Source organism: Hibiscus syriacus, unplaced genomic scaffold (genome assembly GCF_006381635.1).
Source record: "Hibiscus syriacus cultivar Baekdansim isolate YM2019G1 unplaced genomic scaffold, ASM638163v2 tig00111388_pilon, whole genome shotgun sequence".
Classification (NCBI taxonomy): Eukaryota; Viridiplantae; Streptophyta; class Magnoliopsida; order Malvales; family Malvaceae; genus Hibiscus; species Hibiscus syriacus.
The window spans coordinates 978,241-1,050,329 of record NW_024063076.1 but is presented as its reverse complement, the minus strand read 5'-3'; the positions used below and the strand labels follow the sequence as shown (position 1 = coordinate 1,050,329).

General features: G+C 34.6%; 2 protein-coding genes across 2 annotated transcripts; both read left to right on the top strand.

Annotated features, from left to right (window-relative positions):
* Positions 1–27,925: 27,925 nt before the first annotated feature.
* Positions 27,926–30,961, top strand: LOC120159967 (protein ALP1-like). Its single transcript, XM_039170449.1, has 2 exons — positions 27,926–28,118; positions 29,916–30,961. The coding sequence occupies exons 1-2, from the start codon at positions 27,992–27,994 to the stop codon at positions 30,959–30,961; spliced, it is 1,173 nt and encodes a 390-aa protein (XP_039026380.1). The 5' UTR covers positions 27,926–27,991.
* Positions 30,962–34,013: 3,052 nt separating this feature from the next.
* On the top strand, positions 34,014–34,478 carry LOC120159966 (protein MAINTENANCE OF MERISTEMS-like). Its single transcript, XM_039170448.1, has one exon. The coding sequence runs from the start codon at positions 34,014–34,016 to the stop codon at positions 34,476–34,478; it is 465 nt and encodes a 154-aa protein (XP_039026379.1).
* Positions 34,479–72,089: the final 37,611 nt, after the last annotated feature.

The following is a 72,089-nucleotide window of genomic DNA, read 5'->3' as shown; positions in this document are numbered from 1 at the left end:
ACCCCACTACATATATCAAGATATATTCAATAACTATCTTTATAGTGCAACCAGTTACGAATAATGTTTAACTGTATCAAAACATACAACAATATATATTGGGATAACATTGATCTCAAGTTTGAGGATCATACATATAGTCATCACCATGAGCAATGTTATAACCGTCACATAATAATCCAAGACATATGCTCATGGTAGGTCAATCCAATACATTGTTCTCTAACAATATAATCATGTATCAATTCTGACATATATATGTCAATGACAACTCGTTGTCATCAATCAATAACATGTTAGTCTTAAGTGTATTATTATTATCCATGCTCATAATAACACTTGACTAGGGGTCTTTTAATAATAATAATAATGTTATTTTATTGACTTTATTATCTTTCAGTTTATGTTAAACATATATATATAACTGAAAATAATAGTGACAATGCATTTATTCAATAAAATCGGTAAATAAAATGTATCATTATAATCATCATATGATTGGTCTTTGGGCATACTTTAACAGATGACTCATGGTTCGCATCAATATATTTCGCAGCACTCAAAGTGTATACGATTAGATCAATTTTCATTTACCTTTGTGGTCATTTGATTTCTCTTTTGAGTCTATTTCGTGCAATAGACATCGACATATCAGACTGTTACAGATGAGTTATATTCTCTATGAGTGTATCAAAAGTGGACCCTATTTCAAATTGAATCTTCATCTTCTTCTGTGTGATCTCTGATTCATGTGAATTCTTGGTAGTTTTATTAAGGGATAATCCTCACAACATAACAGATTCATCAAATATCACATCTCTGTAATAACTATCTTTCTAATTTTGGTACACCATAATTTATAACCTTTTACTCTCGATTTATATCCTATAAAGATGTACTTTATGGATATGGGCTCCAATTTACCATTGTTTACATGAGTATACGTAGGACACCCAAAAATTTTCAAATCAAAATAATTTGCATGCTTATTAGATCATACTTCTTGCAGAGTCTTTTTGTCAATGGGCATGGACGGAGACATGTTAATCAGAAAACATGCTAGTGAAGTTTCTTCAACCCAAAATTACTTAAGTAGACCAACATTTGAGAACATACAATAAACCCTCTCCATTATCATTCTATTCATTCTTTCAATAATGCCATTTTATTGTGGCGTATGACATACCATCAGATGCCTCACAATCCCTTCTTTCTTGCATAGCTCATTAAATGATTCAGAACAAAACTCTAAACCATTATCAGTACGTAGACGTTTAACTTGCCTTCCAGTTTGTTCTCAATCATTGTCTTTCAATTCTTGAATGTGGTCATTGCATCACTTTTTTGCTTCAGGAAGAACGATCAAACCTTTTTAGAATAGTCATCAATGATTGTCAACATGTAGTTTGCACCTCCATGAAAGCATACTCTAGATGGTTCCTATATATCAGTATGAGCATAGTCTAGAGTACCTTTTATATTTTATATCCCTTTGGTAAAGTTAACTCTCCTTTGTTTTCCAAATAGGCAATGTTCGTAAAACTCTAGCTTGTAAATTTCTTGATCATCGTTGAGACCTCTTTTAATCAACTCTGACATGCCAAGTTCACTCATATGCCCTAGGCTCATATGCCAAAGATTGGTTACATCTTCCTCTGACAATGAGGATGATGCAACATTGCCAGTAACTGTAAACCCTTGAAGAACGCACAACCTTCCATTCTTTTTATATGCCTTTATCACAATAAGCAAACCCTTACTAACCTTTAAAACTCCACCTTCAATAGAGTACTTATACCCTTTTTGTCAAGAGTACTTAGTGAGATCATGTTACACTTCAAATCAGGAATATGAAGAACATCACTCAAGGTTCTAATAATGTCATCAAGCATCTTGACTTTGACATTGTCAATTCCTACAATTTTACAATATGCATTATTACACATCAATAAAAATATATGTTGGCACAGCTTTATGGGTCACAAACCAATCGTGATTGGGACATATGTGATAGGTACACCTAGAATCAAAGATCCATTTACCGCACATCTTTTCATTGTCTTCAGAAGCCGTTAAAAGTTCGCACTCAACATCTTCTGCAACATCCGTAATGCCAAATCTCTCTGTGAATTGTTCTTCGGCCTCTCTTTTTACAAAAGTGACAAGTTTTACCTCGGTTAGAAGATTTTGATCTACCCCTTCCTATATTCCCAGAAGAACACTCGTCTATTCTTCCACGGTCTGAGCTAGTCAATCCATGCACCATAAGACACTGTACTTGGGGATCAGAACCAAATACAAGATGTTTCGTCTTTTCAAACGAGAACAATACATTGTACACTTCTTCAAGAGTTAGTTTTTGAGACTGTACAGAATTGTGTCTCTCAAATATGAGTAGGAATAAGGCAATGAATACAAAAGGATCAATTCTAAATCTTCTTGATTATACTTCACTTCTAAAGTCTCTAGATCATAGACAATTTTCTTGATTTCGGTCAGGTGCACTTTAAGAGATGAACCCTCTGCCAATTTGAGCGAATAAGGACGCTACTTTAAGTGCAAGTTGTTGGTCAACAATTTTTGCTTGCATAGTTGCTTCAATTTCACTCACAAAGAAGCATCATTTTTTTCTTTCAACACATACTGCAAATTTTGATTTGATAAGTGTAAACGAATCTGAGAAAGGAATTTACTATCCTTACGCTTTTTAACATTTATTCATTGTGTTTTCGACTTCTCATTAAATCTTTCTATTGCATTGTCTAAATCTAATTGTGCAAGAACATCTCGAATATTCACCTGCCACAGCTTGAACTTGTTGTTCGATATAACAATGGAATATCATACTTTATTATTGTTGTAATTTTGAACTCGAAGCTCTGATATCAATTTGATATAATATTATAACGATTATCGACAAACAAATAACACGGTTGAAAAAGAAAAACAAAGAACAATAAGATTTATGTGAAAAACTCAAAAGGGAAAAACCGCATGCAAAGGAGAAGAATTTCACTAATATGAAGGAATAAAATAAAATAGTATTTTGGTGAAAGAAAAACTTGATCTCTAACTCTTACCCTTGATATCTATTTATAGGGATAGATACTTGATTACAAAGAAAAACTAAATAGAGTAGAATTCTACTTTATGAGTTCTCTACTTTTAATCAAACTAAGATTCTTACTCTCCCAAATTAAATATTAATTTGTGCCACGTTGAATTCAAGTCAAACTTTAACACAGAGTTTCATCCAATTTCTCAATTTGGTATCGAAACCCATTTTCTCCAAGATGAAATTAAAAAAAAACTCAACCTACGGAATCATACGTCTTCTTAAAATCTACTTTGAATATGATCGATTTTCTTTTCTTGCAACAAAAATCGTCAATAAGATCGTTGGCAGTGAGCATACATTGATTTGTTTGTCAGCCGTAAAAGCAAACTAAGAGTCACCAACAACTTCTTTAATGCAACCATCTAATCTTCTCGATAAAACTCTAGTCAGAATCTTGTAGAGACTGCCCACCAATGATATAAGAATAAATTCGTTGACAGACTCTAAGCATTCTTCTTTGGAATTAAGGCAATGAAAGAGCGGTTGATGGAGCGATCAATCAGTTTGCCTCTGAAGAAAGCAACAAAAAAATCTATAATTTATGTTTTGATTTCCACCCAGAATTTTTTGAAAAAAATTGAGATTAAAGTTGTCAGGTCCCGACGCCCTGGATTCGTATGCCGTTTGAATAGCGCACCAAACCTCTTGTTCCATGTAAATACTCCTTGTCACAATTGAGAAGAGGATCATCTAGACATTTTCTCCTTTGCTCTCATCTTCCCCTTAATTACCCCCTTATTTCTTTGTCTCTCTCACAAAATAATCATTGGTTGACATATGGTATTTCACTGATTGTGACTTTTCACTTGAATTAAAAGAACGAATCATCAACGACCGTGATAAGCTTGTTCTTATCAACAAATATTAAAGCATATTTTTTATGTTCTATGTAATATACAAGGATGGGGTGTGTAGATCTGTGAAGGACAAAACAGAGGGTTCTACTGTATGAATGACGGTGGCCGGAGACAACAGAGAGATTGCAATAGAAATTAGTGAAATAATTAAAATTTAGCATTGATCAAATTCTTTACATGAGGTATATGATTACATTTTTTAATTTATATTGTCTAATATAGTTTCTAATAATGCGAGATAAATAATGTAAATATTTTGATTGAGAATATTTTTATGTTAAAATTTATGTTTTTGTTTTCTTATTCATGCTTAGCAGTGGGTTAAGATTACAATAATGTTAAATAAAAAAGTTTGAATCTTATATGCTCTTCTATAACATAAGATAGCACTTGAAAGTCAATATTGGGTGATTGGCAAAACGGTGTTCTTTGAGCTCTCAAAGAGTTAAAGCTCGATCCCTCACATCACCTCTCTCAAATTGTAATTGATTAACTATATTTCAACAAAAGATCCAATGCTAATAAAAGAATAGATGATTCTAGCACAATAATATCATTTTACAGTAAACATTACACACAGATAAATATTACTAATATCATATATGTATATGTTCTATTAATATAAAATAAAATAAAATAATTAAAATATTTTTAAAATTGAAAGAAAATTATATTCTTAACTATTATATTCTATTAATATTAGATTAAATATTGTATTGAATATTAGATCAAATCTATCATCATTTTAATTATTTCAAAATTATATATTCTAATTTTTCTAAATTTTAATATATAATTTATATTAACAATTCATAGTGATTATGAATAATTGATAAATAGTTAATAAGTAAGATACTAATAATTTGTTGAATATTTAGAGTATAAAATTTTATTATTATTTAATTTTGAGACAGCTTAACAAGAAGATTAAAAAAAAAATTGTAATTAACGGTACGATTCTGATAACTATCATTTTTTTAGATAATTTATAATATATTTTTAAATAAAAGAGCATTGAATGGAGTCATAATATCGGAGTGATTAAAGCACCACATTGCATGGAGTCATAATATCGGAGTGATTAAAGCACCACATTGCGATTGGCCAATTCTCTTAACAAGATCGATTTTTTTTTTTTTTTGGGTTTCTTTGTGTGCGAATGCCAGAAGAAGACCCACCGCCGGTCATCGAAGTGACCCAGGCGGGAGAAAAAAATGAAAATACAACCAATAGCAATAAACGAGTCAGAAGGCAAGATGAAGATAAGGCAGGAGAAGAATAAACACGGTCAAAATCTTGGTGAGATTCAGTGGCAGATTCACCAATTTTCATAGGGATGTTCAACAGCTCTACAAGAATCGAAGACGACCATGAATCGGAAGAAGAAGATGAATCTCAAGATAACGGTATCCGGAAAATAAAGATTGACATAAATATGAAAGAAAGAATTAGGAGGCCTTGGAGAAAAGCCTTGATCATAAAGGTCCCGGAAAAAAATATTGCCTATAAACATCTAATAAGCAGAATTGATTCTATGTGGAAGCTTGAAAATGACTATGATTGTATTGATTTGGGAAACGGATTTTACGCTGTGAAATTTCAAAGTATGGATGACAGAGGGACCTTAGAAGATATTGGATCATTACCTAACGGTGCAGAAAAGGAAACCAAACTTCGTCGCCGAAAAAGCGAACATATCTTCCACTTCGGTGTGGATTCACATACTGGGCCTATCTATCGAATATTTTGATGAAGGTACTCTTGTGAACATTGGGAAATTAGTCGGATCACCATTGAAAGTAGATTACCGGACAGCTTAGACTACAAGAGAGAAATTCGCAATCTGTGTAGAAATTGATGTAAACAAGTCACTTTTGTCAAAAATCCGAATCGGCAACATGATTCTCAATATAGAGTATGAAGGCATTCATCAAATCTGTTTTCACTGCGGTATGGTGGGACATAAAACCGATTATTTTCCTGTGAAAATCTTTGGATAATTCGCAGAAAGAAAAAGAAAAAGAACACAACCTTTGCAAAGAAGTGTAGGAAAGACAAGATTCAGATTTGCCAACTGAAGAAGGAACTGAACAAAATGTTAGCAAAGAAGATCGATACGACCCTTGGATACTGGTTCAAAGGAGACAAAAATGCGATGAAAAAAAAATTTCAACAGAACACAGCAGGGATTCAAATTGCGGTCGCATTTTTGGTCACGCTGCGTTTATCGCGATCGTAGACGTAACAAATACTATCGCGGTCACTGCGGGTATCGCTGACGTTAATTTTTTTGAAATTCGTACAACTTATTATAAGATATAATAATTATAATTATAATTATAGAAAATCACTTTTAATGATTTTTAGAATATTTTCTAACCCTTATAAACTTTTATTAATACATAAACACAATTTAAAAAGTAAAAAAGAACATTCCCAGGTTACTTATTACATCTTTACGATTTACCCAACAAAGAAATTAGACAAAAATAATTCCATATCGATAACAAATCAGCAGCCATGCTTTTCCAAATCCCCAAGTTACAAATCGAAGGCATTTGCTCAAAATTCAATCGAAACCCAGAAAACAACCAGATTAGCAGGCAACCCAAGCAGCTAATTTCAACCCAAAAATTGAAACGTAAACAAGATTACGAGAATGGTGAAAGTACCTCAAACAATAAAATTGAGAAGGAAGATATAATCATAAAAATGTTTTATGTATCATTAAAATTAAAAACATTGCCGAAAAATTATTTAAAAAAACATACCTTTCAAAAAGTGGAATAGGAAGAATTTAATTTTCACCAATTAGTGGAATGACGAGGAGGTTCAGATCATTCACCTTCATTTTGAGAGCCTTCTTGACTCGATTCTCGTGGCCTTTGTCTAAAAACATATAAAAAAAACAACATTTTCACCTTGATTTTCATATAATTGATGTGGAGGATATATATGAGGAGGATACATGAGAGATGGAGGTGGTTGATACATTGGTGGCGGAGGATACATTTGAGGTTGATATGGCACACCATAATTAGAAAATGATGGATAATAACCATATGGTTGTGGATAACCATGTGAAGGTTGGAAATATGAAAATTGTTCTGGTGGATAAAAATCTTGTGTTCTAGTAAATGAATATCCATGCCCAAGGTTACTAGAACTTGATCTTCTACTAGATGAAGAGCCTACATAAGTATGCTTCTTGCACTTTCCTTTTGATGGAGCTTTAGGTTCACTTCTATCTCTTCTAGCTTTCGGAGATATATTTCCACCAAATTCCGATCTATCACATAAATGTCCACTAGTGGTACTAACCCCATATTATATCGACTATAATACCTAATTTCATCTCTACCAAGGTAAAATCAAACTCACTCGGGATTGATTCACTTGTTCTTTCTCGACGATATCCTCCAACTGATCCATGGGATGGTTGCCCTTCTTCATAAATATTACTCCAACCACCAGTACTTAGTCTGAATTCTTCTCTTCTATGCCACTCATGTTGTGATTTGATACTTTCTCGAGTTGCTTGCCTAATTGAATCAATCTCATCGATGAATCCTTCATTTTCATCCCCCTCTTCTCTTAACTAGGACAAGAATTCTTCTATTCTCATCTTTTTGTCTATTTTTTTGTTGCCTTCTTTTAATAAATTCATCATACTTTCCTTAATGACACCTTTTAATAAAATAAAAATAATTTCAATTTTATATTGTTATCAATTATATATAATCTATATCAATAAATTTATAGTAAAATTTAAAAATAATAATAAAAATATCACATACCAGCAACATTAGGGCATGGTGTAACATTTCCGATTTTATGAGCAATGTGCTCTATAAATCGTGTTTTCCTCCTTTCACAACTTTTCCACAGAGTTTACATGCAGTGCTTCCTCTCGCATTTGGCACTGGAGTACCAAAGTGTCAACTTATATCATTACTCGATGCACATTCTATTCCTTTCGTCGGAAGCTCTTCACGTGGTGGCATGCTTTATTTTTATTTATATACAAGAAACATAAAGCCAAAAAAATTAAAATTTAGAAATATAAGCAATTCATCACTTCTATTATCAATAATATAATACAAAAAATAATAAACATTATTAACGGTGAAAAAATAAGTTTATTACATAAACTAATAAATAATAAAATAATTGAAGTATATAAAATTTAAATTCAACATTTGTTTTAAACAATGGCCATAATAATAACAAATTAAATAGCCTAATCTATTTAATTATATGGGGTAAATTCAAAAGGCCATAACAATAACCCAAATACTCCATTCTATTAAATTTATATGGTTCTTTTGGGTCCAAACTTCAAACCCAAAAAGCCTAAAAATTAAAAGTAAAAATAATAAGAAGAAGAAGAAATAAAATATAAAAAAATCTTTAAATCCCTAATAGGTAAAGATAAAACATAAAAAACATATCATCTTTCTTCTAACGTGAAAATGGAGGGCTAGAGGCAGAACACAAAAGCAGTAAAGATTTTTTTTTTCAAATGCATCCCTTTTCTTTTCTTTGTTACCTTTCTTAAATTTTTATTGTTATATATACTAAAAATATCCACAAAACTTCAAATATTGATGGATTTGTAAAGATTTTCTTTCAAAATATTTTTCATACCTATGTTGAATGATGCATGTTACAAGAAGCAACAAGGAAGAACTTAAAACAATCAGGTATTTCACTTACTTGAAATTGTGAGATTCTCTTCAAAGTGAAAGCTTTTTTTCCTTCTGATTTTTCTTTGATTTTGAGCTTGGGGCAGTGAAATTTGAGAGGATTTTTGAAGTTGCAAGCTAAATATTTTAGATTTCAATTTGGGGTTGCTTTTCTGTTGCTTTTTGTTTTTATATTTTGTACCGATTCTGAATTTGTGATTACTTTTTTTCAATTTTGATGTAAAGTAAACTGGTTTTTACAGGTTTTACAGAGAATATATTCTTTCATTTTTACTTTTTTTTTTTACTTTTGCTGGAAAGTACATTGATTTTTTATATATGAATTGCTATTTTTTTTGAAGTAATTGTGTTGTTGGTGATGTTTGATGTTGTAACGAGGATTAACGGGAAAAACGGTTCGTTATAGCCGCGATCGACCGTTATCCGTTAAATTGCGGCTGTTATCAGCCGTTATGGGTGTGATTCCATTTCACACCATGATTTCAACTGATATCAGTAACGGGGGCCGTCGATACCACGATATAATGGTCGTTATACCGTTACACGATCTTTTTTTGAATCCCTAGAACACATCTCAAGAGAAAATTATTGGGAATCGTTTCTAATCTTAGCCGAAGAAATAGAAACAAAAAAGAGTAAAATTATAGGATCATTAGAAGATATCAAAGAACTAGAAGAAGAACAGAGAATGGTAAGGGGAAAATCAGAGAGAGAATAAATTCCAATCTACAAACAAACCAGAGCAAAAAAGGATAAAGGAAAAAAGCCATTACCTCAGTCAAATAACTTCATTCAAGGCACAAGCTAGAATAGGAGGTTCGATTATAATCTCAATATCTACAATGACGAATGAAGGAAAAGGTAGAATCTACCAAGCTATAGGAATAATCAAAATACCGAAAGGGATTGAAAGAATAAGACAACAACTGATTACTCAGATGAAGAATCCAAATTATCAGAGAACAATATTGTAATGCCCTGAATCCCAGGTTAGAAGTTTCGGACTAACCCAAGAGAGGTTTTAAATAAGTCCATTAGTTGCAAGGAAACCTTGGCCCTATAATTTTTTTGTGTTTGGGCTTGGGTTGAGCCCAATAAACTATGAAAAAGGGTATTTTTAACCTTAGCATGAAAGGGAAAAGACCAAATGAGAAATTAACCCATTTATTTGAATCAAAGTTTAATCCCATTAATTTGGGATGATATCACGTCTGGCAAGCTCCCCCCTTTTTCATCCCTTTGTTGTCTCTTCCTCTCCACTCTTCATCTCATTTCTTCTTCCTCAAAAGCCACAAAAAGATTGAATATTTAAGAATTCCAATCATCCCTTGATAATTCCAAGGTAAGAACTACAATCTACATACCTCAAGCTCCCATTCAAGGCAGGCCCCATTTGTAAGATTTGGCTTAGTTTTTTCCAAGGTGGGTTTTAGTGGGGTTTATGGAACCTTAGCATTTTAATATGTTTTTGGGAGATTTTCGAGTTGTAGGATTGTTTCTAACATCATCCTAAGTTCCAAAATGAGTTGGTAACTCATTTCCCTTGTTTTGATTTGTGCACGAGAATAGAGAGAGTTCCAAAGTTAGAGGTAAAGAGAAATTGGTCCTTGGTTGAGTTAAGGACGTCAGTACCTAAAGATCAAGGTAACATGTTTGTAACATATCCATACCACATGTAAATCATTGTATGTTCATAAAATGGTTAGTTAAGTTCATGAAGCATGCTAGAGAAATCCATGGTAAATTCTATGTTTTATGTTTGTAAGCATGAAAGATGACTCCTTTTGACCTCTGAGACCTTAAATAAGACTCTGATAACATTTGTTGACCTTAGAGAAATGAATGCGTGAGTTTGGGATACAATTTCGTGCCCAAAACAAACACTTATGGTCATCAATATCGGTACTTAAAGAACATTACCGATACTGCTCTTCGTGTAATGTAAAAACAAGGGTAATTTGTAAGGGCAGTATCGATACTCCCTTAAAGAGTATCGATACCCATGGTCTGCTCTCGATACTCAAATGGTGGTATCGATACCGAGGGTAAGTTTAGCATTCTAGTAGCAATTTTTTGTACCGATACTCATGGGAGTATCGATACTAAGGCATTTCTCAAAACATCAAAACCATTTTTGGTATCAATACTCAAGGTGAGTATCGATACCCAAGGGTCGGTATCGATATTGTTGGGGCAGTATCAATACTATCATTGATTTTTGGGTAAATTGGTTCCTTTGATTTGGGTGTTCGGGTTTAGGAGTTCTGAGATCGTGCAAACTTCAAGTATTCGATACAAGTGAAAACAATTAAGTTAACTGAAAATACACCTAAAGAACAAGAAAAATAGGGTGACATAAGATTGGTCTTTGTATGATACTTGGGAAACAATCAAGACACATGAGTTACTCTAGCATTATGATGATCATCGTCTATTTATGAAATATCCAGATAATTGTCTGATTAGGTACGCATCCGATGCACGTAAAATTTCAGATCATACCCAACTCTCAAGAGCTCGTATCTTTGGGTTCGGGATGTAAGCATTCGATGCACGTAATATTTTTATCCTTACCCTGAAACTCTCAAGAAGGCATAATAGACGAGGAAAACAAGTTTCGATGCACGTAAAATTCTAGATCTTACACCGAGACTATTCCGTCTCTAGATAGACTGGCGTGTTATCCTAGATACACGTAAAATTTATTTGTAGGCCTATCTCATGTTAGGCCTATTTGTATTTACCTATGGATATTAATGACTTTACGCAGAGCATGTTCATTTAATGGATGCATGTAGTACTGCATAGTTATTCTTATGACACTAAGCTTGTGAGCTCAATGTATGAAATGTGTTTCCGTGCGCAGATCAGTAGGGGATTGACGAGGAGTTTATCGTACCAGTACATTCGAGATCAATCATTTTCAGAGTATGTCTTGAGTCTGTTAGGGGGCATGTATTTATATGGACCTTGAATTAGTTATAGTCATAACTTTGTTTTGATTTAAACTATCAGTTGTATTTGTATGTATTTAGACTCTTGTATTTTTGTAAAAAATAATTTATGGTCTTTTATTTATGGTATGGTGCATGACTTATCAATGATTTGTAAATGTTCTAAAGAAAATTTTGGAGTTGACTATTTCAGTGGTCTCGCGTGACATCATAATCTATGGATATTCAGGTCGAATTGGATTATGGTGTTACAAATATAGTGGAGGATATGTTAGTGGAATTTCAGGATATTTTGGAACAAGATCTGAACTACTATCCAAATAAGTTAGTTGATAAATCGGGGGGAGACAATGGAACAAAAATGGAAACATGCCATGCTAAGAGTGATGAAATTCCTAAGTATAAATTTCTCTATAGCTTTATCTTTTCTCTTAAGCAAATATATATAGCAATACTTTGTGCTATCGTCAATAAAAGTAATAAAATATTTATTACCTAATCTCGTTTGAACAAATTTCAAGTCACAAACTTCATTTTGAATTAAATCAAGTGGTTCGATATTTCTTTCAACGGTTTGAAAAGATGACCTTGTTAATTTTGTCTAAACACATGTTTCACATTTATGATTATAATTAATATGAAATGAAGGAATGTGTTCTAAGTTAATTAATCTTCGTAGAGCATCATAATTAACATGTCCAAGTATACCATTCCATAAATTAAATTACTCAAGCATATAAATAGAAGAATAAACATTTTTCTTATTCATGTTTTTGGCTTTTACAGAGATATCATTGAGTTTCCACATATCATTCAATACATATCTTCTACCCACAAACATCCACCTTTAGAAAAAATCAGCTTTTGGGATTCAAAAATCATTCTATAGCCATTAACACTTAAGAGTGTTCCAGAAACAAGGTTTTTTCATATGTCATGTACATACAACACATTCTGCAACTTGAGTTATTTTTCAGAAGTCATCTTCAAGACTACAGTACCCTTCCCCTTGATTTCGAAAGTCGCAGCATCGCCCATGTATAGTTTATCTCCATCATTTCAAGTTGTTAATTAAAAAAATGAGTACTTGTCACAACAGATATGATGCATATCTCTAATATCGAGCCACCATTCTCTTAGATTAGAGTCAACCAAGTTGACTTTAAAGATTACAACACATAGATCTCGATATCGTCCACATCCTTATATATTATTTCCATAGCATTAGCCTTATGAGCTTTGCCTTTCTTTGGATGTTTTCACTCAGAGGATTTGTTCCAAATATTTCCATAGTTAAAGCATTTCCCTTGGAATTTCTCCTTCTTGGAAATTCAACCTTTAGGTTCCAGCTTTGACCTATTTTTTGGTTGTTTTTCCTTCTTGAAGTCCTTGACTTCCATCACGTTTGTCTTAGCTTATTCTTTGTTGAGCTTTTTGACAGTAATCATGTTGTCTTCTTCTATTCAACGTCTAACAACCAATTCTTCCACGGTCATTTCCTTCCTTTTGTGCTTCAGATAATTCTTAAAGTCACTCCATCCAAGATGTAATTTCTCAATAAAGTCTGTTACTTGAAAAAATTCACCTATAACTATTCTTTCGGAAAGAATTCCATTGATCAATAGTTGGAATTCCTGCACTTGTTTTACTACTGGTTTAGCATTAACCATAGTAAAATTCAAGAACTTGGTAACTAAAAACTTTTTAGCGCCAACATCTTCAGTTTTGTATTAATGGTCCAATGTTTCCCACAATTTCTTTGTTGTTTCATAACCAGCATACAAGAATATGATGAATCTTGTAGACAATTCAGTATTACATTCTGACATATGTAATTTGAGTTCTTCCAAGCTTCAACAATGTTGAAAGTAATAACATTGTCTTCTCATTCTTTAAGTACAGAGGGATCTTCTTTCAAGAACCTTGAAAGGTTCAACGTGGTCAAATATAAAACCATATTTTGTTATCACATCTTAAAATTCTCTCCATAAAATTTTGTTTTCTTCTTGTTGTGGTTGACTGCCACTACCAATTGACTTACATTTAGATTTGGATTCTGAGTCGATACCACCATTTTAGCATCCATGTTGGATAAACTAGTGGAATTTCCTGCCTCTATTTTCTATAAAAGAAATAGAACTGGAATTAGAAATAATTATAATAAACAGAAAATTATTTCTCGTTTATTTTAGATTTTGTTAGTGGACAGAATCAATATTCTAAAACAAAATCAGTAATCGTGGTTACTTTCATGACAATTTATGTTATACAGTTTTTTTCACTTTGAGATTCTAGTAAACCCGTTAAGACGACAAGATAAATCTCAAAACAAATTTGTTTAATATCTCGTTTCCCCATAATTTTGAATTATCTTGAATCAAGAAAGGTAGAAGATGAGAATTTTGTCTTAAGATTCTTATCCGAAACTAACAATCTGAGACACATTTGAACCTGAGAAAAAATAAAAGAAAGAAATCAAATTCTTTAAAACTAAAAGTGAAGTAAAAAAGAAATAAAAATACTCTTTTATATTTGATCTTGTGTAACACCCTTAACCCATATCCGACCCGAATATGAGTCCGAGGTGTCACTTTAACTTTTCAAACTTTGACACTTCAAGAAAAACAGGGAAATTTTAAACTTTCATTAAAACCAAATACATTAATTTACATAAAAGAGACCACAAAATACAAAATCGATTAAAGCATTCGTAATTAACCACTTATTACATGCCAACACTCTATACACAACCAAAATACCTACTTTGTCAATTACTTCTGATCTGATCTTTTAGTAGTGATGTTGTCCTTGCCGCCTCTATTACTGCTCCTCTTGATTCTTGGTACCTACGTGTAAATCACTTACACGCTAAGTCATGACTTAGTGAGGCATAATATAAATATATATATATATATAACAATGCATTCATGAACATGCATTCTTACCATCTGATCATGACCTCTTTATTTGTATGCATCTATTTCACTATAACATATATGACAGTAACATGCACATATAAAACATATATTCTTATGCTAATTCCACTTTAACTTATCTTTGAATTGCCCATGTACATTATGGAGAACAAAGGTATGTGAGTACATAGAGGTTATGCACTATGCTGTCACCACAGCTCGTATGATTCCCTCAAGAGGCACTGAATATTTGTCCCGAATGACCACTATGTCTTGAAGGACCACTGATTGTTCCAAAGAACCACTATGTCCTGAAGGACCACTGATAATCCCTCGATTCTTGGCATGCTAATTATACTTATAGCTCTCATATTAAATAACATGGGCTTAATTATAAATACATTTCTCATTTCATATCTCTTTCATCACTGTCCATGTAAACACATAAGTCACTCCATATAATCATTTTCATTATTTCACATATCTAAAACAATTCTCTGATAATGGCATTCATTCATATAATACCATGTTAATCATGAATGAAAAATGCATGAAATCACTATAACGTTAACAAATATATATGTATGCATGTGCATGAATATAAAATCATAAATTCAATGATAAGAGATAGACTTATCACAAGTCTTGTCTCAATTCCATTTCATCTAGGATATGCACTCACCTTGGCCTTTCTTATTTTGACTTGATCCTAATCCTTTGTTTGTTCCGGAACGAAATTACGTTCTATATCTACATAGTAATACATTGATACTAATCAGTATACTAATTAATATATTCTAAACTATCACTCCTTAGGCTAAAAAGAAAGTTATTTTCATCTTTTAATGAAGGTATGCATTGATGCACTACACCATGTATCGATGCATCCCTTGACGGGTGCATCGATGTACAATCTATGCATCGGTACATAAATCTCATTCGATGTTTATATTTTAAGGGGGTGCATTGATGTACTACTTGGGCATCGATACACTAATGACATTCGATGTTTTTATTTTAAAGGAGTGCATCGATACACCTCATGTGCATTGATACACCTTGAATAATTTTTGGGGTTTTACCCTTGATGCATCGGTACACATTGAATGTGCATCGATGCACACAGCCCAGAAATGTTATGTTAGCACGAAAATCTCTTCATAATCCTCTCAACACTTCATATTTCCCATCTTTTTATCTCCTTAACTTGCATACATCTACTTAAACTAATTAATACCCATTCAATATCTTTTATACTTAAAAATTCAATCCTCCACATAGATTTCAAGAATCTCCCTCAAACTCCAACATATTCTAAATCTAATTCTAACACTTTGTATGTCTTAATTAAGTCGATAACAAGTCAAATTCAACCTCCGATTCCAAATATGAACTCTTTTTCAAAATTCCATTCAAGCACTCCTAATCTTTAATTCTTCCTACACTCTTTATCTTGTTGTTTTAAAGCAAATTAAGCTTTCCTTAAGCTTAATTAACATCTAAGGAGCAAAACCAAACTTAAATTTCAGCAAACAATTAGCTTATGAAAAATCTCACCTTTGCTACAAGACTTCACGTTTGGGAGAAAATAAGAGAAGAAGAGAACTCTGGAACCTTGGTTTTTCTTTCTTCTCTTCCACATGGAGCTAATATATATAAATCTATTCTTTAATTATTTTTCTTGCAAAAGACCATTCTATCCTTTTATTCTTTCTTCTTTATAATTTGATCCTACACAACATTTCATATAAGTCCTTGCACTAATCAATTATTATACTTTAAATCACCAAATTCTGAAACTTTACAATTTATTCACTAACTCGGTATTAAGGATGTTATATCTTGTGATCGGAATTAGTTGAGGTCTGTCACTACACAGTTTCCTTAAGATAGATTATCGGCTACTCCTTGGTGCTCGAGATCTTTTGGTCGTTTGTCTCACAGGATACAACAACTTGATGATCAACTACATTAGCATAATAGTAGAGATCACGAACTATCCTTGCCTTCGACTATTACTGAAAAACTAATAAGGAAAAAGAATATTTTCTTTTTCCTGAGAACGAGAGAAAATATTTTTCAAGAGAAGAAAAATTCTTAAAGTCTGAGATGTGAAAAACCTAACATGTTTGCTCGGTATTTATAGGGATTTTCAAGATAGTTTTACTTCTACTAAATATCTTTTAATATATAAATTTAAACAGATAATAATATCTTTTAAATTTAAAATATTAAACATATATGCAATCCTTTTATTATTCAAATTTAAACAAATATTATTTCAATTTGAAATGTTCAAAAGTATATAATATTTTTAATATTCAAAGTTAAAAAGATAATAAATATATTTTTAAATTGACATATTTAAAGAGTAATTATCTTTCTAATATTCAAATTAATAATATCCTTTTAATTTGTAATCTTTAAAAGGACTCTGAATTTAATATGAATTTTAAATCCATCAAAGGTAATTCACCTTTTTTCCAACAGATTCCACGGTAGCACCACAGATGGTGCAACTAGCATCCGATGAGATATGCCTTCGAACTCTCACTTCATTACATAATAAACTCCCTCGACAGATGATCCACAACAAAGTTTTTATCCTAGGGAGGCCTTTATAATTCCAAATTAATTTCATACTTTACTAACCGATGAATCAATTTGAAACGAGAAACCTCCAGCCCGTTGTTTTTACGCACTTTTGGTGTTGAACTTATGATTCGTTCCCACTTCCAACCAGGACTATCTTCACCACCACACTTAAGAAGAGGCCGAATGAAAGCCATACAAAGACGACCTAAAGAAGACAACTTATCTTCAAATGCCTCCCATCTCCACTCACCACTCGAATCGACCATGGAAGCCACCGTGACACTAGGAAGGATATCATTACTTGTGGCGCAACAATTATCTCTCAACGACCCTAAATCTCCTAGCCAACAATTATACGAAAAGTCGACTTGAGACCAATCACTCAGGTTCCAAGTAATACCATTACGAAGTCCTCCCAAATCGCGTTAATACCCTTCCAGAGTCAAGAATAACCAGTTCTTGAAATAGTAACCGGAACGCCTTCCCCTGTTTTGAACTTGGCTCTTAGAACTTCATCCCATAAGTGGTGTTTATCAGCAACCAATCAAAACACAATCTTCATTATCAAGGCTTCATTTTGGTGGTGGAGTCTCCTTATGCCCAGACCCCCAAAGTCACTATAATTGCAAACCTCCTCCTATTGAACCAAATGGAGTCTCCTTAGCATCGGAACTGCCTCAGATAAAACCCCTGATGAGGCGCTCAATTTCATTACACGTACCTTAGGCAAACAACAAGTCTGCATGGCGTATGAAGTAATAACAGCCAACACTAACTTTGCCAACGTAATTCTATCAGCGAGCGATAAAAACTTCACTTTACATCCCATGAGTCTATCTTTCACCTTCTGGATTAAAAATCGATAAGTAGCACGTGTGACACGCTAGTGAAGCAACGGGACACCAAGATACTTCCCAAGATCATCCATCATTGAATATTGGAACCCACTATTGATATCATTCCAAGACGGGGTATCGACATTTTTGGAGAAATAAATGTTAGTCTTAGCAATACTAACCTTATGTCCGAAAGCATTACAAACAACAGACATAACCCTCTGAATCACATCAAGTTGGTTGAGCTATGCTTCGGCAAAAAGAACAAGATCATCAGCAAAAAATATGTGAGAAAGAGTAGGGCTGCCTCTTGAAGGTTTGATCGGTTTCCATTGATTTTCATCTACGGAAGTATGGATTGACTGAGAAAGGTATTTCATACAAAGAACAAATAAATAAGGTGAAAGAGGATCACCTTTCCGAATTCCCCGAGACGGTTTGAAAGAATCGGTTAACGCGTCATTCCATAAAATTTCTGTTGACACAGAAGTAACACGGTTCATTATAAGATTGCGGAGATCCTTAGGACAGCCCAAGTCGGATAAAGTGTCGTCAATAAAAGACCACTCAAGTCGATTGTAGATCTTTTCAAGATCGATCTTTATGGCCGTCCACCCCACTTTTCTGGTCTTTCTCTTCATAGAGTTAATAACTTCTTGGAGAATAATAATGTTGTCAGTGATATGACGCCCCAGAACAAAACTGGTTTGACCTTCAGAAATCCATCCAGGAAGAAAAGGTTTCAAACGATTACGATAACCTTTGAAAAAGTTTTATATAAAACAATACATAAGCTGATGGGTCTAAATTGAGTGATCCACTCCAGATTATCCACCTTAGGCAATAGAACTAACACAGTCTAGTTAATTTCCTTAGGAATAACACCCTTAATAAAACAATCACGGACAAGAGTACAAACATCTCCCCCAACTACTTATCAAACAAATCTTGAGGGATTCATATCAAACAAATCTTGTCGGATCTCCTCATCAAGAGGCAGAAAAGAAAGAAAGTTAAGAGATTCAGATTATGATTAAACTTTCCTCGAATATGGAATGTGTAACCAAAATCACCAATGCTTGTGAATAATTCCTTATAAAAACGGACAGCAAGATCACGGAGGATAGATTGATTTGTGCACCAGCTCTCATCTTCCAATCGAATTAAACCAGTGTTCTTACGTCTTCTACTTTTAGTACAAGCATGAAAATACCTTGTGTTTCGATCTCCAAAAACGACCCGATTGCATCTAGATTTTTTACGCCAAATGCTTTCTTCATGAGCTAAAACAGTATCCAGTTCAAGCTTTAATTGAGAATCTAAATTCTTTAAAAATTCAGAATCCACGTGCATGAGAGCCTTATCAATGCCACGCAACCTCGCTAACAAAGTCCGTTCGCGCTAACGAATTTTTCCAAAAACAATATGGTTCCATTGAACAAGCTTTAGTTGAAGAGTATTCAAATTCGAAAAAATCCCTTTCTCTTTAGACCGATTGGCAAGCAACAAATCACCAAAGTTATCATGTTCCTGCCAAGCAAACAAGAATCTAAAAGGAGAAGTATAATTAAACGATGAGACCTTCATATATTTAATAAGGACCGGGCAATGATAAGAGCCCAGCTTATCCAGATGGAACACTGAGTAATTAGGGAACATACTCATCCAACACACATTACCTAGAAAACGATTCAAACGTTATCAAAAAGTGTTGGGAAATAAACGAGTAATTTCCCTATAACCAGATCAGTGAGAATGTGAAATAAAAGCGAAAAAATAATACCCGAAATTTGATAACGGAGTTCAGCTAATTATGCTTACGTCTCTAGACTGCTGCAGATCTTTTACTAAAGAGAGAGAAAATTTACAAGTGTTTACAAAAGACTCGCAACTCATAATAAAGCTCTCTAGTATTGGGAGAAAGAAATAATTTGGGATGATTTTGAAGCTAATGGTTAGGGTATTTATAGTTGAAATTTAAAAACTAATCTTGTAAATACCATAAAGTGCAAGGACTAAAGTGCAATAATTCCAAGCATGAAATTCAACAATTTCTGCCCACTTACACCGAAAGTTTCTTCTGCCGGCAAACCCACCGAAAATTGCTTTGATTCTTCAACAATTGTTGGCTGGCCACCGAATTGACTTTTAACAATTGTTTGAATCTTCAACAATTGTTGGCTGGCCACCGAATTCACTTTTAACAATTGTTTGAATCTTCAACAATCGTTGGCTGGCCACCGAATTCACTTTAACAACCTCTCACTTGAAGAATGATTTTAATCTGTCTTCACACCTTGATCAATGCAGCAGCATTTCTGGTCTTATTACTCTAGCATGCCAACTAAAGCTGAACACAACTTCAGTTTGTTCGTAGTCATCGTCCTGTAAACCCACTTGTTATGGAGCGCTTTCTTGTCTGGTGGTAATACATCTTATTCCAACGTCTGATTTGACATAAGCGAGTCCATCTCATCTTTCATGGAAGACTCCCACTTTACTGAATCCTCTACATGCATTGCTTCATCTTAGTACTCTGGTCTTCCATACGAACTACTTGCCTTGGTTTTTGCCGCATATAACTTCACGATCTTTCGCGCCATACTTTGCATCAACTTGGTTGCCTTTCGACGCCACCACTTGCTCATGTCCCCCCATAAGGACTCGACCTCCCATAACGGATGTGTTTACTTTGGCTCTTGCCACCAAGTGATGAAATAGGCTAAACACGCCCACAAGTGCATCTCTACGGTAGGAACTCTCTTTCCTACAAGTCTTGATTTGCCTCGGTTTGGACCCTCATGGTCCTGCGGCATAGTCTTGGATCCCCTCCAAACTTTGTTTCCTCCACGTTAAAAGTTAGGTCTTACTCGAACCTATACTCATTTAAAACAGCAAATCAAACTCAAAAGAACACTAGAGTAGTGTTGAGATGTACCTTCCCTCTGATTTCATTGGTATTTACTCAAAATTTGCATTAGCCCTTCTTACTCCCTGAAGTCTGACACTCCTCGCATTGAACCCTTGTCATTGGAGTTCTTTGCGCCATTATGCATCGGCACTTTCTCACAGCAATCTCTGATGCCTCTTATTGTCTCATCCCTTCTAACACGAAGGTTGGAGTTCAGTTCCCACCTTGTAAATGGGCAGTTTTTCCGTGGTTGCCTTGTCCCTCAACGTCTTGGCTCCCTTCGACTCTTGTCCACTAGCCTTTGAAAGATTGTTCCTCACTTGAACATCCTCGGCAAGCCCCTATTTCGACCATTCTCTTAAGATGGTATTTGAAACCATGTTCTCTACACGAACATGCTCGGAAAACTCCTTGGACACGGACAACTCTTCTTTCACTTGGCTTCTACTCGCCTTACCAGAAATGAACATTATTGAGCCAACTCTCAATGCCTCTTTGACCCTGTGTTCGTCCTCTTCTCTGGACAACTCGATCTTGGGCTCATCCATCACCTTGGATGACTCGACTCCCCTCGGGTAATTTTGCAACACTTCTGGCATCTTAAGTCTGCGCCCCCTCGTTTGCTCGACTCTTACCCTCGGCTTAGCATCTTTGACACTCGAACTTGTGCCAAAACTGCACACATCTTCCCCAGACTCATCATCTGGTTCATCATTGAGTGGATTTTCTCTGCCACTCGAGGAACAACATTCCTCATCCTCTGACTTGCCTTTATCACGGAATCTATTGCCGCTACCCTTGGCTTTCGGCTTTACTTTGGAAGTCTTGTTCTTTTTGACTCCAAATTCTTTGATGGACTCAGCGATTGTCAAGGCTTTAGACAACTCCTTGACTTCCCTTCGCTCCAACATTTTCTTCGTCTATGGCTTCAATCAAAACATGAAGGTGAAGAACTCATCTTCTTCAGTCAAACTCGAGACTTTGAGTATAAGTTTTCTGTATCGACTCACATACTCCTTAAGAGTCCCTTTATGCCTGAGACGCCTTAACTTGGACCACGCCTCCAACATGACATATTGTGAGCAGACTTGCTCACTTTGTACCCTTGGCTTGACGGCTTTATCTCTTGTCATCGCACTGAGTCCCTTCTTGTGCTCGACTGCTTTGATACCTGCAGTCTCGCCACGTTTTGATCATGGGTTGACTACTTGAGAACTTGTAGTCGCACCACTCTTGCTCCTTGATTCGGCTACTTTGGAATATGTAGCCTCACCAAGTCTTTCCCCTGTCTTGATTTCTTTGATAATCGCATTCTTCTAGGTTCGGCTGCTTCAACATCAATAGCCTTGCCTCGTCTCGTTCCTTGCTTGGCCGCATTGATCCCCTCAATTTGACTAAGTCTTTTCCCTAGCTTGGTAGCTTTAACACTTGAGACCGCGCCAATTCCCAATACTTCTCCTTCTTCCATCCTCTTCATGATAGTTGTAAGACGACGCTTTTCGGGACATCCTCTAATCAAATGAGGACCATCACAGAAGTAGCACTTCAGTTTTTCTTTGTTCCCCTTCTTCTTCACACCAGACTTAACCTTGCCATTCTTTCCCGATGGTTTTCCTTGGCTACAAACAGTCGATGGCTCACCTTGATCATTCGAAGAGCATTCTCTACCATCTCTCTCCTACACCTTTTCCCGGTTTCCACCACTATTGCCACTATCTTTGGGCATGGACCTGGATGACACATCGCTATTTGGCTTGACTCCTGCAAGCTGAGTCAGTTTTCCGGCTATAGCTATGGCCTCCGAAGTCTTTGGGCATCACTTTGCTCTCCCCTGAGCATCACCCCTGGTCTAAGTCCATCCAAGGTCTTGAGCGCATCCCATTCACTCATTGCTCCCTTGCATATGAGCAGCTCCCTCTTGAGCTCATCAACTTCGTTTCTCAAAGCCATCGCTCCCACTCGAATTTGGCTTCTTTTGGATCGTTTCTGAAAATTCTTACGAACCACCGTGTATTAATTAGAACACCTCCGTCGACAAATTTATATTGCCAACAAAATTTTACTATTCACAAAATTTACTATTCACGTAAATAGTAACCTCGCAGAAAAACCGAAAAAAATTCACCACCAAAAGCTCTGATACCAGTTATTGGGAAATAAACGAGTAATTTCCCTATACCCAGATTAGTGAGAATGAAAAATAAAAGAGGAAAAATAATACCCGAAATTTGATAACAGAATTCAGCCAATTATGCCTACGTCTCTAGACTGCTGTAAATCTTTTACTAAAGAGAGAGAAAATTTACAAGTGTTTACAAAACACTCACAACTCACAAGAAAGCTCTTTAGTATTAGAAGAAAGAAATGATTTGGGATGATTTTGAAGCTAAATGGGTTAGGGTATTTATAGTTAAAGCTTAAGGACTAATCTTATAAATACCCTAAAGTACAGGGACTAAAGTGCAATAATTACAAGCATGAAATTCAACAATTTCTACCCACTTGCACCGAAAGTTTCTTCTACCAGCAAACCCACCAAAAAATTGTTTTAATTCTTCAACAATTGTTGGCTGGCCACCGAATTAACTTTAACAAAGAGAATCGTGACTCTAAGTAAAAGGGTTACCATGAAAACCAAGGTCCGTGAGGGCATCGTCAAACACGAAATTAGAGAAGCCTTTACTAGGGTTAATACGTAAACTGACCCCTCCTTTCCTATCATCCATACTAAGGATTGCATTAAAGTCACCACCGATACATCACGAATGAGAATCACTAGGATTGAGACATTCCAATTGGTTCCAAAGATTCTTCCGGAGCGAAAAGTTCGGGCTACCATAAACAACAGTAAGGAAAGTCGGTCTCAACAATTCATTAGAAAAGATCTTTACATGGATGAATTGGTTAGATACAGAAAGAATATCAACTTATAAACCATCCCTCCAAAGCAACCAAATTCCCCCACTAAATTCGCGAGCTTCAACCCGAAAAGAATTATTAAAATTCAGATGCCGTAAAACCTTGTCAGAACGGGAGCCGTTAACCCTAGTTTCCAATAAAGCCACTAAAGAAGGATTATGATCCCCAATAAATTTCTTGAAAAAATAACGATACGATAGGCTAGCAACGCCTTGACTATTCCATATCATGCAACTCAGCATAATGAATAGATAAAAAGGAGAGGAGGCCACCCAGGGGAAGTAATCAAGCAACCACACTAGGATCATCCCCATTCTTCGATTCCATGCTCACCCCCTCCAGAACAATCCCAAAGTTGGCCAGTTCTTGCTAGTTTCTCGCCAAGTCATCAATCACCTCTGAAGCATACAGCACCCATTCAGTTAAAGATGGTTTACTTGTAGGTTTATAATTAAATTATTTTTTACCTTTAACCCCTTAAGAGTAGCTTCTCTCGCTCCTTTGGGCACAGAGAGTTTCTCTAGGTCACCCTGTTTGCACTAGAAAGCTCGTTTCTCTTGAATACCTTCATTAATAGTAATTGCTGCATGATTACCATCCCGCATCAATGGTGCTTGAAAATCCACATGAACTTCCTTTCCTTCTACCATTGGTTCCACTTGAAACCCGCCAACTTTCTCATTAAGTTTCGCATTTGTGTCTATCGCCCCACTGGATGTCGTTTTTGTACCTTTGGAAATGGGTTACCGCCCCGTAGGTATTGGTAGATCATTACGAGTAATTTAGAACTGCTCGCATTGTTGAGACTTTGAATCATAAGCAACTCCATCCTATTTACAGTAGAAGAATCCAAAAGTATTACTTTATTACGTGCTTTGAGATTTTCCTTCCTAGCTTCTCCATGTTACTCTTCCCCTCTCAGGTTACCCGTACCAGAGTTCACATGAGCTAAGTTGGGGTTGATATTTTCAACATCGTTAGCATTTGAAATGGACTCAAGAATTTCATACTGTGTTTGAGTGTTGATGCCTTTCGATCCTGCCTTCCTAAATTCACCATATGCGCCGCCATCATCCAAGGTCCATACAACTCATCACTATCAATTAACAGCTTTGTGAGAAGAGAGAGACATTCTGTTCTTTTTGTAATAATCCGCATGTTTCCTTTGAATGGCCATAAACTCCGCAACCAAAACATATATGTTGTAATCCTTCATATTCCAATTGTTGGATGAAACCCTCAATTCCTAAGCAAGGAGGAAGGGGCTTGTGAAGATCCACAGCTACCTCTAGTCTAGCGAACTTCCCTCTTTTGCATGCTTTAGTATTGTAGTCCACCTTAATTACCTTCCCAATCTCTGCTGCAATTAGTCGAAATAGAGTTTTGGTGTAATACCGAAACGATAAACCTGGCAGTCGAATCCAAACTACAGTTTTGGAGGGATGTTTGGCGGAAGTGTTAAAGTACTAGCTCCAAGGCTGAATAGTGAGATAGTTTCCAAAAATAACCCAAGGACCCTCCGGTAACGTTTTTGTAGTCATATTCCAATTTTATTTTCACAATATAATAATCATTTTCCAAATCTATCAGTTGAAATTTGCCTTGAAGTTGCCATAAGGAGACAATCTTAGTCCAAAGCACTCGAAAACCAATAGTCTTACCCAGCATCCTAATGATAATCTTCATCCTCATGTTATAATCGATCGGGCCATGGACACGATCAGTAAACTTAATGATCGGATAAGATCCGCTTTTATCCACAGTAACATCACCCTCTTGGATAGTAACATCGTCATCTCCAAAATCAACTTTGGATGTGGCAATATTACCTGAGTTCCCGGACACCATAGCCGTATAAGATTTCCCAGCAACATCATTAGAAGAAGCCTCCCTTGATTCAGGAACCACCACATCAGTCATAGAGACATCGTCAACCACAGGAGTAGCCTCTCCATTCTTCTCAACGCAAGAAACAATACCCACAGGGATATCAACATTATCAAGGCCATTCTTGCTCTTTTTAGAAGATTGAGAATCCTCCTCGACCAAAGGCGATGTCGGACGCTCCAAAGCTTGAAGGGGCGGTAACCCGGCCCCCTCCGGGATCGGAGCCAGTGAATCACTCATACACAAACCCTAGAAAACTTTCCACAAAACTCAAAGAGAAAGTCAACTCGCTTTGTGAATAAACATGAAACATATTTTAATATATGTTTCAAATATTGATAGTCAACATTTATTTTTGTAGTCATAGAAAAATAGAGATCGAGAAGACAATTTTCATCTTTCAGGTGAATAGTGTACAATTATTTTAATAAATACTTCACCACAATTAAGTTCCCTTATAACTTGTAACACCTTACCTCACCTAGAAGTTTAGTCGAGTAAACGATGTCACACTCCTATAATAAAAATTAAAAACAATCTTTTTGGAATTTAAACAAACATTTTTTAAAGGACCATAGCCCATATCAGCAAGCTTATTGGCCCAAACTTGTGCTTCAAGACTGCCACTAGGGTTCACAGTAAAGAGCTCCAGGTCCAGGCTAAACTCTCATTAACTAATTGTTTTTCTGTCGCTTACAAAATCAGGCAAACATTATCCAACTCCAGGCAGAAGGCAGCCCCCAGAAAAAGGATCATACATTTTTTGAGTTAATTGCATTATATGTCCTCAAAGTATGAATCTTATTTTAAATTGGTCTATAAACTTTTAAATATGCTAATTTTATCCCTAAACTATGACTATCATTCTAAATTAGTTCTCAAATTCTGAATATTTCAATTTTATCCCCAAACTATGACCCTCATTTTAAATTGGTCCCTAAACTTATTGAACATTCCAATTTCATCCCAAACTATGTGATACAAATTGCATCTCTTGTTAATAAAATTGGTAGGCCAAGTTATATTATCATATGTTTGAAAAAAATTAGGTTAAATTATGGTTGAAACTAATTAAATATTTCGATGAATTTGGGATAAAATTGGAATCTGCAAAAAGTTTGAGACCAATTTAGAATGAGGATCATAGTTTAGGGATGAAATTAAAATGTTCAAAAGTTTAAGGACTAATTTAAAATGAGAGTCATAGTTTAGGGATGAAATTAAAATATTTAATTAGGGACCAATATTAAATAAGATTTATAGTTTAGAGACATATGATGCAATTAACTCTATATTCGTCTTATTTTAATCCTAAATAAATTTATACACATTTTTCAAATAAAATTGTTTGAATTCATATAATTTAAAGCAAACATACCACTATTTATTATTATGACCACTCATATTCATAATGCATAATAATTATGTTAATGTCATTTGGGGAATGGTTTAATCTCACCATAAATATTTTTCATACCTTCATTTGATTTCTTACAATATCTAAATAATGTCCAAAGTTTAGTCATCGTCCTATATGAATTTCAATTGATTATCAGTCATTTTGCCTTCACATCATCCATATGATTTTCTCTGGATTTAGAGGGCATCCAAATGCTTAACACAAAAACTTGTGGATTTAAATGGCGGTGTAATATCGAAATAAAGGTTTTAAATAACGATGTTAATGTCGTCCAAAATCACTATTACATTATTATGATATCCACAATGATTGTAAATTCACAATAACACTCGTTAAATTTGTTACATCTACAATTACAATAAATATAATAAAATTAAAAATACGACCACGGTCGTAATTTAAAAATTCATGTTTTAGTTGAAGTTATTGGAGAAAATGTAAACTGTATCTACCAAATTCCAATACCCATATCTTTTGTTTCTTTTGTCACACTGTCTTAAAAAACAAATACTTCGAAAGCTCGTTACTTGCCTGTAGATTTCTCATCAGGTAAACATCAACAAACTATACTACCTTTCTCTTTTAATTTTTCCCCTTCCTAATCCATCGAATCTTCCTTCTTTTGCATGCTTTCAACACCATTAACACAAAAGCTCCTATCTTTCTTTCATATATAGTTATTGCATGTTACTTGCCACAAAGCTCACTATTCCTAACACCTTCTTGTTCATCTCATTGTGTAGCGGTTTATGATCAATACCATGGTTCAACGATTGATGGGGTTTTATTGTTTTTGGTGAATTCTAATACAGTTTTTGCAAATCTCGTTCTGCTCAGGTTATTGGGTTTTGTTGTTGGATTCAATTGGGGCTGATGGGTCCTGCAAGAGGGTTAAAGAAAAGAAAGAAGATAGAGGAGAAACATGAAGAGAATGCTTCTGGTTCTTCACAGAAGGAAAGGTCTATTGATTGGTGGGATGAGCTTTCTAGGAAGATGAATAGTATGTGTTGTTTTGAGTTCTTGACTTTTCCTTATGTTTTTAAACTTCCTGTTTATTTTTTGAACTGTTGCTCTAGCTGATCATTCATGGCATGGAACATATCTAATTTTTGGTTACCAGTTGATAGATTATCAGTTCGTGGGTTGAATTCAATTTTTGCAAAATTTGATCGTCTTTAGCATTTACATCATATTCATGTTGTTATTTGTGCTTTCAACTCAGTGCTTTGAGTTCTATTTTGGAGCTTTTAACTGGTTTTATGATTTACATCATATCCGAGTTATATATGTTAATGCATTTGGGAATATGAAAGCAGGAGCCCTAATCTGAATTTCACCTAACACTTGTTTATATACCATATATTTTTCAATGGGAAAGAGGACAAGATAAGCTTCTTCTTCTTCTTTTTTCTCTTGTTGATGTTATGGTATATAGAATATGTGGTACCGATTAAAATAGAAGGAAATAAGGTTAAATGTTTTGGCAATGCTGTTGCTTATAAGATACTCTCTGCTTTCCAGGAAACTCGGCTGTAACTCTATTCGAACTTCGAATATGACAATCATTTGAATCTCAATATGTCTAATTTGTTTAGCTAATGCAGTTCAAAAACTGATTCTTAACTTACATTTGATGTTGTTATTTGATATACCTTGAGCATGGATTTAAACAGAAAATTACCAAGGACTCTGCTAGTAAATGAGTGGAGTTGAAAACAAAGGGGCTGGTTGTTAGCTTATTGTACCTAATCTTTTTAGAATGCATTTCTAAATCTATATCGTTGTCCAGTAGGTCTCTCGGACTATTGATTTTGTTCTGTCAGAAACACAGCATTAACGTTACAAGTAGTGTTTCCATGAAAACATTATCCTTCACATATATTTTTAGACTGGTTCCTATTTCTTCAATCATATTTTGATTGAAAATATCTATGGAATCAGGTTGCACACCCTTCATGTTTAATTATTATAAGTAAAATGCTGTTGTTAAATGCATGAGAGATTCGTTTTAAGTAGGAAGATTTGTTTTCTCGTAGCTACGTGTTTGTTTCTCCCACTTTCAAGCTATCTTGCAATATGATATCTTTTCATATAACTTTAGCTAAAGTTAACAGTTATGTCATTAAATTGACTAATGTTGTCAACAATCTATAGGGTTTATCGATTAAGAGAGACTAAGAACATAAAATGTAAGATAAAAGTTGAGGGTTCAAGTCGATAAACCCTATAGATTGTGTACCGCATTCGATAAAAGTAGAAAGAGATTGTGTACCGACTTCGATATGCTATAGGAACAAAACATAGAAACTACATTATGTTCATGCCTTCCTTTATTAGGTCCATTAGAACAACATGATGGGGAACAGTCCATATTTAGCAACTTATCCTCCTTTTTCTCTGAAGTGTTGATCATCTATATAATGATACTGGCAGTCGAAAACCATGCATATTTCCAGCATGAGTTCTATGCCGTTAATGTGTTAATGTGTCAATGCGACCATTTTCTTTCACCTCTTGGTTTTTTACCAGCCCTAAGGAGTAATAGATACAATTCAGATTCAACTGAAGCTGTCATGTTTCAGTATGTGCAATGTTTTCATATTTAAAGTACCGAAACAGGCATGTTTTGTCCTACATAATACATTAATTTATGCATGTGTGTATGTATATACACTAATCATTATTTAAAACAATGTTTAAGAGTTATTAATGAATTCCTGCATATCATCTACACCAACCTTTCATGTTTCGTATGAGTAAATACTGCTTTCGTCTTATTGGTTCCTTTTCTTTGTAGGTCTTCAATCGCCATCTAAGGGTCTGGATAAGTTCAAATCTGTTTTCAAGATCTCCAGAAAAACCTTCAACTACATCTGTTCACTTGTGAAGGAAGATATGATGGCTAGGCCGGGAAGTTTTACATTTTCAAATGGTAAGCCGGTGTCTTTCGAGGATCAAGTAGCTGTAGCTTTAAGAAGGCTAAGCTCTGGTGAATCACTGGTGATAGTTGGTGATTCTTTTCGGCTGCACCACTCGACCGTCTCACAATTGACCTGGCGCTTTGTGGAGGCCATGGAAGAAAGGGGTCTTCACCACCTGCAGTGGCCTTCCACCAATGCGGAAATGACAGAAATAAAGTCCAAATTCGAAAAGATTCAAGGACTTCCCAATTGCTGTGGTGTGATTGACACTTCTCACATTATGATGTGTTTGCCTTCATCAGACCCTGCAAGTAAAATATGGCTCGACCATGAGAAGAATCACAGCATGGTCTTGCAGGCTATTGTGGATCCCAAAATGAGGTTCAGGGACATAGTCACTGGCTGGCCTGGTAAAACCGAAGACTGGGTGGTGTTTCAGAATTCGAACTTCTATAGTCTGTGTGATAAAGGGGAGAGATTGAATGGGGGAAAACTCGTGCTCCCCGAAGGATCCGAAATAAGGGAATACATAATTGGAGATTTTGGCTATCCTCTTCTACCCTATTTCGTTATACCTTACGAGGGGAAAGAGCTACCCGAGTTAAGAGCCGAATTCAACAAAAGACATTCTGAAACGCGGCTGGTGGCACACAGGGCATTGGCAAGGCTCAAGGAAATGTGGAAGATCATCCAAGGGGTAATGTGGAGACCTGACAAACATAAGTTGCCGAGGATAATCCTTGTTTGCTGCATGCTTCATAACATCGTCATCGACTTGGAAGATGACGTGCAGGATGAAATGCCTTTGTCTCACGATCATGATTTCGGTTATCGCCAACGAATTTGTGGATCCGTTGACATCAAGGGTGTTCATCTAAGAGATAAACTGTCTTTCTACTTATCCGGGAAATCGCTAGAATAATTGATCTCCATTTCGGATTCCTGATACAAAAAGGTCCAAATTTGATCTTTCATGGACACAGACAATCATTTTATTGAAGTTGGTTTCCTTTTGTTTAATTCAACAGTGTAAAGTTAACGATATCATTGCATTTTTTTTTTTTTGTACAATGGTCCTAAAATCTTGAAGTGATTGTTGAGCCGGTTTCAAACCGGAATTTCTCTGCATAACCAAAGAAATTGCAAGAGCTCAACACGCATTCAATCAATCGTGACCTTGAAATGTCTTGGATCAATCGTGACTTGGAAATGTCTTAGATACAGCTGAATTTGTATCTATCTTAACCATGGTGAGGTTATCGATACCCTAAGTAAGGGTATCAATAATAAGCTAATTTTTTAAACATCGAAGCTAAATTTTGGTATTGGTACTAAGGATAGTATCAATACCCTTAGTACCAATACCCCAGAGTGCTAGTAACAATAATCCAATTAAGAGTATCGATACTATTAGAACCCTTGAAATTCCATCGGCTTTCTAGAACCAGTATCGATACTAAGAGGCCAGTATTGATACCCTCATCTTGTTTTGGGTAAGAAGTCAATCTCATCTCAAATATATTTGTTAGGGGTCAAAGGTCATCGAAACTTCACAAATAAGATTTCAAGTGAGAACAACACAAATGTTTATAGTTACACTTAGAAACGATATAAATTTATAAAACTAGTCTTATTTGATGCATGAGAAACAATCAGGACACTCATGTTACTCTAGTAGCGGGAAAGTCGTTTGTATGTTCAGACATGTCCCAGTTAGTGCACAAGGCACTTCTTTGTTGACCGAGTGTAGATGCCACAAGTACTTGTAAGAAGTAGGTTGGTCAGGTGAATGCTTCCAATGTAGGAATTTCGGATCTCACCCTAGGTAGGCTAGAGGGGTGTGTCTCTCTGAGATGTAGCGAAATCCTCCGACCACACCAGGATGTCTACCTTTGTATGTATGTTTAGCTTTTCATATGCAAATATTTATGTTTGCTAGTATAGTCATGTAGTGGATACATGTGGTATTGTTTGGTTATTAGTATGGCATTGAGATTGTGTGCTAAGTGTTAGGAATTTGTTTCTGTGCACAAGTTCTTAGGAGGAGCTTTCAAGTAGCTTATCACACAGTCCGTATTCCAGACCGGCACGAGCTTCAGAGTACGTCTTGAGTCTTTATTAGAAGGCATGTATTGTATATAGACCTTCTTGTAGTCGAGTCGTAACTATATTTTGAAATACTCATTTAAAATAGTTGGATGTATTTTAGGGGCTTTGTATTTGTAAACTCAAACACTATGCTTTTATTTATTTATTATGGATGACTTTCAAATTGATGTTTAATTGTTTTAAAAAAGAAAATTTTGGGTTCGTCATCTCGGTGGTCTCGTGTAGCATAATCTTCGGGTCATAGTGGATTAGGAAGTTACAGGAAGAAAAACAAAAATCTATGACGGACGCAGGATTTTATGTTAAGGGGCAACCTGAATTTCAGGGTACGAAAATATGTTTTCAATAGAAAATACATGGAAAAAATAAAATATATAGTAATTCTAAAATTTCTGGGGGCTACTGTGCTCGTTCCATCCATGAATATATCTAAATTATGTGACTTAAAATTGTAAAATTAAATAATGAGTATTAAATATATAACTAAGTATAATATACGAACTAATGACAATTTTATAGATATCATTCAAGTCAAAATCAAAATTTAAATTTAAAAAATACAGAATTAAAAATTTATCAAATTAAAATAAAAAAATTAAATCTACTTTTTTATGTATAGTACAAATGTTAATCCTAGAATTTAACTAAAATTAAAAAAAAATGTAAACATAAAACGCCTTCAGCTCCCTTCTCTTTTGACCTATCAACCACCTATTAGAAAATGAATTTTTTAAATTTTAGAAAATGAATTTTTTAAATTTTAGAAAATGATATTTATATAATTTAAAAAAAATGAAAATATATTATCAATAAAAATAATAAAAAAATATTTAAAATATATAATAATTTAAATTTTTCACGAATGATTATTATCTATACATGCCTCCTCGATCCATTCTAGTGTATTCCCAAACCAATTACAGTTTCAAGTTAATAATCCGCTCCATGTTTATAATAGTTTCATGTAAAGAATCGTCAAAAATTGCAGGAAGAAATGTGCAAAGAATCTAGGGGTAGAGAAATGGGCTGAATTGGGCAAATAATCTAGGCGGATGGATTATTTGACCCAATATGACAACAAGAAATTTATTTTAGAATTTAGGGCAAATGTTATAATGACCATGAAACTCGTCATATCGGTATGACGAGTTCCATAAGATATATTTTTTAATAGGTCGTGTCATATGGGTCTTATAGCCCGAATCATTTTAATATATCTTATAGGTGATGAATACCAATAAAAAATTTTGAATTTTTTAAAAAAATTAAAAAAATATTATTTTATCCCTGATGGAATTCGTCACGTTGGTATGACGAGTTCCAACGGGAATAATTTTGAATTTGTTGACAGTTGGATTGGCCGTTGTTGACCGGTTAAATTTATAAAAAAAAAATCAATGGAACTCATCACACCGGTGTGATAAGTTCCAACGGCTATTTTCAATTTGAAAAAACTAGTCGTTTATAATCGTTGGGTAGGGTAGTATAAATAGAGATTTGAGTTGGATTGATTTTTCACTTGGAATCAAACATTCTATCGAGAGCAAAAACTTTTGTGTTGAAGATTTTGTGTTGAAATGGCCTCGAGAGAAGAAATATTACGTCTTGATGATGTGCATATTTTGTCGATCAAGTTGACTACAGTAACTTTAATTTGTTTTATTTCATTTTAGTTTTGAGAAAATTATAGTATTAATATTAATTATTTATGTAATTGTATTAAATAATTTATTTTTAAATTGTAGCGAGAAGAACGAGCCATTTGTCATTGAGGAATGACGAATTAAGAGCCACATGAGCAGAAGGTGATATATCTTTCATGATATGGATTATATAAAGCGACGTTTCTTCACGGATTTAAGGTGATGTCGGCACTGATATCGACATTAATTGAGCGTTTGAGGCCTGAAACACATGTGTTTCATTTTCCTTGTGGTGAAGTGGCAATAACATTGGAAGATGTCGTGTATCAACTTGGCGATCCGATTAATGGTATTCCATTGGTGCTTCGCAACACTTATTCACTAAATGTTGTTATTTTAAATTTATTAGGAAATGAGGCTCCAGTCGATGTCATTGATGGGTTGCGAATACTGATGACGTGGTTGGAAATAGAATTTAGAGTAAATGAACAATCAACGGAGCAAGAGGTGATATTTGCAGCTCGAACATATCTTATGACGTTGATTGGAGGGATCTTGCTACCGGATAAATCGGGCAATTTGGTGCATACCCAATATCTTCCGATAATGGAGGATTTAGTTGTATGTCGCCAATATAGTTGGGGTTCTACAATTTTGGCTTTTTTGTATCGTGAACTCTGTAAGTAGAGGTGGGTATACGGGCTACCCATCCGTTTAGCCTGCGGGTTTTGACGGTGCGGGCTTAAACAGATCGGTTTAAAAAGCCTACAATCATAAACGGTTTTGAATTCTAAGACTCGCAGCCCGTCTATTTAACTCGCGGGTTAAACAGGCTTACCTGCGGCCCGTTAAATAAAAATAATTTTAAATGCTTTAAATGCAATAAAAATAATGTTCTAATTTGCTACACCTTTAAAAATGATCCAGTAACTTGAAAAGGAAGGTAGCACCGTCAAAAAATAAATAATATTTAAATTTTATTTTAAATAGCCAGAAATGATTATAAAATAATATTTTTTTTAATTTTTTAATCATTATATATATATATATATATAACAATATAATTACATAAACTCAAATTAAAAAAACAATATTCACTTATATCACCAAATTGAAAAACAAATAAAACAATAAACATATTATACTTTTATAAAACACGATTATTCAATGCTATAATATGAAGACACATAAGTGTTTGCAAGCAGAAATTCAAACAGAAAAATTCAACAAAGTCAAACATTATACATAGGCATGTAAACGATGTTCATGTTCGTTCATTTAATAAATAAACGAACATAAACAAACAATTTTTTTTGTTCATGTTCGTTTATTAAGAAATATAACTTGTTCATGTTCGTTCATTAAATAAATAAACGAACATAAACGAACACGAACATAAACGTTGGAGACCCTACTAGGGGTATAAACGAACCGAGTCGAGCTCGAGTATTGCTGAGCTCGACTCGAACTCGAAAACTTTCAAAGTCAGCTCGACTCGACTCGAAAACTCGCGAGCTTAAAATTATCAAGATCGACTCGAACTAGAAATATAATATTGAAACTCAACTCAAACTCGAAAAGGCTCAAACTCAAAAAAATTTAAGAGCTCGATTAAAACTCGAGACTCGAGCTCGATTGAAGTTGCCCCAAGCGCAAAGATGCTTAAACCTATTCTCCCCCATCTTCTTTTATATAAGTTACCAACCCCGAGCTACTTGTTTGCGACTGGTGTGGGATTGCATAACGTTCCTCCACTTTCTTTCTTCATCTCTCCTTCAACAACAGTCGAGATGAACACATATTGTGTTTCATGTGATTGCCGACCTTAATCCTTGGGGATCAAACAAACATGTCCTTAGCTTCGTGCTATGTAGAAGTTGAAAATTGGGAGATGAGAGAAGTAGGTTAGTTTATTGTTCACACCAACTCATACATCAAAAACCATTCTTTCTCGGCTAGCTAAACTTCCATATCCGGATGGCGCACAAAATTTGTTTGATGAAACGCGTTAAAGAACTTCTCAACCTATGGAATAAGGCCTCATCATTATTGGGACTCCTCTTTGCTTATCGGATAACCAACTGATGCCGCAGTCACATAGGGTTCTGGCACAGTGAATGTTGTCGGTGCTGGGTATGCAGCTTATGGATCATTCAAAAAGAACTAAACCATGTTAATATTGGTGGTTTTCCAAATAAAATTGGGTTAATTATGGAATTGGTCATCGGAATATCAGATTAATTAATATTTTTAAGATACTTACAAATTGGTCACCAAAATTTATTTAAGAAGATTGGGTTAAACATAAATGACTGAACATAACCGAACGTTCACGAACATAAATGAACGAACGAGATCTATGTTCATGTTCGTTCATTTAATTAAACGAACACAAAATCTTGTTCATGTTCGTTCATTTAATAAATAAACGCACATAAACGAACTTCCCGCCGCACGGTTCATGAACGGTTCGCTGAACGTTCAGTTCATTTACAGGCCTAATTATGCAAATCTAACAAATTTTCTTTTGTAAAAGCCTTTAAAAGTTGAAAAGTATGTTTTCAATTTTTTCTTTTACTTTTTTTTCTTATTTTTAATCCAAATATTACGTGTCATGTGATATATTATTAGAATATCACGTGACTTTTTATAATTAAAGAACGAAATGGATAACATACTTCATGAAAAAAATAAAGGTCAAAATTAAATAAAAAAATCTTTAGATACCAAAGTGATAATGATGTAAATTTTATAAGACTAAAATACTATATAAATCTTTTAATTTTTATTTTTTTTAAATGAAGAATAACTTGATACATTGTAAATGAAATACTATATAAATCTTTAAATTTTTAAAATGATGTAAATTTTATAAGACTAAAATACTATATAAATCTTTAAATACCAAAGACAAATGCCCTAATAAATTTAAGAACTACAATGGTTATAAGTAACATCATATTTATAGGTAATTTATTTTTTTCTATAACATTCTTTAAGTTTATTTTCTCTAAAATTTTATAAATTTTAAATTAAGCGGGCTATTACAGGCTTCGCCCGCGGTTATACTCATTAAACCCACAGGTTTAACGGTCCGGGCTAAAAATCCTGCAATTTAAGCGAGCTTCAGTTTTTATGTCCAAACCCCGCACGGATCGCGGGTTAAATGGGTAGCCCGCGGGCCTTAGCCCATATACCCACCTCTATCTGTAAGGCGACCATAGTCGTTGCAAGGTATCATCTCTCGTTTACGATGCCTATTACATCAGCTCCTATGGAGTTTCCTCTCGTTGCAAGGTAAATTCATATATTTAAAGTTTTTATATTTTTGAATATTTTTTAAATATTTTAAAAATAACAATAAATAATGTAATTTTTTTAGATGGCGACACTGAACAATCGATACAAAGTTGTCAGGTGCAACCAAAGTAGATATTCGGATGAGGATTGATATCGCCGGTAGATATGCGGTAAATTTTAATATTGTTTACACTAGCTTTGAAATTGTAATATTAATTGTTTAGTTATATTAAAATAATACTTTTAACAGTTTAATTGGATGCCTTATTATGAGTCGGATATCCAACGGTGTCTACCACCAATGTTCTTTGAAGGAGCGGAGACATGGTGTGCCGTAACACCATTGCTCCATTTTGCAATTATTGAGATTCATGCCACCGATAGAGTTTTGCGACAATTTGGGTATCACCAACTAATAGAAATTTCAATATTTAACATTGGTGATTTGCATAAAATAGATGCGTGTGGAAAACATAACGAAGATTGGTCGAGGAAGCATGTTACATTCATACATCAATGACAAAATAGACATTTATGATTGTCTAATCGTTCTGAGGTACAACCCAAAGATTTTGATTTCAATGTTTCTCCTTACCTCTAAAATTATGAAACAAATGGGAAACCATACTTGAACACGCCGGAGGAGCGGTCTGAGTGGGAAATAATGAAGGCAAAATATGGAAGAAAAAAAATCATTATCTTCATCAACATCTTCATCTTATGATTCCGCCAATTATTATCCATCGCAAGAAAGTTATGGTGGATATGGTGCATATCAACCATCGATGGAGAGTCGAGTAGCGTAGGAACGAAGTGGGTGGGATTAAGTGCCACTTTCACAATAATTTTCCTCGGAACTAAAAGAAAGAGGTCCATGAGATCATCTTCTTCATCACATACAATCTCAATTTGAGGCAACGACGTCAATGATGGCGTCAAATACCTTGAATACTTCATCGTTTTCACCCGAAGATGTAAATCAAAGTGGTGGAGTAATGTTTAGTACACCGGAACTGGAAGAAGATGAAAATTAAAAAGGCGGATGACCATGACAAAATCGACGAGCACCGCGTCATTAATATTCTACCACTCCTCGACATCGACAAGAATTGCGTAAATATAAGTAATAAATTTGTTTATTTAAGTTTTTGTACTCAATATTTAATTGTAAAAAAATCATTGATAAGTAATAAAATTTAATTACAAAAATTTCATTCATATTTAGTGCAGTTTATAAAAGTACAAGTAGTGCAAATACTTCTAGAATGGGTATCGGTATTTCCTTTATTATTTTCAAATAAAATTAGTAGTTACTAGCAGTTGGGGCTGACAGTATCGATACTATGACCATGGTATCGATACTACTATGTAAACTTGTATCGGTACCCCCTTGGGTATTGATATCTATTTTGCATTCTGGAATTTGAGCAAGCTGGTAGTATCGATACTTTTCTTACTTAGGGTATTGGTACTACATGAACAATATCAATATTGTTCATATAGTATCGATACTGTCAGAACAGTATCGATACTTTATACGTGAATTTTGAATTTTTTTGAAAACTTTTGAAGACTTTGAACAAATTCAATAAAGTCCAAAAACATTTTTTCCCTTAATTTGTTATATCAAAACATGGTTCAACATAATACAAGTTAAAAAACATAGTTAAAAAAGACATAGTTACAATACAAAAAAATACATAGTTAAAGTACAAAATATTTTATAACGCATATTTTAGCATCCATCTCGATATTTTGGAAGATGTGGACAATATTTTTTGTTATGACCTTCACCTCTACAGTGGCCACAAAGTTTGGGTAGACCTGGCTCTCTTTGTAGATCATCCATATCGGTATGAATTCGACTAGATTCAGGTCGACCTCGTAACTTCCTACGCAATTGAGGATTTGGCAATCATTCCTTAGAAATTATGCATGTAGGCTAGTATGCTTCATTTGGGAGGTACTTGAACTCACAACTATAAATGTTGTGCATAGTGTGCAAGCTATAACAGTTATCATCATATATGTATGGGTCAATATTGATGTCCATACATGCAAAAACAGCGTGAGCGCATGGGAACCTAAAAGCTTGAAATCGACCACAATCACACCATCTTCTATTCAGTCTACCAGTGATATTGTAGAATTACCTCCCTCATATGGTCGAACTAGTGCTTGGACAACGAAATCAGAATTAAGTCTGGAAAAATTATGGACAAACATCAATGTCATGTGTTTGATTCTTTTGCATTGCCTTCTCTAAATCTAGAGCCCAATTTCTCCCATCGTTGATCATGTTATCAATTTGTGCACTTTTGTCTACCCATACTTTACCCAACCTAAAGTAGGTCTCCCTAACAATACTTGCTATCGGGAGATGTCGAGTCGCTTTCAACATTGAGCTAATACATTCAGCAAGGTTGGTAGTTATATGGCCATATCGTCGACCCTGAACATCATATGCTTGTGATCATCTCACCCTAGAGATTTCAGCTACGAATTTGTACACATCATCTCCGTATCTTCTCAGATTTTCAAGTCGAGCACGGAAGTTTGGTCAGAGTAAAGCATACCCTAAAAAGTAGTAAATTAAATGTTTTTGAGAAATAAAAAAACATAATTGAAGCATAAATAATTAATGAGAAATGATATAATACTTACCCATGTTGATAATATCTTTTTTGATATTTTTCTGCTTAAACCTCTTCATTGCATTCGACGTGATATGACGTATACAATAGGCAGGATATGTGTGGGAGGCGTCTATCTATTTTCGAGGCTAGAAATTATTCTTAACAACCCAGACGAACGATCTAAGATCATGCAAACCCCATCTTGAATGACAACATGAGAAAGCAAGTTGGAGAGAAAGAAATTCCCAAGTTTCCTCGATTCATTTTTAACAATGACAAAGGCAATAGGGAAAATATTTTTGTCTCCATCTTGTGCAACGGCTATCATCAAGGTGTGTCTGTATAGCCCATACAGAAAAGTGTCATCGACTTGAATCATTTGTTTGCAAAATCTAAACCCTTCGATAACTGACTTAAACGCCCAAAACAAGCCACCAAAAATTCTCTTCTCGGGGATAACGTCTCCCTCAAGCGTGACTGCAGGATGAGTATAGTACCTAACAATGGTTCTAGAGATGAAAAATTCTATTGTTTGTAGCAAACGTGGTAGTTCATTATATGACTGATACCAATCACCATACAACATGGTCATTGTTTTCTGTTTAGCTATTCATGCCTTGTAAAAAGTCAGAATATAACCAAATATATTCTGAATGGATGCCACTACCACAGAAACGTGCACTCTTGGATTTTTTTTTCCACCAACATCTTCACATAAGAGCATATGACATTTGAATCTAAATGTTTGTGGTATTGTGTCAAGGAGGTCATTGTACATGAGTGTTGTGCATTGAACCTTGTGACTTCCCACAACATCTTCCGTTGTAGGAATGATACTCGTATCCTCTATTTATAGCCAACATCATGGTGTATACACCATACGAAATAAGTCTTTTGATCTGACTCCGCTACATAGAATTGAAGATGAGCTTTTATGCAGTACTCCTTGATTACTAGTTGTGCCTCTTTTTTTGTTTCAAACTGAGACTCAATGGCCAACTTAGATGACCGCTCGTCTGAAGAACCCCAGTGAGAAGCACATAACACTGGCATATCATATATTTCAGGATTTCACATAGCATCGTAGTTAATGTCATGCATTGCAACTGCATGATGATACCGAGGCAAATTATGGCGAGACATTTCAATATGTTTTTGCCCAAACATTTGGAGCATTTTGCATTCAGTTTGTAGAATTTTGTCATTATAATGGACAATTGTGAAGAATTTGTTGTTCATTATTTGAAATGTATTTAGTTAGAAGAAAAAAGTTTGTTGTGTAAGAGATTGAAGATGAAATAAGTGTTTTGTATGTAAGAGATAAAAGGAGTATGTTATGTATGTTACATTTTTAGCCGTGACGAGTTCCACGAGCATTGTAACATTTGTCCTAGATCCCAAAATAAATTTCTTATTGTCCTATTGGGCCAAATAACCCACCCACCTGGATTATTAGGCTAAAAAACCAGAGAAATGTAATATTTTATTTACTTGTCCCTCAACCCATTGACTTTTCAGTATGTTCAAACTCAAACAACCTGACATAACAACATCATTTGCTTAAACAGTGTTTGAAAATTAACATAATATATAGAATAGTCCATAACACAGTTTGATGTGTGGAAAAAGATATCATTGGAACATAAAATTATACACAAAGAAGCTTCTTTAATTAAATATTTATTCATACCTATTTTAAGATTTTGAAAACATCAATTCAATGGTAAATCAATGGAAATTGTATGGAGAAGTAATTAAGTGTGCTACCTTCTACCAACATACTACGAAAGTGGTGGATTCAAATGTTTGGGAGATTTCTCCACCAAAACGTAGAGAAAAAATAAGTACAAAACTCGTCACTTTAAGGAGACGACGTTGATTTTCAATAAATATGTAAATCGCTTAATAACTTTGTCATATAATGCATATATTTTTTAATTTTTTTGTTCACTTAGAAATCAAAACATATTAATTATTCAAAGAGAAAATAACTTCAGTGACCGAAAATGCCTTATAATATACGATTTTAACCAACTTTTTTTGGATTTACGAAAATGACCAACAAATTCGCAACGCGAACTCCAATTTCGCAACTCAGATTCCAAATTCACAACACAGAAGTCAAATTCGCAACACATAAGTCAAATTCGCAAAGCGCGCGCGAATTTTATTTTCGAATTCGAAACACAATATTTATTTCGCAACACAAATATAAACAGTATAATCGCAAATCATAACCTAAAACCCTAAATTACAACTCAGTCACATTTCCATCTCTCACTCTCTACGACGACATCCGTCCCCATCTCCGACAAAATCCGTCCCCATCTCCGACGAAATCCGTCTATCTCCATCTCTCAGAGCCACCCTCACAACCATTCACGGTCAGAAATGGAAAATAAACCACCGAGGGTTAGTTTTTTTAATTATTTGTATTTTGAAATTTTTTTATTATTATTAGATTTTTCATATTTAAATTGATGATAAATTTACTGGTAATTTCAGTAATAGATTAACCATTTCACTTAGATTGCTTAGTAAATTCATTCGGTTGCTGCCAATACTGTTAAACTATTTAGTCTTTAACCCTGTGAAGTTAGTATTTGTCTTTGTTTTGTCTTTTGGTTGAAGTAATGCAATTCATTCAAGTTTCAATTTGTAGAAGACTATTTGAAACTTAAATTCACAACCCGAAAATGAAAATCACAACGCGATTTTAGTTTTGCGTTGCGATTTTCATTTTCGCGTTACGATTTTAAGTTTCAGAAACTATTCTTCTTATGCAAATTGAAACTTGAATGAATTGCATTACTTCAACCAAAAAACAAAGACAAATACTAATTTCATAGTGTTGCGAATTTAAGTTTCAAGAATAAACTACTACTCTTTATGTTGTCCTTGAACCTGCACTAAACCTATATATTATCCTTTTAAATGTTTATATAAGTGCTTACTTCTAGAATGTTATCTGATGCATTTTGTGAACTATGATAGAATAATGACTTGGGTGAATACCGTGCAAGTTTAAAACATATTTGGCTTTGTTTTCACTGTTTAATATCATGTCTGTTTATAGTGTATAATTTGTAGTTTTTGGTATATCTAACTTGGTATGTTTATTGTTTTTATAGAATTTTTTTTCGGTTTCATTGACCTTAAGGAATAAATTAAGCCTAGCCACTACAATTACGTCGACGTTTACACCTGTACAAAGAAAATTGTTTGAGGATATTTGCTTTGGGCCATGGCTGAAAGTACAACATCCGGTTGGAGATGCTATGTTGACCCATTTGTTTCTTCAGACCATGACTAACGATCTACCCGAGAGGATACAACGTGGTGATGAAGAGATATGGTTTCATTTTCCTCCGACGTATACTTGTTTTGGGCGGGAGGAGTTTTGATTAATTATTGATCTACGCTTCGGACACGATGATGTAGGTGGTACACTAGTCATATCACCTGCCCATCATGGTTATCTCGGGTTTTTCCTAAGCTGACAAAGGCAAAGCCGAGTTTACACGTCGACGACTTGAAAGGATTATTTGTTAAATATGGTTTTACTCAGATAGATGACCTTGATGTTGTCCAAGTATGCCATTTATTACTTTTGCATGTCGACTTTTTAGGCAAAGAGGCCAGACAACCTATTCTGAGGACCTAATATTATTGGTAGAGGACTTAAATGCATGAAACCTATTTCCGTGGGGTTCATATCTATGGAAAGCTACCTGAAAAAAGTTTTCGTCTTCCTTTGAGGACCGAAAAAGTTTGCGTGGCCATGGTTCCAAATACACTTTGGCAGGCTTTATTTGGGGACCGACACATCATTGAGCCTCTTCTCCACCATCACCTCATGATAGGCGACCGACAAAGATGCCACGACATTTATCTCCATGTTCTCCACCTCCACGGGATGAGTTAGGGGAGTTACGTGATGAGGTCAATGCTTTGCGTGAGGAGGTCGGTACTTTACGTGAAGACAATGGTGCATGGCGTGATGAGGTACGGTCTTTACGTTGTTAGGTAGAGGTTTTACGTGATGACAATAGTGCTTTACGTAGTGAGGTATCTACTTTACGTGATGAGGTAGCCGCTGTACGTGAGATTGTTGCATCATTGCAGAATGAGGTAAATTTGTTTAATACTATATTAAAAATGCAAATAACATTTTTTCGACATTATTTATTTGTTTATTTACTGATTTATGTATTAATTTATTTTTAGTGGCCCGATAAGGTAGATGTTTTACGTCAGGGTTTTTCTTGCACGACGGGGTTCACGCATCAGACGTCATACACGTGTCATTATGTCTCCGTTCACCCCAATAGTGTCAAGACTCCGTAAGAAGAAGCCCGATTCACCTGTCATCATTCAAGAGGCCTCTCCTATCGTTCAAGAGGCCCCTGTCATCGTTCAAGAGGTCCTTCCCACCGTTCGAGAGCCCGATTCACATGGCATAATATGTCGACATATTGATAAACCCCCTCACGTGCCCGACATGATAGATGATAGTTGGCTTTCGTATGAGTTACCGGTCAGTACCATTCCGGTATCTGAAGTGGAGATGAGAACACTACTGGACACAATTATGGATAATACCCTTTGGGCTAAGACCGCAATTGATTTTTATCTACATGAGCAGAGCCAGGGGTGTTACACTGACATATGCAAACTCGACGATGATATGCATTTGTTTCTTGATCGGTCTTGGTGGGGTGTGTTATTAGGGGTTGAAGACAATGGCTATTTCGATGGGGGGTAAGTCTTATATTCTTCTTATATTGCATTTTGATTAATTTTTTTTAAAACTTTATGAAATTCACTAATATATATATTTTTGAGAGACACTTTATATGTGTTGGGTAATGGAAAAGCTAAACTTTTTCCTGCGTGGTGGGAGGTCGATAAGGTTAGTATTTATTTTTGAATATTTTAAAGGTGTTCATAAATAAAAATTTGATGTGCGCAATTGAATTATTATTTATGATTGCAGGTGTTTTTCCGTGTTTTGGAACGTCGTCATTGGCTTCTCGTCGAGCTTCAGCTCCCATCCCCAAAGACAATGGTATATTACAGCATGTTGAATTACATACTATTGTCTGATTTGAGAGATATTATTTGTAAGGGATGGAGCACACTCATTTGGCTAAATACTTGGATACGATTGATTATTGGACTAATTCTAGAAACAAGAAGCCAAAGAAGTTTAAAGTTACAATGATCAGAGACGAGACTGTGCCACAACAAATGCAAGGAGCCAGAGGGGATTGTGGTCCTCTCGTATGCATGTGCTTAGAACGTTTGACGACAGGAAGTAAACAGTTTCAACCTCCCACAGATAGAGATAGAGGTGCAATAGGATTGTGGTTTCGGTATTTTATAGCTAGAACGATATATGCGAGACGTTGCCTACCTGCATCCACGTGCTGAAAGTGTGCATAAACAATTGGTAAGTTTGAGCAAGTGTTGTTAACATATATACTCTTTGTTGGTTTTAAAATGTTTGGTTAAGTACCTATAATTCAATAATTTGTTGTTTGTTGGTTTTAGATTTGTATAAAGTGTTGTTTGAGTAAATGTTTAGTTTCTGCAGGTTAATCCTGAAGTGAGCTGCGTGAAATTGATGTATTTGTGCATAAACAACTGTCTGCATGAAATTAATGTATTTGTAAAAGTTGATTTGTTTAATTGATGAGGAAATAAGAATTATTTTTTGCTTGTTTAATTGATTTGTAAAAGTTGATTTATTTAATTGATGTGTAAATAATTCTTATTTTTTGCTTGTTTGATTGATTTGTAAAAGTTGATTTATTGTTTTAAATTTCAATTTGCATTATGTTGAAGGCAAAAAAGACCTGTTGAAGGTACACTTTCGTAACGCGAAAATTAAATTCGCAACTCGAAAGTCAAATTCGCGTTGCGATGGTTGCGAAAGTCAAATTCGCAATGCGAAAGTCAAATTCGCGTTGTGATTTCGCATTTCGAATTTGACTTTCGCAATGCGAATTTGACTTTCGCAACAATCGCAACAAAAAATCTGATAACTGATAACAACTGAACAGATCATAGCAATGTTCAAACTCAATTTACTAATGAATGTCTAACTGAAATGTAAGCATTCACATATACAATACAAATAATACAACGTTTGCATTTAAAAATCACCTAAGTTAATAAGTCCCAAGAGGTGAAGCCGGTTATGATTGGGATTTTGATTTTGATTACGATTTTGATTTCCTTTTGCTTGGCACCATATGAGCTTTGGATTTTGATGAGGATTCATATTTTGTTAGAGGAAAAGATGACTGTGATGGCACTGGTGATCCACATGTCAACCTTGTATGACAACTTTCCTTGCACCGACTACATGTCGATATCCTCTTCTCTTCACCCTTAGACGGTATTCGATCGTGAGTTTTTGGTCGGCCAGGTAGCCTGCTGTCCATGACTGGTGGCAAAACTGTTTGTAAGTCATCTGGTATGTCCCACTCAAAAGGATGTGGAATAGGGTAGACAATCTCGACATAAGTCTGTCGATATACTTCTGTAGTGTAGCAATCCATAGCGTATGCGCTTGAATCATCTTGGTTTAGATGAAGAGCAACTTTTATAACATGGCCACACGGAAACCAGATGTTTGCCATTTCATACAACTACACGTCTTTGCATTTAGATCGACAAGCCCATTTAAGTTATTATTCAATACTTCAAACAAAGTGTTTGAACATGGTTCAACTCTCCATGACGTTAACTTCACAACACGTTTCGTTATCTTTTTTTCAGTCCATGTAGTAACACGACGTTCCAATGTTCCTGTAAATTTAAATAAATAATACTTAGTAAAATATATGATAAGTTACGAATTTAATGAAATAATATCTGCATGGTTTCTTTTCTTGTAGTACCATTGTTAAATAGAGGCTCGAAAAAACTCCATTAACATAGTAATGGGTAATTTTCGGGAATGACGACTTAGAGCGTTGATTGATTCTGCACTATTAGACGTCATGAAACCATATCTTGCTCCAAGTTGATGTACTCTTGACCATCTTTCAAACTGATATCTTCTAGTGTTTGAGCACATTGAGGCAAAAACACGTCTTAAACAATTTATATGCTTATTAAAATCCACTTCCCGATAAGCTTTTATAGTCTTCCAGTATGTCCATTTGTGATTTTTTATACCAACAGATCTTGATTTTAGATTTCTGTACAAATAAATACCACAAAGTCCATGAAAAGCATCTGGGAAACACCTTCTAACAGCGTAGTCAATTGAGTTTGCCCTATCAGATATGATTTTTAGATTGCTAATAGGACCTATGTAATCCCTAAGATGCCCCATAAATCATGTCCATGAATAAGAGATTTCAGATTTGCCAACCCCGTAAGCTATTGGTAGTATCCCATTGTTAGCATCCATGGCTACTGCTAATAAGTTTACTCTAAGGTATCGACCTTTCAAATGTGCTCTATCAACTATAATAATTGGGCGCATGCAAGTAATAAACGAACGAATCTACAAAATAATATACACAATACATAATCATTTAAATGTAAAATGCATGTAACTAACAAAAATGAGTCAATAAAATTATATTGATTTATTAACCGCAACACCAATGGCGATAAACAGCAACTCAAAGCGTCAATCTCTATCTGTTTTGATATGAGTTACCGACCCAGGATTTTTTAGCTTTAAATTGGGACAATAAGTTGGCAGTTGGGCAAACGATGCTTCTGGAGACCCCCTCAACAATTCCAAGACATAACATTTGGTTCTCCAAGCTTGAGAATATGAGATACTAATCTTGAACCGAGCATTCATGTCAGTCATAATTTCATGTCCCCGATATACCCTGCCATTCAAAAACATTAACTCAGCCAGAAACCACCCAACACCTTTTTGTTTGCCTGTCTATGGTGAGGAAAAACTTGGGTTCTTGAACATGTATGTTTATCAATAAAAGTCCTAACTTGAAACATTTCGTAATCTTTTATCCTCTTTGTAATCATACGTCACGTACAGTTTTTGTCAATCATACACTTTGTTTCGAAACGATCTTTGTTTGATTTGTTAACTTTTAGTTGATAGCCATCTTCCACACATTTCGTATTCAAAGCTATCTTCAAGTCTTCCTTTGTATCAAAACAATCATCTTTCTTGATACGAATAACTTTTGTGTAATAATCAACTACTATCTTTATCAACTCTTCTTCCGGTATCTGAAGTAATTCTAGCATATTCCAATTATACTCCCGTGGCATTTTCTTCTTTTTCTTTTCTTCGGGGACTTCTTCTTCTTCTTTTTCTTCTTCAAGGTTATATGAATTACAGAATGGATGTTCAACATGTTCATTCACAGTCGTAACTTCCTCCTCATTATTATCAACAACATCTTCCTCGGCAACGGGTATTTCATCATTAAAATTCGGGTATTGACCAATATCAAAATCATTACATGCAGGGTCTATTTCTTCTTCTGAAACATCATCAAAATCTGAGTATTGACTAAGATCAAATTCCGGGTATTGACCAAGATCAAATTTCGAATACTGACCAGTACTCACAATTTTTTCTGTTGGCTCATAATCGTCTAACTGGTCAATACGAAAACCGGAATTTGGTGCTAAAATTTGATTGGGATTTGGATTAGGAAAAAGTTTTGGGTTTTAAGATTGTGTTTGATATTGTGTTTGATATTGTAAATGTGGTGAAACAAAATTTTCTTGGTGATGAAATTGTGGTGGAACCATTAAATTTTGAGGTTTATAACAACGTTATACATTGTGAGCACCATAAACTGGGGTTGAAGAACTTAGTTGATTACTACCCGCTACTGATCCAACTTCACTACATCTAGGTTCAACAACATACAATGTAACATCATCTTCTTGCGAAACACTAATGTAAGCAATGAATCGTTCAACATCTTCATTGTCGGTTAACAAATAAACTTTACCTTTTCTCTGATAAGATAGCCTAAATCCACTTAGAGGCTCTAAATTTAATTTCTTTGCAACACGTAACATTAGAGTTTCATAAGTTAACTTTTTTAATGATAGTTTTAGTTGAAGATTCATGGGTAAAGGCATATATTGTAAAACACCATGAACATTCTCCCATGACCCTCCAAAACACAAATATATCCAAACATGCTCAACATTAGATGATTTCATTCTACAAATTGTAAATTAATTTACTAAACAAACAAGCTATAAACTACATATCATCACTAACTTAGAGAAAAACATACCTTTATTAAGTTGATAGTTGATAATTTGGGAGAGAAATCATTGAAAATTATATAGAAATAAAATTAGGTAAAAAAATTAGAGATGGGAAGGATGTCGTTGGATATAGGAACGGATGTCGTCAGAAAGAGTGATAGATGGAGATGGAATGAGTTGCGATATAGGGATTTAGATTATGAGTTGATGTTGCTGCGTAGTTATATACCCAAAACATTTGTGTTGCGAAACTAAAACCTGTTGAATTTGAAAATCGAGTTGCGAAAACAAAATTCGCATTGCGAAAACAGAAATCGAGTTGTGAATTTGAAATTCAGTGTTACGAATTTGGAAATCGCGTTGCAAATTTGGAAACTGAGTTGCGAAATTGAAGTTCGCGTTGCGAATTTGTTGGTCATTTTCGCAAATCCAAAAAAAATTTGTTAAAATCGTATATTATAAGACATTTTCGGTTACTGAAGTTATTTTCTCTTATTCAAATATATTTGATACTAAATTTATATCAATACCAATTGATATAAAACACATTCAACGATTCAATAAATTATAATTGAAACTATCGTAATTTATAATAATTATTCGTATGTAATATTTTAATATTCTCGCATTTATATTGTAATTCATTGAACCCCATTCTTGACTACAAGTCTTTTAAGTTTCTTTGCACGTTTCTCCCCGTTTCAATTTAAATTTGAAGCCTTGTGAGCCACAATAGTTGATACAACGCTCTCACGCGCCAGTGAGGCGAGGCCATCAAACAACGATTTTTAAAACGCACTTCCCAAAAGAAAATTGTTGGAATTCTTAAATAAAATTGCGTTAGTGAGAAAATAGTGATTTAAAAAATTAAAATCATTTTGGCGTCGTGTGAAAAAACATTGTGAAAGATTGAAAATGTGAAAAAAATACGAATTTAAAATAATAAAAATTGAGATATAAGAGAATAATAAAATAATTTAATCTAAAAATTAAAAACATGGGACGTGAGGCGCACGCCAAAAATCAGGGTATGGGATGCAAATGTCCCGAGCCACGGAATTGAGCTCGAGATATTGGTGCAAGTGTCCGATAAAGAGATTCCAGATGGAGTATCAGGCTTGTCAAGACCACCAGACTTAACCCATTACTTGAGGAATGATGTGGAGCCCGTTCACATTGGTCGTACAAAAAAAGAAAAGTGACACCTTATCAAATTGTGTCCACATAGACAGCGCAGATATAGCAAGAGACAACAAATTAGAAGAAATTGTAGGAATCTTACTATACCAAGTGTGATCAATCATCTAAGGAAAGAATAAGACTAATGATGTGATGAGATGGTGGTTTGGGTGTTTTCCACTAAATAGAGGATTTGATTAAATGGTGATTAATGGAGTTTTTTAGATACAAATATTTATAATTAATAGGGATCATCTTAGTCGTTGATATAAATATCTAGCTATTGATTTAGGGAGCTCAACTATAAATAGAGAGTCTACCATCCTCATTTGATGGAGTAACCATGCTTGTGTTTGCACGTCTACACCATAGAGGATAATTATGCTAAGTAAAACAAAGACAAATGTGGTTGTTTGCACTTCTAAGCCATTTTATGCTAAGATATAGAAAACAAAGGCAAAAGTGGAGGGCACCAAGCCTTTCGTGGAACATAGAGGCTAATTATCCTAAACTTGGCTAGAAGCCGAAGAAGCTTGACTCGGAGAATGTCAATCACATACAAAATACAAAGAGTATACAATTTAAAAATGAAACTATGATAATTCATGTCTGTCAAAAGAAAAAAGAATTTAAATTAGCAAATAAAAGTTGTTATGAGATTTCTTTGGAATAACTGAACAAACAAAAGTAGAAAAAAAATTGTAAGAACCTGTGAAGTTGGAAGAGTTAATTCGATTTGAGTTTTTGGGATAAATGAGAGTTTACCTAAAAGTAGAAAGGGCGGCTGCTTCTGGGTTTTCTGAGAAGACGGAAGAAGAAGCAGCAGCAGCAGAACTAGTGTTTCCTCCAAGTCTATGCTTTTATATGTTCCTTAAACTCATCTGCTGGACAGACAGACATACCTGAAAGGCCCAATTAACGAAATAATTCGTCTTTAGGTACAGTCTCTGTGACACAATTAAAGGAATTGGTGGGCCGGGTCGGATGTGTCAAATAAATTAGGATAAACTACGAGGTTGGCCACTTACATTATTATTTTAAAGCATAATACCAAAAAATCCCCCAACATTTGTCATAAGTCATAACCTTTTTAAAACGTTTAAATTTTAAAAATAATTATGAATTTATATTTTTTTAAAAATTTGGATTCCTTGTTTAATTTAAAATTCGGAGTAGCCATCGACATTTAGGTTGGTAGGTCGAATACCTAAAAAGTCTTTTAAATTTTTTTAAAAAAATGTTTTGAGACAAAAATAGGTATGTGTTTACCAAATATTCATTTAAAAGGGTTCAGGAATCAATTAAACGCAGGGAAGAGTGAGCACCCCCATAGAGTCAAAAAATTGGTACTTTCGATTATACGTTGTCTAAGATGATGGAATTACATATTTGAATTCAAAATTTAAATTATGATTCTTTCTATTTCTATGAATTTTAAAAGAGTGAATGTCATTCTTTGAAAATGTTCGACTCGATAAAATCACTTAATTCACTCGATATTATTTAAAGAAGGATGTTTCCTTACTATGTGGATTAACTAAAACTGAAATTCAGTTATGTTGGATGAAATTTCGTTAACTCACGACATAAGACGACATTGCCTTTAATTTTTCAAAAGGACGAAAAAGTAAATGCATGACGTATTAATATGATAATAATAAACAATATATACATATAATAAAGTTACTCGCAACAAATAAATAAAATAAAAAATAATAATAATATTTAAACACAAACAAATAGATAACACAAAAAAAAACTAAACCATAAATAAAGGGACACGAAAAGAAAGAAAAATGAATATTTATAACTATACGAATACTGAGTATATAATTTAAAATATCAAGGATATAGATAGCATACTAATTATTAAATAGTTATTTGAAACATATTCTATTATCCTAATAAATGGCAATTAATCATATCATAATAATTTATTTGAATAATCGCTTGGAATTGCAGTCCAGGTTTTTGGAGGTCTTCCCTAAATTAGTCAAATTATTAACAAATAATCTTATATCATTTTGTAATATTAATAATAGGTTCCTCTTTATTTATATATATACACTATATGCATATATTATTATAATATAAAATACAATGTATAAAAAATAATTTAAAATATCACTTGAAAATACAATGCACAAATATATGTATGTATTATTTCCCTTTCCATTTATGTATCAAAACCAAAATAAAATAATATATAAAAAAATAAAATACTATATGCGCTAGATTGAAACCAAGACAAAATGCAAGGAACTAATAAATCATTTAACCTTAATATTTTATTTAGTAATCAACTATAAAGGATGGTCAAAATAAATAAAGGGCAAAATTATAAGTATCAGAAATGTAAATAGAGTATTTTCCATCATGTAATACACGACGGGACGAAAATGAAATAAATCTCAAATCAATGGATAAAATCAAAAATTAAAGCATCAATGCAAATATTGTAAAAGGACCAACATGTAAGGTCCTGAAAGTTATAAGATTCGGACTCATCAATAATCCTTTTTCATTCATAACTAAAAAATTGAGAATCACAAATACGAGGGACCAAATCCTCTCCCCATTTAAGGACCAACACATCGTTCGTTTTGGCTCGTTTAAACACCCCATTGTAGCCCAAAATAAACCCTTATTTCTTATTTCCCTAACCCGATCGTTTTTTATCCTCTCCCTTTTTTCTCTTTTCAACTCAGCCAAGAGATTAGAAATCTCTTCGGCCACCGCCCGATTAGCGCCGATAAAGGCCAAATGGCCTCCCTTTTACTACCTAATCCTCTTTTTTTTTCGAGCCTTTCTAACCCAAAATTAAACCCACTCAAGCCTCTTAAAAATGTTCCTAAGAAAGGCTACATTTTTTTAATATGGCTTCCTTTTGACTCTGTCATGTGTTTATCACCGACAGATAATTTCCTTATTTCTTCATTTTTTTTCTTTTCTCAAAGTTTTTTTAAAATTTTTGAATCTGCCAGCCCCGAAAATGGTACAATGTTTCCCTTTTTATATGCTCTTGGGTCATGTATGTGGTTTGTGAAGCTTGGTCATGTGATTTCTAATGGAATAGAGTACAGTGCCCTATTTTGGTGACTGATTGATCTTTAGATCTGACTGGTTTTGTTTGTATGTAAGTAAAAAAATTACTATTTTTTATTTTTTGATTGATTTATTCTTGCTATCGATGTGATGAGGTGACGGTGTTTGACGGGACAGAAGGAGCAGTCAGTGGTGACAGGCGTGGCAGTGACGGCGAAAGATGTGGCAGTGGGCAAAAGTGGTGGCTGGAAGATCAAGACAAAACCCTAATTTTCTAGGCTATTTTTTTGTGTTTTGGACCCAGCAGTCTGACTTTGAGCCATGGTATGGGTCTAGGCATGCTTGATGGGGTCGTGTACATTACGCCTCACTTGTGTTTGGGCCCCTTCAATTATAACATGTAAAAACAAATAAATAAAAATAAATAATATATATATATATATATATATATATTGATACTGATTCAAAAGTTACATTCAAACTTAAACATGATTAACACAATCATTAACTATCATCTTACAAATATCAATTACTAACTTAATTAATATTACCAATTAATATTCACTTAATATTTACCATTAATAACATAATTAATATTCACAATTAACAACATCATTAATAATATAATTAATAACAAAATTAATCAACATAATTAATAACGTAATTAATATTTACAATTAATAACTATTGACCATTAAAACTTAAGGCCTATAATTTAATTTAGGACATAAGTATTTATTTATATATACATAAGCCTGGAGAAAATTGTAACATCCCAAAATACGGGTTAAATGACTAAATCATAAAACTTCAGAGTTTGGTGATTTAAGTGGGATATTTGTATAGTCCGATGATTTGTTCGGAAATATTTCCTGAAAGTTTTTAGTAATTATCCAAAGAATTAAAGGGCAAAATGGTCATTTAACCATTAAATGATTAATTTGTGTTATGTTGAGGATATATACGGGGGAAAGGGATAAGAAGAATATATCTTCTTCTCCTCTTTTTCTTCCATACGAGAGAAAGCCATAGCAAAGGTAAGGGTTTTCTGATTTGTTGGTTATTTGTTAAATTAAAGGTTAGGTTTTGATCATTAGATGATAACTAAGCTTAAGGAAAGCTTAAGTTGTCTTATAATCAAAAGATGAAGAAGTTATAAGAGATTTAAGAAAACGAGCTTTTATATGAAATCTTGAAATAGAGTTGATAAGTTGAATTTGAAGTTAAATTTGACTTGTCATCATGCTAATTAAGGAATATGAAGTGTTAGAATTGTATTTAGAACATATTGAAATTTGAGTATGATTCTTGAATTTTATATGAAGAATAGGATTTTGAAGTTATAGATGATTTTCATGGATATAAGTTGGTTTAAGTAATGGTAGTTGAGTTTAATGACATGATAGGGGTTTAAAATAGAAGAATTAAGTGAAAATTGATGATTTTCGGGCTTAAAAAATAAAATTTCTGGGCATAGGGAACCGATACCCTATGAAGAGGAATCGATTCCCCTTCTAGAACGAGAAAATTTCCAGTATGTCCAGGGGGTATCGATTCCCCCTAAAGGAAAAATGAAATTGGGTTCAATAATCTGGCTTAAGTTGTTAACATCAAGTTTAAGGTTTAGGCTTCTGATAGTTGTTTTGAAATGTTATATTTATGTAGATATTGAGCCTAAACAAGTTCCGGAATAATCAAAGGATTATAATCGAATCAAAGCAAGGCTAAGGTGAGTGCAATTTTAATTGTACTTATATTATTGAACATTGGCTTGCGATGAGCTAGTGATGGAGTTACTATGGTAAAAAGTGACTCTTAAAATGTTAATTGATTTGTGATTCTTATATATGCATGAATACATGAAATGGGTATAGGTTATTATATATGTTATATGATATGCATAGACATAAGAGCATGAAACATAAGATATATGATATGATATACATGATTATATGCATATGTGATATATGCTATGAGACATGATCAATGTGAAATGAGATAAGTCATGTGAATATATGAAATGATATATGAATATGCAATACATGATACATGTGATATGATATGAAATACATGGTTATACATACATGTGGTATGTGACAGAAAAGAAAGAACAAGTTATGAGAAAAGTATTCATCGTAAATGCCCATAGTATATGATACGAGAGCTATATGTATAGTTGGCATGCCAAGAGTCGAGGGTATTGTAGTCCTTCGGAACGTAGTCCTTCGGGACGTAGTGGTCCCTACGGGACATATATAGCAGTCCTTCGAGACGAATACTGAACAAATGTTCGGTGCCCCATGAGGGAATTTATACGAGCTGTGGTGACAGCATTGGTGCACAACCTCAATGTACTCACATACCTCTATTCTCAATAATATACATGGGCAACAACAACGACAATTGAAATATAAATTAAAGTGAAAGTGATGCATAAAGGTAAGTTTCATGTGTGCATGACTTGGTTATATATGTCATAGGAAATATATCCATGCATATTGAAATATCATGATCAAATGGTAAGAATGCATATTCATGAAACTATTGTTACATGTTTATTTATTGCCTCACTAAGTCTATGACTTAGCGTGTAAGTGATTTACACGTAGGTACCAAGAAATGTGAAGAGCAAGAATAGAAGTGGCAAGGATAGTATTTTTACTAGAAGATCAGATCAGAAGTAATCGACAAAGTATGTTTTTTGTTCTGTATAGAGTGTTGGCATGTAATAAGTCATTAATTATGAGCACTCTGATCGAGTTTGTATTTTGTAGTCTCTTCTATGTAAATTAAAGTATTTTGTTTTAAATAAAGTTTTAAATTTCCCGAGAATTTTCTTTAAGTGTCAAGGTTTTAAAAGTCAATGTGACACCTCGGACTCGTATTCGGGTCGGGTACGGGTTGGGGTGTTACAGTTAATGGTATCAGAGCTAAGGTTTAGTTGATTCTCGGCATAAACCGGAGTCTAGAGTGTTTTATAAGGTATACATGCCAACAAAATAGTGAAAACTTCTGATCTGATGGAATAATAAGTATATTGTTGTGCTAATAGAACTATATGATTGTATTTTTATAGATGTCCGTACAAGGTATTTCTAGAAATGAAGCGGGAGATTATATACCTGCTGAAAGCAGTAATTCACCTGCCCTGGCCAGGCAGAGTGAAGAATTGACACCCTCTGGAGTGCTTGTGAATGATCAAGATGTATTCTTTAAAACTTTAGATGCGGTATTGACGCGTTTTCAACCTCCTGTTACTTCAACTACAAAAATGAATGTTGCAAAAGAGTTGAAGGGTTTAGGAGCTCCAGAGTTTAAAGGGGAATCTGATGAAGGTCCAGTTACTGCGGACCTTTGGCTTAATGATGTGAAAATCATGCTTGAGGGACTTCATTATTTCGATGCTGACAAGTTGGATGGAGTCGTCTCCTTGCTTCGAGGGCAAGCGAGAATTTGGTGGACCAACGTTACATTGAGAATGTCTGATGATCAAGTAACTTGGTCTTTGTTTTTAGAAGAATTCAAACATAAGTACATCGGAGATCAATTTGTTCGATAAATGAAGCAAGAGTTCATGAATCTGAAATAATGGAATCGCACTGTATATGAGTATGAGTGTGAATTCAATAAGTTGAGCCGCTTTGCTGCCGAGCTTGTTCCTACTGAGAAGGATGCTTGTGAGTGGTTCATAGAGGGGTTACGTCCTCGATTGAAGGAGTTGTTTATTGTATTTAATCTATCCTCATTTCAAGAGGTAGTCAATCGTGCCAAAGCTTTGGAAAGAGCTCAGAATGAGAGATTTGAAAATTCAAGGACTCAAACAGTCAAGAGAACGGGTGCTTCTTCGAGTTCCACACCGTCAAAAAGAGGTAGAGATGCTGGTTCTCGACCTCAAGCTAGATCGGAGTTAGTGGTATCCTCAGCTAGAGGATTAAATCCGATGAGAGGAAGACAAACTCAGTCAGCAGGATCTGGAACTGGGAGATTTAACCAGAGTCAAGACAGACAATGCCCACATTGTGGAAAAAATCATTCTGGGATATGTAGAAGGATTTCTGGAGCTTGCTTTAGATGTGGGGAGACCAGACATTTTGTTCGGGATTGTCCTAGAGTAGTCGATGAATCTGCACAGCTAGAGAGGTCTATTTCTTCAGGCCAAAGAGGAAGAGGTAGAGGCAGAGGAAGAAATCAGTCAGAGTCATCTGCTCAACAAGAGATACGTTCCACTGCTCGAGTGTATAATCTCAGGACCAATGAAGATCGGGATGATCCAGAAATTATAACAGGTACCTTTCTGCTGTTTGATAAACATGTTATGGTATTGATCGATCCGGGGTCTACATATTCATACATTACTAGTAAGTTAGTGAGAGAATTGAGCATTCCGTTAGAAGCTACTAGTAATGAAATGATAGTGACGAATCCATTAGGGCACAATGCTCGGGTAAATATGGTGAGTCGAGGGTGTCCCATACGAATTCAGGGAATTGAATTCCCTGCTAATTTGATGAAATTACCTTTTGAAGAATTTGAAGTGATACTGGAAATGGATTGGTTATATCGTTATTATGCTAATGTCGATTGTAGACTGAAAAGAGTAACGTTGAGAAGTCCAAAAGAGGTAGAAATCATGGTGTTTAGTGAAGGGTGGAATCCATTGGCGAATGTGATCTCAGTGATGACGGCAAAGAAGTTACTGTTAGAAGAATGTCAAGGGTTCATTGCTAGTGTATTGGATGTAAGAGCCAAAGACAAAGAGATAGAAGAAATTCCTATCGTTAGAGAGTTCTCTGATATATTCCCTGTAGAATTGCCAGGTTTACCTCCGGATAGAGAGGTAGAATTTCAGATTGAGATAATGCTGGGAACAGCGCCCATTGTAATGGCGCCATACAGAATGGCTCCAAAAGAGTTGCAAGAGTTAAAGATTCAATTACAAGAATTGCTGGACAAAGGTTTTATTAGACCAAGTGTATCACCTTGGGGAGCTCTAGTTTTGTTTGTTAAGAAGAATGACGGTTCAATGCGTCTCTGCATTGACTACAGGCAACTAAATAAAGTGACTATCAAGAATAAATATCCACTTCCTCGAATCAATGACTTATTTGATCAATTAAAGGGAGCTTCAGTGTTCTCAAAAATCGATCTACGTTCGGGTTATCATCAATTAAAGATTCAAGAGAAAGATGTTCCAAAGACGGCGTTTAGAACAATATATGGTCACTATGAGTTTATTGTAATGCCGTTTGGAGTTACGAATGCACCAGCTGCTTTCATGGATTTAATGAACAGAATTTTTCAATCCTATTTGGATCAGTTCGTAGTGGTTTTCATTGATGATATTTTAATATATTCAAAGTCAGAGGAAGAGCATAGTTCTCATTTGAGGACTGTCTTGCAGAATTTACAAGATAAGAAACTTTATGCTAAATTCTCTAAATGTGAATTCTGGTTGAATGAAGTGACATTTCTTGGGTATGTAATTTCTGTAGAAGGAGTTCGAGTGGATCCTCAAAAGATTAAAGCTATTCTGGAGTGGGAAGTTCCAAGGAATGTGTCAGAAGTTCGAAGTTGTCTGGGGTTAGCTGGTTATTATCGAATGTTTGTTAAAAACTTTTCAATAATAGCATTACCCCTAACTAAGCTGTTGAGAAAGGAAGTAACATTTACTTAGACTCAAGAATGCGAAGAGAGTTTTGAAAAGTTAAAGAAGATTTTGACAGAAGCTCCAGTATTAGTTCAACCTGAGTCTGGCAAGGATTTTGTAGTGTATAGTGATGCGTCTCATAATGGCTTGGGATGTGTGTTAATGCAAGAAGGCAAGGTGGTGGCCTATGCTTCACGACAATTAAAGCCGCATGAGAAGAATTATCCAACACACGATCTGGAGATGGCTGCAGTAGTGTTTGCTCTTAAGATCTGGCGTCACTACTTGTATGGTGAAAAATGCTACTTGTATACAGATCACAAGAGTTTAAAGTACTTGATGACCCAGAAAGAGTTGAACTTAAGACAGAGAAGATGGGTAGAATTTCTCAAGGATTATGATGTTGTGATTGATTTTCATCCCGGAAAAGCAAACGTGGTAGCGGATACCTTAAGTCAAAAGACGTTTGCAGCCTTACGAACTATGGATGCTAAACTATCATTAGGCGGAGATGGTGCAATTTGTACGGAATTAACTATCAAACCATCATGGTTAGATCGAATTAAAGAATTGCAAGCCAAAGATGAAAAGTGTTCAAAGAAGTTGCAGCAAATAAAGAATGGAGAATATACAGTTTATGAGATGAAAACTAATGGGAACCTATATTATCAAGAGAGGCTAGTGATTCCAGATGTTAATGAATTAAAGAATGATTTATTAATGGAAGCTCACTGTAGTCCATTAACGATGCATCCAGGAGGAAACAAAATGTATATGGATCTCAAGAGTCGATATTGGTGGCCGGGAATGAAGAAAGACATTACGGAATTTGTATCAAAATGTTTGATTTGTCAGCAAGTTAAAGCTGAGCATCAGGTTCCGTCGGGATTGTTACAATCAATTTCAATTCCTCAATGGAAATGGGAGAATGTAACAATGGATTTTGTGACGGGGTTGCCTTTAACTTCGAACAAAAGAGATTCAATATGGGTGATTATAGACAGGTTGACTAAGTCAGCTCATTTTATTCCGGTACGAACTGATTTCTCTATGGATAAATATATTGAGTTGTATATTAGAGATATTATATGGTTACATGGTGTACCTGTTTCCATAGTTTCTGATCGGGATCCTAGATTCACGTCAGGATTTTGGAAGTCTTTACATGGATCATTGAGCGCAAGACTGAATTTTAGCAAAGCGTTTCATCCTCAGACAGATGGTCAGTCTGAGCGAACTATCCAAATTCTGGAGGATATGTTAAGAGCTTGTGTTATTGAATTTAAAGGATCGTGGGAAAAATATTTGCCACTTGCTGAATTTGCATACAACGATAGTTATCAGTCAAACATCAAAATGGCTCCCTATGAAGCTTTATATGGGAGAAGATGTCGTACACCCTTGAATTGGTATGAACTTAAGGATAGAGAAGTTATTGGTCCTGATTGATTCAGGAAATGGAAGAGAAAGTCCAAGTAATTCAGAATAATCTGAAAGCTACAGCTGATAGACAGAAATCATATGCTGATTTAAAAAGGAAAGAAATTGAGTTTCAAATCGGAAATAAAGTGTTCTTGAAAGTGTCTCCATGGAAGAAAATATTGAGATTTGGATGTAAAGGAAAATTGAGTCCTCGGTTTATTGGACCATATGAAATCGTTAAGAGAGTAGGACCATGGCATATCAATTAGCTTTTCCACCTGAAATGGAGAAAATTCACAACGTCTTTCATGTCTCCATGTTTAGGAAATATCGATCCGATCCATCTCATATAGTGACTACCGAAGAGATCGAGGTTCAATCAGATTTGACTTATGAGGAAGAACCTGTTCAAATATTGGCTCACGAAGTCAAGCAATTAAGGAACAAGACTATTCCATTAGTCAAAGTGTTGTGGAGAAATCACAAGGAGGAAGAAGCGACGTGGGAACGTGAAGAAGACATAAAGATTCAATATCCCTATCTCTTTGTACAATGAAAATTCGAGGACGAATTTTTTTTAAGGGGGAGAGATTTGTAACATCCCAAAATACGGGTTAGTGACTAAATCATAAAACTTCAGAGTTTGGTGATTTAAGTGGGATATTTGTATAGTCCGATGATTTGTTCGGAAATATTTCATGAAAGTTTTTAGTAATTATCCAAAGAATTAAAGGGCAAAATGGTCATTTAACCATTAAATGATTAATTTGTGTTATGTTGAGGATATATACGGGGGAAAGGGATAAGAAGAATATATCTTCTTCTCCTCTTTTTCTTCCATACGAGAGAAAGCCATAGCAAAGTAAAGGTTTTCTGATTTGTTGGTTATTTGTTAAATTAAAGGTTAGGTTTTGATCATTAGATGATAACTAAGCTTAAGGAAAGCTTAAGTTGTCTTATAATCAAAAGATGAAGAAGTTATAAGAGATTTAAGAAAACGAGTTTTTATATGAAATCTTGAAATAGAGTTGATAAGTTGAATTTGAAGTTAAATTTGACTTGTCATCATGTTAATTAAGGAATATGAAGTGTTAGAATTGTATTTAGAACATATTGAAATTTGAGTATGATTCTTGAATTTCATATGAAGAATAGGATTTTGAAGTTATAGATTATTTTCATGGATATAAGTTGGTTTAAGTAATGGTAGTTGAGTTTAATGACATGATAGGGGTTTAAAATAGAAGAATTAAGTGAAAATTGGTGATTTTCGGGCTTAAAATACAATTTCTGGGCATATGGAACCGATACCCTATGAAGGGGAATCGATTCCCCTTCTAGAACGAGAAAATTTCCAATATGTCCAGGGGGTATCGATTCCCCCCTGGGGGGGTATCGAATCCCCCCCTAAAGGAAAAATGAAATTGGGTTCAATAATCTGGCTTAAGTTGTTAACATCAAGTTTAAGGTTTAGGCTTCTGATAGTTGTTTTGAAATGTTATATTTATGTAGATATTGAGCCTAAACAAGTTTCGGAATAATCAAAGGATTATAATCGAATCAAAGCAAGGTTAAGGTGAGTGCAATTTTAATTGTACTTATATTATTGAACATTGGCTTGCGATGAGCTAGTGATGGAGTTACTATGGTAAAAAGTGACTCTTAAAATGTTAATTGATTTGTGATTCTTATATATGCATGAATACATGAAATGGGAATAGGTTATTATATATGTTATATGATATGCATAGACATAAAAGCATGAAACATAAAATATATGATATGATATACATGATTATATGCATATGTGATATATGCTATGAGACATGATCAATGTGAAATGAGATAAGTCATGTGAATATATGAAATGATATATGAATATGCAATACATGATACATGTGATATGATATGAAATACATGGTTACACATACATGTGGTATGTGACAGAAAAGAAAGAACAAGTGATGAGAAAACTATTCATCGTAAATGCCCATAGTATATGATACGAGAGATATAGGTATAGTTGGCATGCCAAGAGTCGAGGGTATTGTAGTCCTTCGGGACGTAGTCCTTCGGGACATAGTGGTCCTACGGGATATATATAGCAGTCATTCGAGACGAATACTGAACAAATGTTCGGTGCCCTATGAGGGAATTTATACGAGCTGTGGTGACAGCATTGGTGCACAACCTCAATGTACTCACATACCTCTATTCTCAATAATATATATGGGCAACAACAACGACAATTGAAATATAAATTAAAGTGAAAGTGATGCATAAAGGTAAGTTTCATGTGTGCATGACTTGGTTATATATGTCATAGGAAATATATCCACGCATATTGAAATATCATGATCAAATGGTAAGAATGCATATTCATGAAACTATTGTTACATGTTTATTTATTGCCTCACTAAGTCTATGACTTAGCGTGTAAGTGATTTACACGTAGGTACCAAGAAACGTGAAGAGCAAGAATAGAAGTGGCAAGGATAGTATTTTTACTAGAAGATCAGATCAGAAGTAATCGACAAAGTATGTATTTTGTTGTGTATAGAGTGTTGGCATGTAATAAGTCATTAATTATAAGCACTCTGATCGAGTTTTTATTTTGTAGTCTCTTCTATGTAAATTAAAGTATTTTGTTTTAAATAAATTTTTAAATTTCCCGGGAATTTTCTTTAAGTGTAAAGGTTTTAAAAGTTAATGTGACACCTCGGACTCGTATTCGGGTTGGGTACGGGTTGGGGTGTTACAAAAATAAAATATCTGCAATTGCCCCTCTTTATCCATTTTCGGGTGAGAAGAATTGGGCAAAGACTATAGACACTATTTGTCCGACCTTAGGGTTTATTCTGAGTCGAGAGCTCCCCCCTTTGAGGAAGAGAATTTGAAAGCGACTTTGTCCTTGTTGTTGGTCGTATTATGGTGATGTGATCCTCTAATTTGGGGATCTCGTGTTTGTTGATGACCTCATTCCTTCTTGATGAGGATGTTTGGTCAGACTGTTCTATTAAAGACACATGGTTCATTCGTACTGAGAAAGTATAATTGTCTTTAGATGTTTAATTTTTGAAACGACATGGCTCCTACGTGTATCTAGCTCGGGTCAAATCTGATGATGACATTGCTCCAACATGGTTAGGAGCTCTAATCATATTTGAACAATCATGCAAGTGGAGACAATGTGGTTCTTCGCGTTGAGGAAGTCTGATTGTTTGTAGATCACTTTATTTAAAAATGACACAGCTCCTACGCGATGAGGAGATTAGGTCATTTTGAATAACTGATGATGATGTTTCTCCTTCGTGTTGAGGAGATCTAGTCAATGGACAATGTTGTTCCTTCACGTAAAGGATGTCTAGTCGTTTTTGCGTAATCATGCGAGTGGAAACAATATTATTCCTTCGCGTTGAGGAAGACTGATTGTCCGCAGATTACTTGATTTAAAAGCGACACAGCTCCTTCATGATGAGGAGATTGGGTTATTTTTCTTGATGTCAATTTTGGTGGTAACGCTACTCCTCTATGTTGAGGAGATCTAGTCATAGTTGAACGATGATGGATCTTCTAATACGATAAGTTTTCTAGATCCTGTTAGAACAAGTAATATGTTATGATTCCATTCATGTCATAAAAAACATGTCCTAAAGATGACCTAATGCAATTTGATTATTATGAATGTTGGGTGCATTTTTTTGTGAGTTTTAATCCAGGAATTATGACTTTGTCACTTTAAGTCAACGAATTTGGTTACGACATACGAAATCTCCCTTGACGTTCGTGTTTTGGAGATCTTGGTCCCTGTACTATTTATCTTCCATTTTGTTCATTTCTGCCTTGAACATGTTTCCTTTAATTAGGTTAGAGAACCAAGTTCCTTTACAAGACCTTCTTTTATTGGAATGATTTGCAGTTCATTTAAGTGTATCCCCAATCAAAATTGCTTTGTAGACAAGCTCAACTTCCAACTAACTTTTTCGTGAAGGATGTCCTGATTAAATACTAAGAAATTCTGAGGGGTAAACTCATTCATATGTCCTGGTGAACAAATGTCTTGAAACCCCTATACCCCTTAACTTTCTTCAAAGTAAAGCATAATAACCCTTTCGTAAAAGAAAAAAATGTTATTAGCCAATATTTTATATGCATGATGCTTATAAAAGGAAATTATAAAGTATAATCAATCGTTATTATTAACAACAAAAATAAGAATGGTGCTCAGAAGTACAAAAACATTACAAAAAGAACAAAATCCAGTATCCTTGGATATCAAATGAAGGAATTCTTCCACCTCATCTCCAACAGTATTTTCTGATGATTGACCTGACTCCAGAAGATTCACATCGTACTAAAGATGTTTAAGCATGAGAATATCCCCCTTAATTGCCAGGCTTTCAAGGGAATCCGCCATTTATAAGTCAAATCATGAATATTCGAGTCAACCTTTACGGATTTTCAACTCGAACCCTCCTTTGGTTTCAAGACGCCCATTTATGGATTTTTATCTTGAACCCCCTTTTCATTTCTTTTTTCTTCTTTTTTCTTTTTTCTTTTTTCTTTTTTTCTTTTTTCATTTTTTTCTTCATTTTTTATTTTCTTTTTTCTTTTTTCATGTATAATATCTCTTGACTGAATTAGAATTCACAGGATTAGGCAACTCATCTCCATCCATTTTAGTCAAAATTAGAGTTCCTTCGGAAAAAGCCTTGGTCTTCCAATTTGACATCCATTTCCCTCAAAAGTCTTTCTGTATAGGGAGAATCTTTTCAACACCAAGTATCCCTCATGAAATTCTCTGGTATAACATTCTTATTATAGGCCCTTATCATTCTTTTCTGATACATTTTGCCATGATAGATAACTCTCGATATCTTTTCCTCAATTAAGTTCAATTGGTCGAACCTATTCTGCACCCAATATGCTTATTCTAATTTCAGTTTCATCAGTACTCTCAATGAAGGGATCTTCACTTCGATTGGTAAAACTAATTCCATCCCATAGACTAGTGAGAAAGGTGTTACCCCAATCGATGTATGAACAGAGGTGTGATAGACAAGTATAACAAAGGGTAACTTTTTATGCCAGACCTTATATGTCTCAGTAGTCTTTGTGACAATCCTCTTGATGTTCTTGTTTGTTGCCTCTACTGTCTCATTCATTTTTGGACGATAAGGGCTGAATTGTGGTGCTTGGTTTTAAACTTTGTATAGATTTCAGACATCCAATCATTGTTCATATTTAAACCATTCTCTAAAATAATTCTTCCAAGCATCTCGTATCTACAAATGATCTTTTTCTTCAAGAATCGACATACCACTCATTTGGTTACATTGGCATAAGATGTAGCTTCAACCCATGTAGTGAAGTAATTGATGGCCACAAAGATGAAAATGATATCCATTAGAGCCCTTTAGTTTGATAGGTCCAATGACATCCATTCCCCATATTGAGAAAGATCATGGTGCAGTTATTACATGGAGTGGTGCATGAGGCACATGGATTTTATCACCATAGATTTGAAACTTATGGCATTTGTGGGCATAGATGATACAATCTCCTTCCATTGTAGACCAATAATATCACAACCTCATGATTTGTTTGGCCATTGTGAATCCATTTGTATGTGTTCCACATATTCCCTCATGGACCTCCTCAAGCATCTTTTTGTCCTCAACTTTGTCTAAGCATCTCAACAATATATGGTCTTTTACTTTCTTGTAAAGGTCTTACCAATCAAGTAAGTATCCCATAACTAGTCTTCTCAATTTTTTTTATCGTTTTTAGTTGCGTCAGTCGGGTAAGCTCGGTATTTGACATATTGAAGAATGTCATGGTACCACGAGTGACTATCTTCTTCCTCAATGTTACAACAATAAGCTGGGGCTTCCCTTATGCTCATTCGGATGGGCATCATTCGAGCATGATCATTAACTTTGAACATTAAAGCTAACGTAGCCAAAGCATGTGCCATTTAATTTTCTTTTATCAAATCCACGACCATATTTTTGTATTCTACCAACTTGGAATATTTAGTCATTCATTCTCTCCGTAGCTGATAAATGACTAAGACTGAGTCTTCAAATACTTCCAAGATCTTAATTTTACGCTTAATTGCAGCTTGAATTCCCATGATCCATGATTCATACTCAACCATGTTGTTTGTACATTTAAAAGCAAGCCGACTAGTAAAAGGGTAATGATCTTCTTTTAGTGAAACTAACACTGCCCTAATTTCATGCCCCACACCATTTGAGGCACCATCACAGTTCATCTTCCATATTTTTTCTCTTCGGGTTTCTTCTTCTATGTTGGAGATACACATTAGGTCCTCATTAGGGAAATCAAATTTCACTGGTTCATAATCTTCCAATGCTCTACTTGCCAATAAGTAAGTAATGGCGCTACCCTTTATTGTCTTTTGGCTCACATAAACTATATTGAATTCAGACAACAACATTTGCCACCTGGCCATCCTCCCAATTAAAGCTAAGGATTACATCATATACTTCAACGAATCCAACTTTGATATTAACCAAATAGTATGGTATAACAAATATTTTCTCAGTCTTTTTGTAGTCCATACTAGGGCGTAACACAGCTTCTCAATCGGGGAGTATCAAGCTTCGCAATCAGTGAACTTTTTACTGAGATAATATATAGCCCGCTCTTTCTTTCTAGTCTCATCATGTTGAGCTAGTACGCATCCCATTGAATTTTCAAAAACCGTTAGGTACAAAATCAATGGATTTCTTGAAATTAGGGGTACTATAACTAAAGTACTTGATAAGTAGTGTTTGACCTTAGAAAAACCTTACTGACAATTATCATCCCAAATTATTGGGTTTTGCTTTCTTACAGGCAGAAGATTGGATCACACTTTTTTCAAGTAAATGATAAATTGCACTATATAGTTCAATCTCCATAAGAATCCTCGAATTTCTTTTGGAGTTTTTTGAAATGGCAATTCTTGGATTTCTTTAACTTTATCAGGATCTATCTCTATCCCTTTTTCGCTGACTACGAACCCGAGTAATTTCCCCAAAGTGACCCCAAATATATATTTGGCCGAGTTGAGCTTCAATTGGTATTTCTTTAAACTTAAAAATAGTTTCCTCATAACTTTAATATGCTCTTCTTTGGTTTGTGATTTAGCAATCATGTTGTCCACATATACTTCCATTTCCTTGTGCATCATGTCATGGAACAAAGTGGCCATTGTTCATTGATATGTTGCCCCGATGTTCTTTAATCCAAATGGCATCACCTTATAGAAAAATGTGCCCCCACATTGTTACAAATGTTATCTTTTCCATATACTCGGGATCCATATTGATTTGATTGTACCTTGAGAAGTCATCCATCAAAGAGAATAGAGCATGCCTAGTTGTGTTGTCAATCAGGGTATCAATGTGAGGAAGCAAAAAGTTATCTTTAGGGATTGCACGATTAAGATATTGATAGTCAACACACATTAAGACTTCCCATCCTTCTTTGAAACGGGCGCAATATTAGCTACCCATTCGGGATATATGGACACTTGTAAGAATCTGGTGTCAAAATACTTTTTCACTTCTTCTTTTATTTTTAACATGTCTGGTCTCATCCATTGAAGCTTTTATTGTACCGGATTGCATCTTGGATTTATTAGTAGCTTATCTACAAAGATGTCAATATTCAAACCCGGTATATCCTGGTATGACCAATCAAACACATCTTTGAACTAACGCAGCAAGTTTATAAGGTTCTTCCTTATTTTTACTACGAGTGAGGTATCGATCTTAACCTCTTTTTGTCTTCATGTCCCCAGATTTACTGTGTCAGTTAACTATTGATGAGGTAAAATATGTTTATTTTCTTGTTTAATTAATCTGGAAAGTTCAGGGTTTAACTCACATTCCTCATCATCTTTATAACCCTCAGATTTCTCTAGGCACATATCATTTTCAAAAGCAAATTTGGTTTAGAAATATCATTATTCGAGCAATTGATATTTGGATACCTACGAATGGAAAAGAATGTGTTCGGGATATGGACAAGAATTTATTTATATTTACTATATAATAATAATAAAATAATAATAATAATAATAATAATAATAATAATAATAATGCAATACAGAAATAAAATGTTTGCCATGAAGAGGATGAAGTGAATCCAAAGCTCATTTTTCACCCATTCCAGTGACGTCTACTATCTTGTTCTTGAAAGACTGAGGTTTTGAGGGTCGACTATAAATATGATTTGTTTGAATCCTTTTGAAGTTAAACACACAATGTACTCTTCAATGGTTGGAGTCAAGTCAAACCTGCTGAAGTAAAGAAAGTATAAGTCAGCCCTGATATATGGTCTTTTGGCAGAACGTCTCCTCGTTCGTTTCTAGCTATCTCAGACTATACCGAACTTCACTACTGACTAATCTGAATTGGATACTTTTGCTCCATGTATGAAAATTTCCAACAAGATAATCACTTCACAAACCAATTACTTCTCTTATGAAAATATGATGGTACATAATGATAAGCAAAATAAAAACACCAGAGACCAAAACAAAAAAATACAAGTTAATCAGGATAATAAGATAAAACATAAAATAAATATTATCTAACTTATCATGCTATCTACCCAATTATTCGTTTATTTGAAGCAACCATCATATCTGGGCATGTTCTCTATAGTTGAATCATGAACAATCAAAACCTAGCCACATGGAATCTAGTTCCCATGTTTTTATTTTATAAGAACAATATATTCTATGAATTTAAAGGCAAATGTTAGGAGTTTTTCCTTTGTGTACTTATGAAATCAGGCAGAGTTTCGACATAATTCTGTTGTACATGGGTTTACTATATGTATAGCTTCAGTTTTAAAGTAATAGGGGTTCTCGATTTATCCTTATTGTCGGTTCCCCCTTGGGCTATCGAGTCCTCGATCCTTGTCCATTATAGACTTAAGCGAATCGAGTTCAAATTGAGAAAGCACATTCCTTATGTCTACACGGAGGGCTACTCACAAAGATCAAAAGGGCATATACCTCGGAAGTGATTCACTAGTCTGTGCAGAGGGCTACTCACGAAGGCAATAGTGACTCACTCCCACTTAATGGGACAGAGCTCGGGTATAGAGCTCATGACATGCAAATGCACGTGACATGTGTGAGGAAGAACTCACAAACCTTGTACCCCAAAAACAAAAATAAGACGGATTTATTTCAAAATAATGAACTTTATCTGAAAACAACGTAACTCAAATCAAAACATTAGGACAATTATTTAGAAATCAATATAACATTATGCATGACTATGAAAATTGAAATAACAAAGGATCGTAACTCAAATAATGATTCAAATTCATAAAATTCCATCGACTCGGATAATGTATAATCGAACAAGGCCTGACTCTCAAGGGTCCCCAGTAGAGTCGCCAAGCTGTCATAACCTTTTTAAAACGTTTAAATTTTAAAATAATTATGACTTTATTTTATTTTTTTGAAAATTTGGATTCCTTGTTTAATTTAAAATCAAATTCGTCATCAACCTATGGGTTAGGTAGGTCGAATACCTAAAAACATCTTTTTAAAAAAATTAAAAATGTTTTGAGACAAAAATAGGTATGCATTTACCAAGTATTTATTTAAAAGGGTTCGAGAATCGGTTACGCGCAGGAAAGGGTGAGCACCCCACAACATCCAAAAAATCGGTACCTTCGATTATACATTGTCTAAGATGATGGAATTTTACATAGTTGAATTCAAAATTTAAATTATGATTCTTTCTATTTCTATGAATTTTAAAAGAGTGAATGTTATTCTTTGAAAATGCTCAATAAACTCGCTTAATTCACTCGATATTATTTAAAGAATGATGTTCCCTTACTACATGTATTAACTAAAATTAAAATCCAGTTATGTTGGACAAAAATTCATTAACTCACGACATAAGACAACATTACCTTTAAATTTTATTCATTTGTTGCTAGTAATACTTCTTTATTCTTTGTATATTGTTTATTATTATCAAATTCATACGTCATGCATTTACTTTTTTGTCCTTTTGAAAATAAAAAAATTAAAAAAATATTAAACACAAACAAACAAATAACAATAAAAAAAACTAAATCATAAATAAAGGGACACGAAAAGAAAGCAAATTGAATATTTATAACTATATGAATACTGAGTATATAATTTAAAATATTAAGGATATAAATATCATACTAATTAGTAAAGATTTATTTGAAACATATTCTATTATCCTAATAAATGGCAATTAATCATATCAAAATAATTTTATTCGAATAATCACTTGGAAGGGCAGTCCAAGTATTTGGAGGTCTTTCCTAGATTAGTTGAACTATTAGCAAATAATGTTATATCATTTTGTAATATAAGTAATAGGTTGCCCTATAAATATATATACTCAAGTAAATAAAAACTTGCTATATACATATAAATAACTATATGTAAATATTATATAATATAAAATACAATGTATAAAAAATTTAATTTAAAATATCACTTGAAAATACAATATATATATATATACACGTACGTACGTACGCATGTACGTACGTATGCATGTACATATGTATGTAGGTATGTACGTGTATACATGTGTGTGTGTGTGATACATACGTATGTATATATGTAGGTGTGTACGTGTGTACGTGTGTACGTATGTATATATATATATATATATATATGTATGTATGTGTGTGTATGTCTGTATGTGTGTGTGTGTATGTATGTGTGTGTATGTGTGTATGTGTGTGTGTGTGAGTGTGCGCGTGCGTGAGTGCGTGCGTGCGTGTTGTGTGTTGTGTGTGTGTGTGTGTGTTGTGTGTGTTGTGTGTGTGTACGTGCGTGCGTGCGTGTGCGTGCGTGTATGTGTGTGTGTATGTGTCTGTGCGCGTGTGCATGCGCGGGTGCGGGTGCGTGTGCGGGTGCAGGTGCGTGGGTGCGAGTGCGTGTGTGCGTGTGTGCGTGTGTGTGTGTACGTGTGTGTGGTGTGTGTGCGTGTCTGCGTGCGTGCGTGTGTGTGTGTGTGCGTGCGTGCGTGTGTGTGCGTGTGGTTGTGTGTCTGTGTGTGTGTGCGTGCGTGCGTGCGTGCGCGTGCGTGTGGTGCGTGTGTGTGCGTGTGTGGGTGGTGGGTGTGTGTGGGTGTGTGCGCGCGTGTGTGTGTGCGCGCGCGTGTGTGCGCGTGTGTGCTCGTGTGTGTGTGCGCGTGTGGTGCGTGTGTGTGTGTGCGTGTGTGTGTGCGCGTGCGTGCGTGTGTGTGCGCGCGCGCGCGTGCGTGCGTGTGTGTGTGCGCGTGTGTTATTTCCCTTCCCATTTATGTATCAAAACCAAAATAAAATAATATAACAAAAATAAAATACTATATGGGTTAGATTGAAACCAAGACAAAATTCAAGGAACTACTAAATCATTTAATCTTAATATTTTATTTAGTAATCAACTATAAAGGATGGTCAAAATAAATATAGGGAAAAATTATAAGGATCATAAATGTAAATAGAGTATTTTTCAGCATGTAATACATGGCGGGAGGAAAATGAAATCAATCTCAAATCAATGGACTCGGAAATTAAACCATCAAATGCAAATATTGTAAAAGAACCAAAATGTAAGTGCATGAAAGTTAGAAGATTCGAACTCGACAATAATCCCTTTTCATTCATAACTAAAAAAATTAAGAATCATAAATATGAGGGACCAAAAATGCTATTTCCCCTGAAAATCATAAAACACGGGTGAGGGAGTACCAAAATGACATCGTTTTGGCTCGTTTAAATACCCCATTATATCCCAAAATAAACCCTAATTTCCATGGT

What these genes read in the sequence shown, in the direction of transcription:
- LOC120159966 (XM_039170448.1), top strand. Translation starts at nt 34,014, where the DNA reads ATGTCGGCACTGATATCGACATTAATTGAGCGTTTGAGGCCTGAAACA.
- LOC120159967 (XM_039170449.1), top strand. Translation starts at nt 27,992, where the DNA reads ATGGGTCCTGCAAGAGGGTTAAAGAAAAGAAAGAAGATAGAGGAGAAA. An exon ending in GCTTTCTAGGAAGATGAATA is followed by an intron (nt 28,119 to 29,915) that starts GTATGTGTTGTT and finishes TTTTCTTTGTAG; the next exon opens with GTCTTCAATCGCCATCTAAG.